At 34.0% G+C, this 72,089-nt stretch overlaps 2 protein-coding genes across 2 annotated transcripts; both read right to left on the bottom strand.

Annotated features, from left to right (window-relative positions):
* Positions 12,175-19,077, bottom strand: LOC105159794 (FAD synthetase 1, chloroplastic). The gene is made up of 6 exons (XM_011076984.2): positions 18,996-19,077; positions 18,115-18,608; positions 17,595-17,647; positions 15,986-16,121; positions 13,048-13,223; positions 12,175-12,960 (listed from the first exon to the last, which is right to left on the bottom strand). Exons 2-6 carry the CDS (start codon positions 18,450-18,452, stop codon positions 12,446-12,448), a joined length of 1,218 nt encoding a protein of 405 aa, XP_011075286.1. The 5' UTR covers positions 18,453-18,608; positions 18,996-19,077; the 3' UTR covers positions 12,175-12,445.
* On the bottom strand, positions 43,127-53,644 carry LOC105159792 (serine carboxypeptidase-like 34). The gene is made up of 10 exons (XM_011076982.2): positions 53,301-53,644; positions 49,324-49,431; positions 49,138-49,233; positions 48,210-48,302; positions 47,307-47,395; positions 45,904-46,197; positions 44,786-44,925; positions 43,821-43,913; positions 43,621-43,729; positions 43,127-43,501 (listed from the first exon to the last, which is right to left on the bottom strand). The coding sequence occupies exons 1-10, from the start codon at positions 53,584-53,586 to the stop codon at positions 43,352-43,354; spliced, it is 1,458 nt and encodes a 485-aa protein (XP_011075284.1). The 5' UTR covers positions 53,587-53,644; the 3' UTR covers positions 43,127-43,351.

The raw sequence follows: 72,089 nt of genomic DNA, 5'->3' as shown, positions 1-72,089 counted from the left end.
TGTGAAATTTTTTTTGTATGGGGAATTGATTTCATGGGACCATTTCCCTCATCTTTTGGTAAATCTTACATCATTCTTGGGGTAGATTATGTTTCTAAGTGGATTGAAGCAAAAGCCACATGTACGGGTGATGCTAAAACTGACATAGATTTTGTGAAGACTAACATCTTTTCTCGGTATGGAATGCCTAGAGCCATCATTAGTGATCGAGGGACTCACTTTTGCAATAAAATGGTAAGTGCTTTGTTCAAAAAGTACAACGTAACTCATTGAGTCTCCACTGCCTACCACCCTCAAACAAATGGTCAAGTCAAAGTCTCCAATCGTGAGATCAAGTCTATACTTGAAAAGAAGGTTAATCCCAATCGCAAGGATTGGAGAATTTGCTTGGATGATGCATTATGGGCCTACCGCACTGCATACAAGACTCCAATAGGTATGTCTCCATACCGTCTAGTTTTTGGTAAACCTTGCCATCTTCCTGTTGAGCTTGAACATAGGGCTTTTTGGGCAATTAAACAACTCAACATGACGATGGATGAAACGGGGTGTCAAACAAATTGCAACTCCAAGAGCTTGAGGAAATTTGAAATGATGCTTATGAGAACTCAAGGATCTATAAAGACAAGACTAAAGTTTTCCACGATCAAGCCATCTCAAGAAAAGTCTTTGTTGTTTGACAAAAAGTGCTGTTTTTTCATTCCAAACTTAAACTTTTTCTGGGTAAGTCGCGTTTTCGTTGGATTGGACCTTTTGTTGTGACTCATATTTTTCCACATGGTGCAGTTGAAATCAAAAGTCCAACCACTCAAAAAGTGTTCAATGTGAACGGCAATAGGCTTAAACCGTTCTACAAAGGTTTTCAATCAACCTTAGAGGACAAAATACAACTTATAGAAACCACCATCACCTAAAAACACCATCCCGTCTAGCAGAAGACGTTAAATAAAGGCGCTTCTTGGGAGGCAACCCATGTCCTTTTTATTTTTCTCAATTGTTTATTTCCCTCTTCTTGTGAATGTTGTTATACCACTAAAATCGATTATTGCAGGTAAAAAGTTATGAGCATCCACAAGGAACTCTTCCTCTCATTCAAGGTCTCACAATTCTCGAGTTCCTGCAGTTCCACCGGAATCACTAAGGGACGTTCTCTTTATCCCTTTCTCTTATTTTATCGTCCTAGATATGCACATTGAGGACAATGTGGAATTAAGTGGGGGGATATTTGATAGGATCGCATTTTGTGCTTATTGCATGTAATATTTTGACCTATTTCGTGATCAAATACTCCTAATTAAATATTATTTTACAGCATTATGACAAATAAAATGGAAAATGAAGAAAAGCACCAAAATAAAAATTCGGACAAGACTTAAACTCAATTTTTGGCAAGAATTCGGAGCTGCTTGGACTTCCTTTTGATAAATGAGGAGTTTAACTAGGATTATAATTTTATTTCCATAAGTCTTTTAGTTCAATTAGGAATCTACTTTTAATTCTAGTAGAATTACATATCTAGCTATTATAAATAGGTGATGTAATTCACTTTAAAAGACAGCTTTTGAACTCTTATATTTCTCTACGTTTTTATGATATTTTTCTTACTTTGCTTTTCATGCGTTTTTCCATGAGCATGTTTAGCTAGTTCTCTCATTCCGGTTTAAGACTTGGTGAATGCTTAAATTCCATGAGTTGTGAGATCTAATTTATACTTTCTACTTTTATTCATATTGGTATTTGTGTTGTTCTTTGTACTTTTATTACAAATAATCTGATTCATTGTCAGGAATATTTGTTTAGCCAATTGAACTTGCAAATCCGTAATTGTTTGTTTAGTTCAATAACTAGTGGTAACATAGCATAATTTATTATGTAGAAATTTTCGATTATGTTGTAGGGAATGCATAATCTAAATTAAATAAATTCTCATAGGAATTTATTGGTTAGAATTGGGCCTTTCTAGTTCTTAATACTGTCGGTAAATTAAATCTTGAGAAAGTTCTCAATGTTGTTTATTGATTAGAGATTTAGTCAATGGACGTTCCTTGACTATCCACAAGGTAAGGAAAGGTGAGGTCGTTAGATCGTACCAATGGCCATAATTCAATCATGAATAATTGTCATCTTTGATCTATTAAGCATGATCATGTCCTTAACTGAAATACTTTTATCATATATTTATCTCTTCTTATTTTATTAGCTCTTTAGTTCAATTTAAGTTTCATTTTTATTCTTCTTCACAATCATAAACCCCCCCCCCCTAAATTATTTTTAATTTTATTTTTTGAAGGAATTAATTTAAAACCAATCCCTGTGGATTCGACCCTACTTATACTTCTACAAAAGAGTTCGTAAGAATTATTTTTGGTGGAATCGACACCCATCATAAATCTTGTCACCTTTCTGTCAAACTTGAGCATAGGGCATATTGGGCGATCAAGCAATTCAACTTGGCAATGTATGAAGCAGGAGGACAAAGAAAGTTGCAACTGCAAGAACTTGAGGAGATACAGAAGATGCCTACGAGAATTCAAAAATTTACAAGGAAAGGGCTAAAGCATCCCATGATCACACCATTTCTCAAAACGAATTCGTTGTTGGGCAAAAAGTTCTACTCTTGCACTCTAAACTCAAATTGTTTCCAGGTAAGTTGCGTTCTCGATGGGTTGGACCTTTTATTGTCACTAATGTTTTTCCTCATGGTGCAATTGAAATCAACAGTCCCACGACACACAAGGTGTTCATGGACAATGGCTCAAGCTTTTCTACGAAGATTTTCAAGCACCAACCATTGAGAAAATTCAACTCATGGAGCCCACCATCACCTAAGTGCATCACTCTCAGTCTGGCCAAAGACGTTAAAGAAAGGCGCTACATAGGGAGCAACCCATGAAATTTCTATCCTTTCTTTTTCTTTTTTGTTTGATTTTAGTAATAGTGTTCTTATTGAAGTTTTACGAAGCATGCCCACATTTAATGAAGCATCCAAATCTGTTTGGAATACCAATCCAAACAAATTTGCTGATTTCGTTATGCGTGCCCATATTTAAAGGATCATCCTAATCTGTTTAGCTCACTCTGCCAAAACATATTTCTCGTTCCCTTTAGGCGTGCCCACACTTAGTGAAGCTTCGTAGACTGTCGAAAGCACAACATCCACTCTTATTTATTTTTCTTTTTTGTGTTATTTTAATTAATTAAACAAAAAAAGGGGAAAATAAAAACAAATCGAAAAATCAAAATAAAAGAGAGAAAGTGGGTCAAAATTCCCTAACTTCTTGCTTTGACCAAGACTCTCTCTCTCTCTCTCTCTCTCTCTCTCAGCTATTTTATCCCAACTGCCGCCGCCCACTCACCGAAAACCGCTACCACCCGCCATCACAACTCAAGCCCATCGCACCGTCGCTGCTTCGCCTCTGTCCTGCTGCCACTGCCGCATCTCTGCTCTACCTCCACGTCGCCGCCTTACCGCAACTCCAGCCTCGTCGTCGCGGGCCACCATCGCTCGCGTCTCAAAGCCAGCCACTGTTTTGTCGTCGCCAAACACAACAGCCATCGACGCGACCCTAACAGAAACACTGCCACCGTTGCTGCCCCACAAAGCCTCTCTCTTAGTTTCTCTCCCCTTGCTCGTTGTCGCCTTCGCACCGAAAAACTTCACTGTCGTTGCGTCGCCATCTGTTTTCACCCAACGCAGCTGTTGACACTGCTCCAAAGCCGTCTCCTCCATTGGTGCATGGTTTTCCCTTTTTCTTCTCTATATCTTCGTCTATTTATTTTTTATTCTTCTTACTTCATTTTCTTTTGAGAATATTGAGATGAGTAGCCACAAATGGAGTCGAGAGGAGGGATCCTCTTTCAGATCGGGACCTTGTTCCCGAAGTACCATCTGCCCGAGGATTCTTCCACCATCCTCCGAGGCACTTCGCGGGAACCTTAAATTCATAACTCGTGCCGCCAAAGATCAGTACAACCTACTCTGTACTCGTAATATCTTACCTTGCAATAACACTACACATTGATACTTTACGAAGTTTGCATGCTGTCGAGAGTAGTAGTTTGCTGATCAAAAATATTGGTTGGCGCTGTTTCTTCGATTGTACTGAGCATGCATACATTAAACTCACATACCACTTACAAATTTACTACTCCACCATCACTCACGTTAGACACACCAGGGGTAGTTAAAACAAAACTTCTCCATGTCTCTGATTGAGCTTAATGTTGTATTAGGTTTCACGACTGTTGAACTTGCACGCACTCACGAGTACAAAAACTCTTTATGTGATTATCTTGAGGAATTTAACCCTGTCAAATAATGGCGAAAATTATCTACTGATCCACTTGCATACCATCCTAGTAGATCCAAAAGCCATTATTTGAAAAACCCCATGCTCAAGTATGTTCATCACTTTTTTGCTTTCAACTTTTCTGGTCGTAGAGACACGTCTGGAATTTGCTCAAAGGTCGAATTATACTTTCTGTGGTGTATGTTGCATGGAATAAAAGTTAATCTTGGATTTTGGTTAGCAACACAATTTCAATCATCCATGAACCGAAATCGTGCTTTAATTCTTGGTTCCCACATCATTTAATTGCAATTAATCATGGTGTTTTTCGTCCTACTAATCATAACCTCCACATCGCTTGTGAGTTGGAACCGTTGGACATGGCCAGTTTGGTACAAATGGGCTTTGTTAGTTGAAACAGTAATTCTTTTGAGTTTGTCAATGCAGGATAATCACTTACCGGATCGGATATGCCTCCTCTACTCCTAGACCATCTGACAACAATGACCCAAAAGAGGACGGAGACACCGAGGAAGAAAAAAATAAGGAAGAAGAAAGCGGAGAAGAGAGCGATGATGAAAAAGATGAGAGCAACGAAGAAGAAGAGCAACATGAGGAGGCCACCACGGAGAGACCACAACCACCACCAAACCAACAACAACAAATGACCTTGGACGAAATCGCTCGACGGATCGCTCGAAAACGAGGCTAATTTGATAGATTTATTCAAGCCCATCGAGCTAACGCCAAGGCATCCACCCACGCCATGACCCCTTAGTGGCATGCACTCAAGGACGTTTCCTTAACCCTCTCTCATTTTAATTTCCATCCTTGAAGTTGAATGCCATCGTCCACATTGAGGGCAATGTTGTAGCACCCCATATTCGCTACATCTAATCATCACTATTTCATCCTTTCTTTAATTTCAACTCATTCTATAAGTAATTCCCTTTCAATCCTTAAAAGACATTCTATTTTATCAATATAATATATATATCACAAAAGATAGTGGATACCACCAAAAGTTTATATTTACCCTCACTAGATGTCCTCATGTACATAACCTCAAAGAAAGTAGTACCACAATTTAAAACACGAACCTCGATAAAAGATCAAAATATTTAACAATCCAACAGCCAAAAACTCCGGCTTCAGATGTACCGGCTGACCCACCTAATAAAGATGACGGCACAGCTCAAAGTCCAATGTGGCTAGTCAGTTTAACCTATTCCCTGAAAGGTACGTGGCAAAGATTGAGCTGCTTACTCAATAAGTATAGCTAATCAGTTTATATATATACACAGGCAACGATTCACGTACATGCAGTCACATCGACTAATAGTAATTCGTCATATAGCAACATCAGATATAGGCAGTAATACATACCCACAACTGTAAATCAATCCACGACATAATATTTGATGTTATCGTTTATTAGCTAAGGGCCCTACTTACTCTAATTGGAGTACATCAGCCAATGGTTTCGCCGGCCATCATCATCTCATCGTCATATCATATACAGCACAGGATACCCGTTGTATGTGATATCTCCACACTCTTTTACTCCAGTTGTATAGCAATATGCACAGGACATCACAACAAACATGGTACCCCCACACCACCCCAGTGTGTAGTTAACAACACAGGATATTCCCCCCGCTGCCCAGAATACCCCGGTACCCTACGTGCCATGGTGCCTAGTTTAATTCATTTATTTTTCATATCACATCATCAATCACGTCATCATCAATCACATTATCATAACCCATTAACTGTGTTCCCAACTAGGTAAGCATTATCTTTTATTTCAATTCACGATCATCATTTTGTTCTTTATAACAATTACTTCCTCAATAATAATTCTCATTTTGATTTCATACAACAATCAATTATACGTCATCACATAATCATATCTCGCATGTCCATACATTACAATCACATAACACATAGTAACAATTTCATAGATATTATGGTAATGTAACAAATAATCCACAACTAATTATATAAATAATCGATATACGAAATCCACGTATATAAATATAGCCAAGTTCACGATCAAATCCAAGAAATCAATATATATAATATATAAGCAATACTACACATATAGCTATATATATAAATCCAATTAGCTATACTTACCTTAAATCTCAAAATGCTTCGATTTCACAAGGGACTGCTCAACCCTCTACTTTGTCGTCACGTCCTATAATAGAATATTATACGTATAATCAATATATTTAGAATATTATAAACTCTAAATAAAATATTATAACGTTTGTACATTTTCTACCAATCTTTATATTAAGGTCCAAACCCTTGTTCCATTTTATTTTAAATAACTACCTTTTCTAAGCTTCTCAAACGTATATTTAATTTATCAACTAATTCATAAGAATTCATTTAATCAAACCCCTTATATATTTATAACTATCATTTTTAATAACATCTGTAAATGAGATTATCATTAAAACCTCATCTTCCCTTTTTAATAACATAATATTCTTTAAATATAACTTTTCAAGACATTTCTATGAATTTTCTACCAATTTATCATTGTTATATAATTTAATTAAGCAACAATACATAAAATTACATATTTGGTTAACCATTCCGATGGAATTGTGTAAATTAACTATAATGATAATTAAATCTAACAAGTCTAATAATTTAATTAACCAACTATATCATTTTTATAGAAAATGTGATATTTAATTCGATACTAATTTAAATAGCCAAAAGCATAAAATACTCTGATTAAATAATTCACCGCTCAATATAATCCATATTTAATAAACGGAGTAATTAAGAAAAATAATTATAATAATTAATATGAATTAAAATAGAAATTTTCGTACCTCTGTTTTTAGTTTTTCCGCGAGAGGGAGGAGTGCAACTTTTTCTTAATTGTGTGGTGTCTATTATGTATTATGTGTATGTGTGTACTGTATGTGGGTATATTAAAATTAACAAGAGAGGCCCCACCGCCTCATTCTAAACTCTCTCTCTCTCCTCTCAATTGTATAGATATATTATTTATATATAATATTATTATTATTTTATATATTTAATTAAATTTTTCTCAAAATACCAATCACGTCCTTTTTAATTTTCTTATTCATATAATTTGCCCCCAAATATTATTACAACTCCAATTTAATCCGTTCATCCTTTATTATATCCCAAATTCAATTTATAATTTATTTACTAATTAAATTTAAATTTTTAATAATTACCAATTAGTCTCCCAATTATGTGAAAATTTCTACGGACGTCACAAATGTAGATTTTAAGTGTGGGGGTATGGTTAGTTGTTTTGATGGTTGTTGTTGGTTGTTGAATGTGCTTGGAATGATTTTTGCGCTTGATAAAAAATTTTGATATGCTTGGTGCAAATGCTTGATGAAAGTTCTTTAGGGAAGAACTTAGTGAAAATTTTTCCTTTTCTTTTTCAAGCTGACTTGAAATGAAGAACTTTTTGGCAAATATTTTTTACTTTTGTTGAAAATTTTTAGCATGATGAAACCCCTTTCAATTTTGCACCACTCTTGGCTTGATGAAATTAGGTGCAAAAGAATGCGTGTTTCATATTTAAGGATAATTCACAGTTGAAAACTTGTTTTTACCACAATGACTTGAGTTGAAATCTTTTGATATAGGATTAGTGGACTAAAACACGCCTCGTGAGATTTTGAGCCTAACATATTCATGAAATATTTCATTCTTTCTTGAGAGAAAAATACTTCTATGGCTTTGTCTTCCTAAAACTTGCCTTAAACCACATCGAGACCACACAAATGTGCATTTATTTGGATATGATAAAGGCATTAGAAACCACTTTCGGCTTTCATTGACCACACACTACATTTTAACTTTAGAGAACTTATTTGAGCCTTTTTGACATATTTTGTTGGTATAACCCATCATATATGAACATATTCCGTCATTTCTTTAATGATTTTGACCCTTCCAAGGATTATTACAGCATCAAGGGAAATGAGTTTATACTGAAAAGAATAAGTTCTCAAATGGGGGAATGACCATTGTGATTTTTGTGCTAAAAAATTATATCTCGAAATGAGTGTGGAGGTTCCAAAATTGTGGTTTTACACTATGTGGGAGGTAATATCGTTTTCTTGTTCTATGCCTATCACAAAAAAAAGGAGGAGAGAAAGAAAAGAAATAAAAAAGAAAAAAGAAAGAAAATCGAGTGGCAAAAAGGGGGAAAAAAAAGCAATTTTCTTGCCACCAAAAAATAAAAGAAAAAGGAAAAGGAAAGAAGAAAAGTGAATCATCTCTTCTCAAGAAATAGAAAGGCATAGTTCAAGGAATTGTAAAAAAATTTTGAGGGAAGAAATGGGTAAATGAGTAACTTTTGAGAGCTTCGATTTATTGTTCACTCAATTCTTTGGTGCTCTAATTGATTTCTTGAAATTTAACCTCGTTATCCTTAATATCCTACCCCTAAACCAAAACCCCATTACAATCAAAGTCAAAGACCTTTTGATCCATGTATGTACATATTTCAAAGTGGTGGAGATGTTGTGTATAAGCAAGCCTATGGTGAAGCATTGTGGTAGTAAGTATCGAGATAAACACTTGAACCATATACACTTGAGAGATTGAAAAATGGAGAGAAAAAGTCCACTAATTTTGTATGATTGGTTTCGATGATAGTCATTATGTGAAAACTTGTTTGGATACATGTTGAATTATCTTTTTCATGAAATAAGAAATTTACTTTGCACATGATCACGACTTGCCTCGAGTATGTTCAAATTTGGAGGGAGTTTTGAATGCATAAGTGATTTTGATTTTTGCTTGAGGACAAGCAAAAGGTTAAGTGTGGGGGTATTTGATAATTATACAATTTGTCATGATTTTATGATGATTTCACCTTCCTTTTTGAGCTAAATATTCCTAATCACGTGGATTTATCGCATTTTCAGCTAAAAAGATTTGATATGGGATAAAGATGGCAAAATCAAGCTAAAAATAGAAATTTAAGGGACCAAAAAGGGTGGAAAAGATTTCTGACAGTTTTGGTGAGCCGACTAAACATACGCACGCTCAGTGCTCCAGTCAACACTGAAAAAGAAAAGGAAAGATGCGATTTTCATAAGAGAAAAAAGAACGATTTGCTGCGAATTGTAAGAGAAAAGGGTAATCATTTTTTATTATCCTATAACCGAAAATAGCTCGTTATCATGGGTGGCTGTCTATTAACAGTCCATGGCACTAGAGACTAGACAAATAGTGGCGTGAACATTTAGGCTCCAAATCCATACGAGTATAGAACTACTGTCAACCGCCACCCATCCTAAAGCATGGAACTGGGCATTAGTTCCCATCCATGACTAGGCAACTATGCTTGAAACTCGAGATACGTTTACTCTACTGATCATCGTAGGAAATCTCTTCCCACTCAATAAATTGCTATGGCCATAAACTTGAAGAGTCTAAACCATCTCAGACCACATAGGAGTCTCGTTGTATACTAATAGGGGACATATTCTATCATGAAAACCATCCTCGCTATATATCTCGACTACACTGACAAAGCTTATGATGACCATGTCTTGCGTCATAGTTATCGCTTGCTAGACCCAAGATAAAGTCTTCGTACACATGCAAATGCCATGATTCCTCAAGTCCGAGGACTAACCTCGTACTATCAGAACCGAAAATCCCAGTCATATCAATCAAGCCTTAAGAAGCTCCCATATGATATTTCTCACGAGTCAGTTCAGTCAGTCGACTACCTTGCCAATTGACCCACTAAAACTACATAGACGACCTAGGTCTCCTGCCGACGAGACATGGCTGCAGTACTTGTGCAAGTCTCTATAAAACCCTCGATACGCTGCTTAAGTTCCTCGACTTGAAACGTTTTGAATCGATCCTCAAGAATTAATTTCATGGCTGCCAAGCTTATGCGCAGCGCAACTCTAAGGGTCTAACCTTTTGGTCTGTGGGCATTTCATTATGGCATTGAAAATCCATTCAATATCAGTGGTAAGCACAACGAAACACACAGCCAACTTGATGAATTCTCACCGTATGCATCAATTTAATATTATTTGATAAAGATTGATTAATGGTAAATAGTAAGATAATTTCTAAAAACCCGAAAATAAGTCGCCCCTCAAATATAATTTTTTAATTTTTTTTTCTTTTTGGTTTGGAAAAATGAATTTTTCGAGGGAAAAAAAAAACTAAATAGAGAGCTAGTCATGAGCCATAGATTTTGTTCGGCTTGGTGGCTCACAAGCTAGGCGAGAGGCCTAGTGCCCCTTTGCCCAATTGACATCAAGTCAACGCCTAATTGGCGCCAAATCAGCGCTTAGTCAGCCATCATGGGACCCGCGCCTAGTTGGCCCAGCGCCAGCAACTAGCCAGCTCATTTTCGGCATCAACGACGCTTTTTCCAAATAATGTGTGTTTTTTGACGAAAACTTCAAAAATTCATATCTCATTTATTTTAAATCCGTTTTTCATGATTCACAGCCTGTCGCGGACCTCTTTTGATGCTCTACAACATAGCATAAAAGTATTTAATAAAAACATTGAAATCAGATCTGATTTTCTAATCAAGAAAAATAGATTTAAAACTAGAGTTTGATTTTACTCACAAATCACTCATCCAATTTTCACCAAATTTTAACCACATAATCTACACATTAAAATCTGCATATGGTGAAAAATCAACAAAAAATCCTATGCTTTCATTATTAAAATGAATTTTGCAAAAAATTCTATCATAAAAATTTTCGTGATCAATGAGGCAATTCTAGCGAGACTAAGCCATAACTGCTCTGATACCACTATTGAAAAATAACAATGGGTAATCCATGAAATAAACGATTTCGCATATCATAAATAATATATATGCATGTTAATTAATCAATCAACGCATTGGCACATAATTGTGGATCGAATTGACCTTTAGCAGCGAAAGTATGCCAAACCACGTATCCAGATCTAGCTCATCTATAAACCCATACCTTGATTGGATCACGAACACATTAATTCTCTTGTTGTCTTAAAGATCATTCCACAAACATCCCCAAGATTACCCTACAATTGATCTTACTCCAAATCTTGTACAAACCACGAACATATCTTACTCGCCATGGTAAATTATTACTAGAGTAACCTACTCGTCTACATACCTCAAATCCAAGAACTCTATTGTGATACTCCAAGGAAGAACATAGAGAAATATATATAGAGGGTATTTGCAAAGAGTGTTATAATTAATTCATTTGTATCACACTTGTATTTCTGTGTATCTATGATCACAACTATGTATCTTATTTCTCACCCCTATTTCTAAGAGGAGCCCATATGCTAATATATAAATAGAAGACCACAAATTTTATTTCAAATAGGGTCTATCTCATAGGAGTCCTTATCCCAATATGTATTTGGGAGACTCAAACTCTATTTCAAATATGAATACATATTGGATCACGAACTCACAAATCCAACCTAATATTCAACAAAAATTATTCGGTATAACTTTTTCTTATTTGATGTAGAAGAATACTTAATTTATTGTTCAGTAAAATAAGTAAAATCTAAAATCCCTAACTATTTATGTTTACATGGAGAAATGACAGATAACTTACATAGTAAATAATTTATACATACAATACAAAATAAATTATAGTCAAATAAATATTTATACATACAATACAAAATAAATTATAGTCAAATAAATATTTATACATACAATACAAAATAAATTATAGTCAAATAAATATTTATACACGTCGAAACTGCATGACCATTGTCAACACTCGGCTTCATAACATGATCTAAACCGCTTAAGATGTACATTTCCCTTCTTTGTCCATCGCTGAGACTGACCTACGCCAAACGCAAGTAAGAACAACTTTTTTGGATTTAAAGTGAAAGATAGAGCAAAAGGAGGAGGAGGAGAAACAATATACAAGTTGGTAACTAAATGTGCTATGCTATTATTAACAAGTTAAGAAACAAAACTGATCGTCGCTTCGTTTCGGAAAAAGAAGAAAAGAAAAAAAACTGATCCTTGCTTCTGCATAGGATGACTTCTACTGGTAAAAGGACAAAAAGAACATAGTCATCCAAGAAATGATAATGCAAAAGAAACCAGATGAAAAAACTAAACAGCGTTAAACATCGGAGTCACCGAAGTCGATACCCAATAACTCTAAGTTTTGAGCAGTAAGATTTATATGAGGATCTAATTCATCCCATTCCAAATGAATATCCGTCGTATCGATAGTGACTCTGCACGGTACCACATTCTCGTCACCAATCACGAGAGAACAATTTCTATAGAGACCTTCTCTCGGTGGAAGATTCAACAAACAAGACCTCGAAGCTGATAGCCTTTTTCTATCTCTAAAAAACTTTTCTTTCTTGTCCTTAACCATTAGTATCAGGCGATGGTGGCGTCCCAACAGCTCTGACACATATTTCATGTCTCCATTGGCAAGTGCATAACGAACACGAGTTGATGATACTTGCCCTTGCTCCTTTGAATTGCTAGAAGCTGTGGTTACAAACTCTTGGTTCTTATCCATGACAGAATTTATTATACAAGCCTTCATGCCATACTCTTCGCACAGTCGCATCAGATCAGATACATCACCAGCAGCTTTATATCCAAACCTGTAGTTTTGACCTGCCATATTTTCAAACAAGCTTACTAGTTATTTCTTGGACATTAATAAAATTAATAAATACTAAAGATCAACAAGGCAAATCTTACCTGCCACAACACCACGAACTCCAAGCTCCTCTGACAACTTCTCAACAAATTGCTTAGGAGTGAGATGTCGAACTTTTGAAAACTCAACATGGAATTCCTTAGGTACAACATTACCACACAATGGAGCCCATAAGGAGAGGATCCGCTTCCGATCACATTTAGGAACTATAGGAGCCCTGTGTAAGAGTATGCATAGAAGACGTCAAAAAGTATACTCTCCTTCCCACTTCTTCACAGGCTAATGCTGGTTAAATAATAGTGATAATTATATCTACACCCCCTAATCAATGGTCTGTTTAGACAAACCGCCCCTGCCTTTTGTATAATTACAGAAACCACCCATGACACCGTGACAAATAAAAATTGAGCAAATTTCACATGTTTTGCATAAAAACTCAAATAGTCCATTCTGGTGTTTTCATCACCCTTTTCTTATCTAAGAAGAGTTTCACCATTGTATATGACGAACATATGATGCAGCTGAACTTACACCAATCCACTAGCAAAACCCATAAACATGCAGCTGTCTTTCAGAGTTTGTGCAAAAAAGGTCCAAATTAAACAATCATCATGCCAGTCATCCACTCTTTTCAGCCTTTAGTCAGAATCAGATCCTATTCCTTGTTATGCTCTTTCCTTTGCTATGATATTAAGTCCGGCAACCTCCCCTATATCCCTTTTCTTTTTGTCTCAAATTCCCTCATCTCAAATTCAGCTAATGCTGCTCTAACAGATGCTAAACTATCAAACTGAACTTTGAGCGATAAAATGAAAAACATTCCTAGGCATCATTGCAAGTGATTCTTCCGGAAGACCTCCGCGTAGGTCTTTCAGATCTATCCAACTCGAATATGCCATAAGTGCAGTCTGTAACTTGCTTGTGCTAATGGAGATCCTGGAATGGGATGGGCAGCAGTCCTCCTTGAGGAAAGAAGCTCTTAATTCCAAGTCAAGGAAGGGGAATCTAGGTTCTGGAGCCAAGGCTTTAACTTTGTTCAATTTCTCTTCAAATGTGTCATTTTCATGTTGAGAACACTATACTGAGTAGAGTTACAGAACATACTAGGTGAAGACGCTTTAGGAGTTGGAACACTAAAGGCCCCATCTTCAACAGTCGGTGAAATTACCCCACTAGCCATATGATTTTCAATAAACAACACAAATTAGTTCTGAACATCATAAACTGTTTTTTAAGAGAACAGATTTAAATCAGGATATCTAAGTCTAGCAGCCAATGCAAGGGCAAAATTCAAGAGTCCCTAACTTCACTGCATAGTTGTGAATTATCAATAGCTATCTTATTTAAGTTAGCCTACGAGCAAGTTTCAAATTTACACCAGTAAAGAACCTGTACAACGAGATCACTAATTTCAAATATAAAATTCATGGCTATCTGTATTCACTGTAAAATAAATCCCGCAAACACCTCAATAAGTTATTTCTTTTGGAAACCTTTAATCTATAATCTGTTAACCATCATTTTTGAGGCTTCGGTTTCAAGCAAGTTACAAAAGCACTTCAAGCTTCTAACGAGAATTATTACTTGGAATATGCCTCAAATTTTCAATAACCACAGTGGAAAATATTAATGAAAATAGCTTGTTCTATACCATAAGATTTTATGTACTGTGGGAGGACCCATATATTCTGTACTTCAGGCTCTAACTTTCATAAGAGATGTTTAATGAAGCAGAATAGTATTGATTTAATCATATCAAAATTGGGTCAATAAAGAAAGAAACAATGGATGAAAAGGATTGACAGACCAATCAGGGACAAGAACCAATCCAATTCCAGGATGACTGATGCAGAAATTTCTATTGACCAAAAATTAGCTTGTATGCAGATTACAGTAGTGCAAAATGGTTTTTTATGCAGTAGCATGGATTTTTAATGGATAATTTAGATACTTTTTCACTAAATTTCTGAAATCTTTTTGAAATTATATTCATTCATGAATGCTTGGTCTACCTATTTCTGTTCCCTTTCTGCTTGATATTTCAGTTAAACCTTTATAGTAGTAGTATGCATAGAAAAAGCTTTATTAAACATTCTTACGGGACAATGTCTATTCTATTCTAGCAAAATTCCATAAAGGTTATCTCCATAAGTGAGCAACAAAGACTTTACTCCCTCTAATTATGACAAAAAGAAATCATAAAACATCAATCACTTTGTTCTAAACTTTGATATTCATGTATTTCATATATTCAACTTTTCAGTGTAATTCTTTTTTCTACAATTTCTACTGCAACTGATAGGGTTAATCATGATCAGTTGTTCTTCCCTTGGCAACCTAGCTTTGGTATTCATTGAAGTAAATATGACCTTGCATTTTCATCTGTGTCATCATATCATTTTCCAAGTTCCCTTACAAAGTGAAGCAAGTAACTCCACTTGTAAGCCATCTTTTACCAGTCCTCCTCTTCTATATATACAGTCAAGTATAGCTTGCTTCTGTAAGTCTAGGCTGGTGCACTTCTTGTTTGCATACCAGGTAGTCAGTGTGTTACTAAGGACATTAATGTCCCAAACAATCAGCAGGCACTGTTCAATGCTCCTAAGCCCGGAAAGTTGCCCGCTAGACAACCTTGAGTTGTTTTTTATTTCAGCACTGCATGATCCTCTTTAACTTTCATGAACGTATTTGTAAAAATTGATCTGCTGACAACTAGTACAGTTGAAAAACTTTACTGCCAATAGAAAAGAATTTGACCCCTGTCTCAAGATTGTATCATGTATATCGTTACAACTGATCATGAGTAGGACAGGTTCACAGACCATTCTGTTTGCCCAGTTGTGTGAAAATACACACTTTGTCAATGGAGAAACTGAAGATAATAGGAACATATAGGCCAAATGTTGCTTTATTTGCTACTAAATATTCTATTTTGCATTAGATGAAAGACAGAGCTGTGAAGACGAGGGTACTCCATACCTAGGTTCCCACCCAAGTATCTCTGCCATACCGACAAAAGATAACAGAAATGGAACTCCTATCTTTGCTGCTTGGATTACAAGTTCCCGATGACCAATGTGAAGGGCATCAAACTTTCCCAGTGCTACTACCCCTCCTGTGATATAGGATAACCAAGAAAGGTCAGAAATCAATGATAAATTGAGACATAGAACTATCTATATAACATGAATTAGTCTAATATGATTTCCAAGAGAACTAAAATACAGGGAAAAGATGTATATTTGTTTGATATACAAAGACAAAGCATCAGTTACTCTGCAATATCAGTCGCAGTATTCGTAAAATTTATACTCAAATCCAGAAAACGGGCTTGCAGTCAGATCTTACAATGGGTTTTTGAGGGAAATCTCGTCCATCACGACTCACGTCATGGATGAGAAAAAATACAGACATACATGTATATAAACACACACATAATAAATGTTCAATCTTTGAAAAGCAAGGACAAAGAAAACAAGATAGGATATATTTATAAGTCATAAACACAATCAATACAAGAGAGCCTCCAATTGTTAAGCTACCTTGAAACTCATATTCAAACAAGTAGATTTGAATAGAACTCATCACTCAAATGGTTAAGTCCTTATCCAGGTCAAATGAGAAAGAGCCTATGTGATGATACATTAGCACAAGAAAATAAGAAAGTCTCTACACAGCCACAAATTACGAAAACTGTTTACACATAATTTCATGCATATAACTCAATAAATCATATTTCCAAATGCTGAAAATGGTGTTCACCACATACCTAGAAAACAACTTTACTCAATTGATCTCATGCAAACAATGTAAAAAAGGTCATGCTGGCAACACTAGATTGGAGCTATGAACACATTGCTATGTTTGGTGTTTGAATCTTGAAATTTACTGAAGAAAACAATTAAGAGAAATGTTCAATTCTTTGCCCGCTTTGTTAATAAAAAACACCTGCTAAACATTTCGCAGATACAGTCAGTAGATTTCATTTATTTTTCCAATGTTCAATGTTCAAATGTTTTTGCTAGTGAAAAAATGTATCAGATTTGATTCTCACTGACTTTGCTTTTCCTATTCATTCTCTTTCACAAAACGCCAGATCCAAGAAGAGTTATCTAGGCAATTTGTAGAGCATGTGGTAGGAAAATACCAGGTCTTGGCAAACATAACAAACTCCGGAGGGCAATATAACATTAAACAACTAGTATCTTAAACAGCTTGACGCTGAAGTTGATGGGGGAGAACAAAGTCATTGAAATGCCGAATTTTGTAATCATCAGAGCTGTTACCAAAAATGAAGTGACAAAACAACCATCTCAGTAAATAGGGATATTCTACCACAAATGCACCAAAAAAGATATAATCCTTCTTGGATTAGATAATCACCTAAAGCCAGAAAATGAAAAATAGTTCTAACGGTTAACCGTTATCAGTGGTCTTACATTATAATTTTACGCCTGAGAAAGCAAACAAATTAAATCAAAATGTGGTAAGAGTTAAATTGTATAGTACATAACAATCATAAACACAAGTGTGTATAACAGCTGAGAAGTGTAAAAGTAAAACTACAAAATAGGTATGACGAACCAACCTGCCACCGAGGACAGTCCTTCAGATGGAGGATGCCAACCATTTTCAACTGGGCTATTCACAGTGAAAAACAGACAACATACTAATAAGACCGAGAAACACTTGAGAACCAGAAAAACAACGTGAAACAAACAAAAGTAGTGCAAAACAAATCCGATTGTGATTTCTCACCAAGCTAGTTAAGAGAAACATAATGACATGCAGAACCATTTTCCCACTTTATACTGAAAATTAAGTCTAACTTGCCCGGTAGTTTGGTCATGATAGGGCCCATTAGATGCCACCTACCCAAGTGTGTTTGTGAGCTCCTAGATTATAGATGATGATAACATAATGTAAACAGTCACTTCGGCACTACTCCAAGCGGATGGCATGAAATTTCCCCAAATTGCCGGAAGCATTTTATGTTGCGCATCTGAAGTAAATTTATGGAGCCAGATTCTTAATTGAAGGAGTCTATTCCCAATAATCTCAACACCTCAGCACCAAATACAAACAACAAAGAAGAATTAATTAATTACCTCAAAGACCCCGAGAGAACAGGAGCCGCAGAGGTGTCTTGCCGGCAATTTTCGTTATTAACGAATGAGACTCCAGTTATGTCGTCGTTATCATTGGCAACAGGCGAAGAAGAAGATGAACACGAAGAACTGGTGCCCAATAACTGGAATCTCGAGAACCTTTTCGAGGAAGGTGTGCACCTAAAACAGAAAGGGAATCTACGAGGCGGCGGCGGCCCGGCTGGAGCTTTATCGTAATATAACCAACAATGCTTGTTGCCGTTGAAACTGCAAATCCCTAATTGGCAAGGGTTGTACTCTCGCAACTGCTGTGAAATGCGATGGCCACTGATCATCATTCTCGAATGGGTCAATCAATTGACACAATAAAGGAGCAGTTTGTTATACAAGGAGTCCTATATGTTTAGAGACCTTCCCCGAAAAGCCCATTGTTGTTTCGTAGCCTACTGCAGGAGGTTTTACAGATGGGCGAAACGAAGATCATTCACCCATTGCTGTTTGTTATATACATGTGAACACAAATTATACCCGTTCACAACATAAAGAAAATTATCTCAAATAAAAATATGTAAGTCAATGCTAAAAAATAGTTATAATAATCTCATTCTTCTCTTCACAAATAAAAAAGCCTATAATTTAAAGTTAAAATCTCCATTCAGATTTGCTTCAAATTCAAATTTGATTATTTATAGTATTAATTCAGAGACCTACCGTGAAATTTCGCATTATATGCTATAATCTTAATTTTAACTTCCAACTTCCAAGATTTGGAGGTTGATTTGTCTTTTGAATCGCTTTAAAAATTAAATATGGATATCTATAATATTAATGTAGGAGCCCGCGTATGTAATCTCAAATCAAAAGTATAATTTGTAGCTCACCTTTGGGAATGTTTCGATCTCCACCTCGTTCAATTTTGTAGAAAAGAAATCTCTTGACCTTCTTCTCCAGCTTTACTTTTTGTTCTTTTTGTTTGTGTTGGAGGAATTTCAAAAATTCTTTTATGTAGCACCCTCTAACGACATTACAATCATATCCCCTAAATATCATAGTTAAAGATTATCAATGGGTATTCACATAATAATTATATTCAATTTTTCGTTGCTCCCTCTTTTGCACATATCACCATTTTTATAAGGACAAAATGCATAAAATTCCCATGTATTTTAAAAAGTTTGCAAAAAAAACTCTCATGTTATGAAATAGGCTAAAAGCTCCCCTGTCTTTTGTAAAACTCGGCTCAACCTCTCCACTAAATCCAACTAATGGTGTTAATTTTTTAGAAAATAACCGTTATACTCTTATTTAATATATATTATTTCTTATTTTAGTGACCGTTGGATCTTTTTTTAATCAAATATTGATCGTTAAATCTAATCAATTATCTCAACCGTTAGATTTTGAAAAAAAAAAGGTATAGATTCAACAAATTATTGAACTTATATTATACATAAATAATTTAAAACTTTAAAAATATATTATTATTATATATTAAAAAAAATAACTACCCCACCCAACCCCCTTATCCCCCGCTGCCTCCCACCACCATCTCATTGCGACGACATAATTTATTAAAATTGCCGTATCTCTGTAATTTTTTTACGAAATTGAGTGATGTCGGTCTCGTTAGAATTGTCTTAAAAAGACTTGTCTGATGGTGGTGGTCTGAGATCGAGATTCGATCGGACGGAGACGAATTGATGACAAATATATTCGACGGTCGTGGCTTGAACCCAATCTCTTCGATTGACGAAAACTCAAAATGAAGGTATGAAAATATTTTTCTTAAAGAGAGGATTTGAAAAGTACCATTGGCCATCTAAAACTCGTCCGGACGGCACCGAAAACTTAGAAACAAGTTTCCGGCGAAAAAGGGGCGAAATCGTTCAGTTTTTTTTAATATTTTAATTAATTTTAATTATATTAATTAAAATATGTTTTAATTAATTAATACTATTTTAAATAATAATAATAATTAAATATTTTAGCTAATTAAGAATAATTATAATAATAATTCTTATAATTAAATATATATTATCATCAATTTAAAATAATTTAGATTTAACAATTAAAAATTATAAAGTTATTTGAATTTAAATATAATTTTTAATATTTAATATTAAATAAATTAAATTTAATTAAATATTTCAATTTAAATTATAAAAAAAATACAAAAACAAAACAAAAATAAAAAAGGCATAAAAAAAATACCTAAAAAAAAGGTAAGAAAAAGTTAAAAAATACCCCCACATGCAGAAAAAACGCGTGTAATGCACCTTCCGTTAATTGCTAACAGAAGGGGCGTTTGTTGCTGAGTTTTACAAAACACTGGGGCACTTTTAGTCTATCTCATAACAGGAGGGTTTTTTTGCAAATTTTTTGAAACACATGGGGGTTTTATGCATTTTGTCTTTCTTATAAGCTACTAATCATATAAAATCATATATCAACACATTTTTATTTGCAAGCACTAACAACATATCGTTTAACAAATGGGATATTGTGTTAGAATATGTGACTAGAAAGCCAATACACTTGGCTGTTTTGGAATTATTTAACAATCTTATTAATGTAATATTAACTTGATGAATGTAGTAAGCATTCATCTATGGCACCATGTCTCTGTTGCGCTTCTATTTACATTGAATGGTGTTTCAACGTCACAACAAATGCCAACAGACCATTTAAATAACCCATATAGTTGTCAAACTTCTAAGGGTTGGTCTGAAATGTTCCAAATCAAGACCTTGAGATAAGGCATCAAGAGTTATATAGAGAGTTACACTAAGTATTGCATTCATCAAATAAGTGTCGTGTTTCATCAACGACATACATGGACGTCTATGCAATTTTAGTGGATTAGTTGACAAGGTTGTCAACTGACTAAATTAACTCACGGGAATCGTCATATGAAAGCCTTGGAGACTTGATCGGTACGGAATTAGTCCTTGGACTTGAAGAACAATGACAGTCACATGCATATGATGGTTGTATCTTAGATCTAACAAAAGATAATCGTATCTTGGATGTGGTCATTATAAGTCTTATCTAGTCTAATCAGAATATGTAGTAAGGATGGTGGGTTCCAAAATAGAATCTGTCACCTGTTAATATATGATAATTGAATTTTCTTTGCGTTTTGAGATTGTTTGAACTCTTAGATTGTGTGGCTACAATGCTTAGTTGAGTAGGAAATAATTTTCTATTTCAACTAATAGAGCACACACATCTTGAGTTATTGAGCATAGTGTCTAATCTAGGACGGAAATCGACACTCAATTACATGCTCTAGACTTACACCGAGAAATGAATGATGGAAAGACCCGTAAGGTACTCGAGAGCCTAAAAGTTCATACCAACATTCACATAGTCTCTAATACTATGAACCGCGGCCACCCATGGTGGAATTTTTTTATTAATAATTAATTAAATTAGGTTTAATTAATTATGGGTTGAACATAAGCCCAAGTCTAACCAAGGGTGAACCTAAAGAGACACACCAAATCATTATGGAATTGATGGGATTAATTCTAAAAAGAATGAATTAATTTAACTGGGTTAAATTAATTCAAGGAGAATATAAATTAATTAATTAGATTAATTAATTTTGGACTTAGCATCTTTAAATTAATTGGATTAATTAATTGAGCTTGCTTAATTAATTGATTGGATCAATTAATTAGTTTTTGGGCTTTGATTTATTTGATTGAATTAAATGAATCTTTGAATTTAGTTGGGGTTAAAATTAATTATATTAATTATTATCAAATGGACTTTAACTGAGCTTAATTTAATCTAATCAAGCCCAATTTATAACTTGAAGTCCAAGCTCATTTGGAGGAGGTTGGAGCAAGTTAAGTACTCCTCCCCTTGTTTTTATTTGTGGCTGACCATGATGAACATTATGGAATGGTTTTTTAATCATGGTTGGAGGTTATCTACATGTGTGTGTATAGGTTGCCTTGAAGGCAAACTTGATGTTTTGATTTTGAATTTAATTGTATTTATCATGCAAAACTACACACATATCTCATTAGCACACAATACCCACGAATTTTGCTCTCCTTTTTTCTCAAAATATTCTCCTTTTTATTCTATTTTGAATTTGATTCAAGTTTAGAATATTAAACAATAGTATTTATTTGGAATTATTTTTCTTGTTTTTCTTTGTTCTATCTAGAAGTAGATAAAGAACTAATGTTTCATTTTGTGGTGTGGACAACTTAAAGAAATTTCACGTTGAATAATTACATATGGCCCAATGTACCTCGAACCTAACTTTCCTTGCTTACCAAATTTTAAAATTTTCATCCATGTTGATACCTTTAGAGAAACCTTTTCTTCCCACCTCTTATTCCATTTTCCTATGATGATTATCGACATATGTCAATATTGTGCTGTCTTTAATCACTTTTTAATTATTTTTATCTTGTCCACTATTTCTTAAACTAGTCCAAGCCTTTAAGTTGTCTTAATCCCTCAATATCCCAATAAATTGGACTCCAACCTTTTCTTCTATACAAAACTTAGTACGAGGCCAGACCAATACTGGAAGAAAAATTATTGTTACATGTAAATTTCATTACTAGTAGATGATCATCACAATTTTCTCTAAATTCAATTATGGAACCTCTCATCATATCATTTAACGTCTTAATCGTCCTTTCTTACTATGCATCTATTTTAGCCCTTTGCAAGCTTTTCAAGATATGTAAATTATAAACCGAGGATGTCTATGAGAGACTACAAAAGCATGAACACCATATAACCTTACAATTTCAGAAACATATAACTCAACCAACTTATCCAAGGAATCATTTTAATGGATTGATAAGAAATGAGCAGATTTAGTCAATTGATGCAAGATCACCCAAATAACATCATGTTTTCTAAATATACGTGGTAACCCATGACAAAGTTCTAGTAATCTTTTCTCACTTCCACTTGGAATTAAATAAAGGATGAAGCTTACTTGTGTGCTTGGTGCTTTGCTTTTACTTGCTCACAAGTTAAGCATCGAGTCACAAACTATGTTGCATCTTTCTTTATTGTTAACCATGTAATAGGGTCTTAAATCTCGATACATCTTGGTACTATCAGGATGTATTGTATATGATGCATAGTATTCCTCGTGCATAATCTCATTTCTTAGTTCTTCTACATTCGCCATGCACATACTCTTTCCATTTAATAGCACAACTTCTTCATGCATTATGAATTGATGGTTTTTTCCTTCTTGCACCTTGGGTTTCATATTTTGTAAATATAGATCCTTATTCTGTACATCCTTAATTTTGTCCTTAAGGGAGGAGGGCTTCACTTGCATTGTAGCCAATAAAATATCACCACCAATGCTAAATTGCACATCCATTGCTCTAAGGGCAGTTAATACTCCATGTTATTACAAATCATACCTGCAAGTTGGTCCACCGTCTTTCTACTCAAAGCATCTGTTATGATATTTGCCTTTCCAGAATGATAGTCAATAATGCAGTTGTAGTCCTTCAATAGCTCAATCAACCTTCTTTCCTTAAATTCAACTCCTTCTATGCCGGGTTATACTTTAAGCTTTTGTGATCTACAAATATTTTAAACATATCTCCAAATAGATAAGCTCCAGATTTTCGATGCATGTAGAAAAGCTGCCAATTCCAGATCATGGGTTGAGTAATTTGGTTCATGCAGCCTTAACCACCTTGAAGCATAAGCTATAAATCCTTTATTCTACATCAAGACACACCCAAGTCCTTGTCTTGAAGAATCAATATACACTACATATCCTCCGTTCTCAGAGGACATAGAAAAAATAAGTGAGGAGGTACGTCTTTTTTTTAACTCCTTAAAGCTCAATTTGCACCTGTCACTCCAATGGAATGGTGCATGCTTCTATAACAAAATTTTCAAAGAATTCACGACCGCAGATAAATTCTTTATAAATCTTCTGTAATAACTAAATAATCCCAAAAGTATTTGAAGATACATTTTTAGGTGACTCCCATTCTAAAATGGCCTTAACTTTTATCGAATTAGGTTGTAGCCCTTATTTTGAAACGACATGCCCTAAGAAGACAATTTCTCCATGCGAACTCCTATCAGAAAGAAGAGACTGACTTTCTTGCTTGCTTGGTTTCGTAGCAGTTGTTCTCAATCTTCTTTCCATCTCTAACAGACTTTGAGAAAGAAAGAAGGATGTGTCTCATCACACCATGAAGAAACACAAACTATTATTCAAAATTAGCAATTCATCCATTAATTCCACTTTGCCTTTACTTACAATTCTACATTTATTTGTAAGAACTTCTTATTTTTTTTTTTTTTTTTTTTGCTTGGTTGGTTTCTTAGCAGTTGTTTCCAATCCTTCTTTCCATCTCTAACATACTTTGAGAAAGAAGAAAGGCTCTTGATCAAAACCCTTTCCCTAAACTGTGTTGACAGCTCCTCTTCTCCTTTTCATTCCTCATCCTTGAACCCAAACGGCATCTTTTTCAAGCTAATCACCTCATATCCTTTGGTTGGTGTAAGGTGGCATATGTAAGAAGTAGATCGGACTGGAAAGCGCAAAAAATTCAAATTAACAAAAAATAGAAGAATTAAACTTGATGAAGGGGTGTTCCCTTGATCTATCTCGGGCATTCGGTGAACAAATAACAAAAACATAGGCCAAAAATATAAAGAAAATGAGAGGAACATTTATTTAAACAAGAACATCACTCTCATAGTTTTCTTTGATTGGCTTCTTGCATTGTTCCAATTCTCCACTCTGGATCCGTTAATGGTTAGATTCTCAAGAAAAAGACACTCTAAACCTTCCGAACCACCTATGGAGATCGTCTCCTCCTCGTGCTAGCAAAAAAGAAAACGGGGAAGAATAAAAGATCAATACCATTTTATTAAATTGACAACTTGATCTTTCTTGTTCTTTCTTTGATTCAAGATCAAGAAGAGAACTAGGGTTCTTGGAGAGGGTTTCTGGTTGAGAGAGGGAGAGAAAGATGATTGAAAATCTCTTCTAAAGAGATGAAAAAATGTGTGCAAGATGGTTGCTAAGATAGATGCATGTATATCAAATACCTGATCTATTGTATACACTTGATCTCATCCTATCCTCAACCTACAATAAAAAAACTGAATTTTTGGACTTATTCTGAGTCAAAATTCGGCCAAGGCACTTCCCACGAGGAGTCATCTTCTCTTTTGACCTAAACTAAGTCAAATCGGGTTGTGGGCTTTGGTTTAAATGGACTAGGCTTTGATTTAAATAAATCAAGCCAAGGTCCAATGGACTTAAATTAAATTTTAATTTAATTATAAGCCCATTATATAAATTCATGTCTTTTAATCCAATTAAAAGACCCAAGCCCACTCTCTCTTAATTTATAAATCAAATATATAAATTAAATTCAGCCCGATAAATTTAATTCGATTAATTTAAAATACCAAACCCAAAATTAATTAATTCAATTAATCATTTTTTGAGAAAATCAAATCCATGTATTTTTACATAAATGATCCAATCATTATAGTCTCCAATAAAATTAATTTAATCTAATTCAATTAATTAATTCCTTCCAAAATTCATTCAAATTACTTCCATTACAGTCTAGTGAAAGGTGTCTGACTCTTTAGGTTCACCCTCAAAAACTTGGGCGTATGTGGCGAATACAATTAGTTAATCTAATTAACTAATTTATTTTTTTATTAATCAATGACCAAAAATAGCTCGTTACCATAGGTAGCCGTCTAACAACAGTCCATGGAACTAGAGTCTAGGTGAATTGTGGTGTAAACATTTAGACTCTGAGTTTCATACGAGTACAGTCATTCCATCAATTATTTCCTCACCTTAGTTTAGAGCATGGAATTGAGCGTCGGTTCCCATCCAAGACTATGCATCTACCTTATTACTCAATGCTTCGTTTACCCTATAATTGAACTGGAAAAACTTATCACATTGATCCAGTCATTGTGGTCATAGATATTAAGGGCATAATAGGGTCTTAAAGTGCATAAGATGAAGGATCTGGTATGATCCCGGAACGCAACAGAAGCGTAAAATAAAAGAATTTAAAATCAATTTGAAAGGGGTGATCCCTTTGAATTCTCGAGCGTTAGATGTTTTCAAATGCATGATAACAACAAATAAAAGATGCTTGATGTGGTTAAAGAAGAAAATAAAAAAGATGCAAGAAATGTAAATTGAAACTTTACCTTTTCATTTTCTTATGTAAAACTGCAACAAGTGTTGTTCATTTTCGTTCCTTTTCCAGTTCACTTTTAGGATCCAAATTAGAACCCCTCCAGTTTGTCTACACCACACTTATAGAAAGAAATCTATGAAGGATCACGTGGTACATCCCGGGAACACGCTAGCGAAAGTGATAAATAAAATCATTCCATAACAAAAAATAAACACAAGAATTAAAAGAATCCAAGGGGTGAACTCTTGAAGTTTTTGGGTGTTCAATATACTAAAATAAAAATATACATGGGGCTGATGTGAAAAGAATAAATACTGAAAAAATATAAGGGTGAGAAATAATACCTTCATTTGTCACGGTAGTTTTAAATGTTCTTCACTTGAGACTCCAGCATAGCAGCCCTCTAATTCATCCACATCACACTAGAGTTAGAATCTCTACGTCCTCTTTGCTAGAAGAGAAGAAGAGGAAAAAAATGCACCAAGTTCTAGAGAGAGGGGGCAACCGAATTCACCTTGGAAGAGGGGGATTTTGTTTTGTTAAATTATAATTATTTTCAAATAATTATATTTCATATATATACCTTGCTTGATAATTAAGAATATTTTTAAATATATTCTATTTTCTACAAAGTATATTTCTCTTTATTCTGAATAAAGAGATCCCCAAAATAGACAAAATTGCACTTTCCCAAAATACAATTTGCTAGCCATTTATTTCCTTACATGGAACTTTCCATGGGCTAAAAATAATGGGCTTGGTCGATTTTTATGCCTTAAAAATATAAGCCTAATGAATTTTCATTCAAATCTAATTTATAAAAAAATCTAATTTTATTGAGCCCAACTTATATTTAATCCAATTAAATGCCAAACACGAATACTTACCATATTTCGGGTGCTTAAATAAAGATTGCTTGAATGGTTCTCAAAACCGCCAATCTAATTGGCTTTTGGTCACCTATTCTAACAATCTCCTACTTGACCTTAAAGCCAAATACTCATATTTTCAAATTAATTTGATTATGAGCATTCTGAGATACCAGCTAGGTCTTATGGGTCTATTGTAGTTTTTGTCGATGTCCTACGGTCCAACCGCATGTTACATCTTCCTATCATCACTCCAAGCAAATGATAGTGTCTAAGATTTTTTTTTGGACCCGTGATAAGATCTTGGGCCTTTTACCTTATGTCATAGCCTAGTTGTCATCCTCCAAGGTGACTATTAGTGTGGCTATGCTAGGTAGCATACCGAAAAATCAGGCGTTGTTTTTCAGTCCTAACCGTTTTCAATATAACCTTTAAAATTGCCATACATTTAATTTTTCATGATAAGGTGTTTGTGGTATTCTACTTGGAGCCTCTCCAATATTACCACATTATCTTAAACTTCGAATATACGTCCGTCTTGAGATTAAATATTATTCATATGATGCTAGAAGCTACTCTCGCTATAGCCATCCAGAATTAACTCTCCATTAATATGCGTCAAGAGCTCTTCTTTAATCCTTATTCAGGTATTAAAGATAGCCCAACAACAGTTGTCTGTTGCCTCATTGGTGCGCACTAGATATCCATTGTTTTGCTTAAAAAGCATGAGTAACATTGGACTCAGTCCACCAAACAACATTCCATGCTGCTTACAGCAAAGACGTAGGGAATGTCAAACATCTAAACTCCTCATCAGTCTACCATAACTGAATCTTGGATAGCTTATCCCTATATAGGAATCCACTTTCTATTATGGAGAATTTTATGAACCATGCTCGTATTTTAGACTTTCAAGACGTCTTTCTATCATTCCAAAGGATTCAGACATTTTTAACATCTAAAATACTTGGAACACAATTGAGCTCCCACTGACCTTCTACCTTATTCTTGACCAAGTCATGTACCTCATGATCTTGTCAAAACAATTATTTAGGATGTTCAAACTTAGTTTGAACTCCATAGCGAATTTTATGGCTCCAAGCCATTTTTTCGGATCGATGTCCTACATCGCTTCTCCTTGTCTTCATTTCAGAAACTCGTACCTTTCAGGTAATCAGAGTTTTTCTAATCGTCCTTTGGAGAACTTAGATATGGTCAGTTAACATTTTGATTACAAATGATATTTGCATTATTCTATAACGAACCTGTATAATTCAGACTGCGAGTCCAATTTTCCCATCGAAGGGTTTGTCTCCGTAACCAGTTTGGTTCTCCACCTCAAGTCTAATTTCTCCGAACTTTTCAGAAATCCTTAGACTTGTGACGAGGTATTTGTGTATTTAGTAACTTACAGATGTCTTATTTTGGATCCAATTCAATAGATCATTTTTTATAAGTATTCTTTATCCCACAAAGTGCTTTCACGACTCTCTTCCTTCTCAAAAAGGATTCATAAGTTTATAAACTCAAATCATCTACTGCTAGACTCTTTGAATCTACCAACCTACTCATCTTAACTAGAGGGATATGGCCTAGCTCATGCATGTCATTCTCTGTAAATTATGTTCTTGACCATCCGTTTTAGTCATTTATTTTGAGCATGCATAATCCAATTATGTAGTGCTACAATTTAATAACTCAGCAGACTCAAAAGAATCTTTTATTTGTACTCTAATTTGTCTAACAATTGACTAATGACTTGATCACGCTGGGTTACATAATCGTATACTATTTCAACATGAATTCTATTAGCTAAGTTTATTTAGTCATATATCTTTTGCAGTAATGGCCTAGCCATTCCTTAACTTTAAGACTACTTGTCTAGGCATTCTATTCCTTACATTTCAACAAATCATATGCATAAATGGGTTTCGAGATCAAGTGTCCAACACTTGAAAATATGAATAGTAATCATGTTTGCTCAACAAATTCCATCGTTTGGGTGAAGGGGAGTTCACAATACCCCCTCTTCAATGCCCTTCGGCAATTGTATCTAAACATCATAAGTAAATTTTAACTGCCGAACCGTTATTCCATTTTTCCTTTTACCTTTGCCAATCAAGGCGATAGGCGGCTCAAGGCGCTTGCAGTAGCTGGCTTTGCTTCATCCTTCTTTCTCATTCGACGTCTGGTTCCCTTATCTTTCACTTTTGAGGTCGAAGCCTCCAAATCCAATACCGACGATGCAAATTCTTCAATCATTGCCTGGTATTGGTCCAACTATTTTATCAACTCATGAAATAATACTCTCAAGTCCATTTATAGTTTATGATAAATAGGTCGAAGGAGGGATGAAGGGACCTGAAGGATTACATCAATGTACATCTCCTTTTAAGATTAACATTGGGGTTTTAGAGCTTCTCCACAAGGGAGTGCATCTTAGCCCAATATTTGTGTACAGACAACCTTCAGTCATCTAGGATTTAAAAATGCTTCAGCCGCAGCCTATCCAATATGCCAGTTCAGTGCCGATAAATTTGATTTATGTGGAGCACTATTGAGCCAACGCTGTCCAACATGTCATATTGCTCACGGATGATAGAAGCAGGTATGATGCTGCGGACCTTGTGATTGTCCTTATGTCATAATCCCGAACGTCAAATGTTCCTTAAGCAAGGACTCTTTTAGCAAGCCCTATGGAGGTGGCTTTTCCATGACATAAGCCTAGGTTTGAAAATCGAGGCAATCCCCTAATTTTCGTAGTCAATTTTAATCGATTGTGCTCCATTAAATGAATCTCAAAAATAAAAATAAAAATAGAAATGGTATCTTAGACATGCATTCCAAACGCAAAGCAGAAACAATAAGTAAATTATAGCAATATTGAGTTTGAGTTAAAACTCGGTCTTTTAGTCATTAACTTCTCCCATTATTTCTACAAAAGCCCACCACTCTTAAGTGGGGTTCGAAAAATCCTTTCCTAGTGGGCTTGGGATCCACAAGAATAATTTACTATGCTTCGTTTTTGAAATTCACATGAAAAAAGCCTTGTGGGAGGCAACCGATGCCATTCTCATTCCATGACATTCCCAAGATATTTTGCCTCACCTCTTCACATGATTTCGAAGACTCCAAGCGAATCATGTTACTCGGTATTAAGATCGACCCATCAACCAAATCATACCTCAACAGTCGCCAGTTTGCCATCTATTTCAGATGTGCCATGACTTGTGAGATCGTATTTGGATAGCGGTAGCTTCCTCATGATATTGTTATGGATGGAAGGCCTTGATAGATCAAAATGCTATTTTGATCCAAGTCCATTTATAGGCTTAATATTTAATTAGTATTGGGCTCAACCCATCAATCAAATCACACCTCAACCGTCGCATCCAACGACTAGTTAGACAGAAAAACAGTGATCGTGTTCCTTTGTTCACAATAATGGTACAACTTGCCTCTAGTCCAAATTTGTCATGACTCGTGAGACCACACTTGGGTAGTGGCAGCTTCCTCACCACATTATTGTGGATGGAAACTATGAAAAACTCAAATCATTTTTATCCATAGTGGGAGCGTTAAAAACTCAAGCCCAAGTCTTTCATAATATTACAATAATTCCTTGATTTCTGTGTGTTTTCTATATTTTCTAGAAAATATCTAAGAACCCTTTAACAATGGTAATGCACCGCATATAGGAAGCTCATCAGGTTCTTGATACGCATATTACATATGCCGCCACAAAAGCATTCTTCGGGACCAAGAGGACCGAAGGATTCTCTGTATAAAGTCACAGGGTTAAGATGCTATCCCTAGTGGAGAAACTTGAAGACCTCAAAGTTGGGCTTGACAATGACACGTAGATTGGCGTGATCCTTCAGTCACTTCCTCCATCCTACGACCCGTTTATTATTAATACAATATTAACGGATTTGAGAAGTCTATTCATAAATTAATTAATATCCTAGTCCAATACGAGGCAACAATCCATAAGTCTATGTCGTGTTATTGGTAAGAGAGGCTTCAACCTCCAAAGCAAAAGGCAAGAACGCCGGATGAAGAAGGGCAAGAAAAAAGCTATCGCAGTCACTGGTAGCGCTCCAAGCGCCCCACTGCTCCCATAGGAATGGGCAAAAGGAAAGGGAAGGTTGGCGATTCTGGTCGAAGACAAATGATGTCTGCATGAATTGCCAAGGAAAGGGGCATTGGAAGAGAGAGTGCCCACAATTCCTCTCCAACCTAGGTATGTTTGTGATTGAAGTGAATATGATAACTAACTCTGCTTCTTGGGTATTAAATACCGGTTGTGGAGCTCACATCTGCAATAACTTACAAGTGCTGGAAAGAAGCAAAAGACTAAATGAAGGACGAGATGATTCTAAGACTAGGCGATAGGAAGGTCGTCGATGAGGAAGCCGTGGGATCTCTCAACTTAGTTATTAGTGATCACATTCGAATAGGATTAAGAGACTGTTACTATGTACAGAGTATGATCAAGAATATTATTTCTATTCTTGTTTTATACAATAATGGTTATAAATTTGGGACCAATAAAAATAATTTTTATTTGATGATTGATAATAACCCTCATCTGCTTGGTACATTAGTCAATAATCTTTATATTCTCCAACGGTCTAATTAGATTATGACAGCCCAACATAAGCGAAAATTAAATAATCGTGATAACGCAGAATTATGGCACGCAAGGCTAGGTCATATCTCAAATGATAGAATGAGAAAGTTGGTAGACTAAAAAATTTTATGGTAGACGATTTGGACAACCTACCAACTTGTGAATCATGTCTAAAAGGGAAAATGACCAAGAAGCCTTTTGTAAGACAAAGTGTGCTTGCTAGCAGTCTTTTGGATTTGATCCAGACGGACGTCTGTGGATCATTAAATACTCTAGCTAGAGGATGATATTCGTACTTCATAACCTTCACCAATGATCACTCATGGTATGGCTATGTTTACCTAAGGTACAAATCTAAGGCCTTTGGAAGGTTCAAGGAGTACAGACTAGGACGGTGCCCCAGATGCCATATGAGATATGGCATTGTAAGCCTGTGTCCTACAAGTACTTGTAATTGTGGGGTAGTCCCGTATATGTCCAGAGGCTAGTGGGAGACAAACTAGATTCAAGGTTTAGTCTATGTAGGTTTGTTAGATATCAGAAAAAACTACGGGATATTACTTCTATCTGTTTGAGCAAAAGATTTGTCTCAAGAAACACAGTGTTCTTGAAAAAGGGTTTTCCTGTGGACAGCCGACACGATGAAATGCTACTTGAGGAAACAAGTGAGGCACCTCAGCAGAATGAAGTAACATCCTTTGAACCTATAGTTCCCACTGATAGTGTTCCAGTCCTTCGTATGTCGACCAAAGAATCACGACCGCCTGATAGGTACAAATTCTTGGGACGGACTAGTCAATTGAAAAATGATCCAAAGACAAATGGAGAAGCAATGTTATACACCGATTCAAGCAAGTGGCATGAGGTCATGAGATCCGAAATGGACTCAAGGGGTTCAAATGAAGTTTGGACCCTCGTAGATCCACCTAAAGGTCCTGTTAGGTGCAAATGGGTCTACAAACGTAAGCTTGGAGTTGATGGGGAGGTTACGACGTTCAAGGTTAGGCTCGTGGCAAAAGGATACAATCAACAACCTAGGGTTGATTTTGAGGAAATCTATTCGCCTGTAGCCATGGCCAAGTCTATTTGAATTTTGCTTGCCATAACATCATGGTATGACTATGAGATATAACAAATAGACGAGAAAATGGACTTTCTCAACGGTTTCATTGAGGAAGAGATTTACATGGATTAGCTGGAGGATTCCACTTCCGTTGGAGAAGAACAGAAGGTCTGTTGTCTCCAAAGGTCCATCTATGGCATCAAACAAGCTTCTCGAAGTTGGAACACATTTTTTGATAAAGTTATCCGGGGTTATGATTTCATCAAAAATGAATTCGATCCTTGTGTATACAAGAAGATCAGTGGGATCACGGTTGAGTACCTTGTGCTTTATGTATTGTGACGCCCGAAAGATTATAATACATAATTAGGGGATTAATTGATAAATTTTTATAAAATTAGTTAATTGGTAAATAAATTATATGTCATAATTGGAATATAATAAAACTTGAATGAATTAAATTGGAGTTCGTTATAATATTTGGGACCAACTTATACTAATTAAGAAAATTAGGAATGATGTAATGAGTATTTTGAAAAAAAAAATTAATTAAATAAATAATAATAATGATAATATTATATGTATATTAGTAATAAGATATATATATATATATATATATATATGAAAGAGAGAGAGAGAGAATTGAGAGTAGGCTTGGTGGGCCATCACCCCCACCGCTTCACTCTCTTCTCCTTTTCTTTGTTACACTCACACATTCACAATACACATAACACACACACACAAAGCAATTGTGAGAATTGGAATTCTCGGCCGAAAATGAAAAAGAAACAGAGGTATGAATATTGTTATTTTAATTTTTATTAATTTATATAATTGTATTATTTAATTAGTCCATTTATTAAATATTATTTATATTGAGCGATGTATTGTTTAATCGAAATATTTTACGAGTTTGACTATTTAAAGTAGTGTCGAATTAAATATCAAATCGGATATAAAAATGATATCGTTGGTCAATTAGATTATTAAATTTATTAGATTTGAATATTACTATAGCTAATTTATATAATTCCATCGGAATTATTAACCAAATATGCAATTCTACGCATTGTTGTTTAATTAAATTATATAATAGCGAGAAATTAAGAGAAAATTCGTAGAAATATTCTGAAAGTTATATTTAATAAATGGTATGTTAATAAAGAGGAAAAGCTAAGATTTGTATTTCAACAGAAATAGAATATTAAAGAATTATTAGAAATTGTACGGATAATATTTAATATTATATTTAAAAGAAATTATGATATTCTCGATATATTAACTGCATGTGGTATAACTCATTATAGGATACGGGAGTAAAGTGAAAAGATCGAACCACTACCTATTGGATAGATAAAAGCGTTGTAAGGTCGAGGTAAGTAAATAATTAGTATTATCTAATATGTCCCCTTTATTTGTGGTTTTACTGTCATATGAATTTGTGGTTCATGTTGACATTGATTTATCTGAAAGTATATGACTGATGGATGATTTGATTTGATTGACGGTATTGTGTACGTAGAATGAGAAAATACGTTGAAATATTAAGTTTGTTGTTTGGTGTGTTGTGGATGTTTGAAAATGAGAATATATTGATATATTGTTTTACGTTACTAGTTGCTTACAAGAATGGTGATATGTGGAAATGAGGGTGTGGTGGAAATTGAAGATAATTGTGGTGTGAATACCCCTTGATGTGTTGAAAAGCCTATAAGGTGAAAATATGATATGAAAAAAGCGATGTTGCGATATGAAAAAAATGTGATATGAAAAGAGCTATGTGTGAAATGAAAGATCTATGTGCGATATGAAAGAGCTATGTGCGAAATGATATTGATGAGCCGGCTGTCAAGGGGATTCACTATAAGCGTACGGATTACTTGTGATAAATCACCTTGTGGTGTTTGATATGTATATATATATATATAATGTTGTGGGTTGATAATACCTGTTATGACGTGTTGGGGTTACGTATGCAAATTGATTAGATGATTATTTGCAAATTATGACGTGTTGGGGTTACGTATGTGCGTACGATGACTGCATCTTGAATTTGTGTGAGAGGTTAGCGTGTCTTAGACATGATCATCATAACCTTGTCCAGTACAGTCAAAGCACGTAGCGAAGACGGTGAGTTTCAAGAAGAGGATCCATCCCCTGTTAATATGTGACAAAGATATCTCCTATGAACTTGGAGATGCATTCACGCTCTATAAACCTGTGGCAACAGGCATTGGTCAAATAGGAAAAGAGATTCCTTTGTCGGGCAATTTGGCGTAACGCAATCTCAAATATTAAGCATAGAAGCCTAGCCGAGGATGGGAACCAACACCCAATTCCATGCCTTAGATTAAGGCTTGGAGACTGTAGACGGAAGGACCATACCTGTATGGACTCGAAAATCTAAAAGTTCACATGGATATTCGCCTAGTCTCTAGTTCCATGGACCGTTACTAGACGACAACCCATGGTGATGAGCTGTATTGATCAAGGGTTGATCAAGAATTATTAATTAAATTGATTTAATTAATAATAGTGTTTGACACTAGCCCAAGTTTGGGTGAAAAGTGAACCTAAAGAGTCAGACACAAACCACCGAGAAGGAATGAAGAATTAATTCTTAGACAGCCACCCGTGGTTTGTGTGTGACTCTTTAGATTCACCCTCAGCTAGACTTGGACATTGTGCCCAATATAAATAATTAATTAAATCTAATTTAATTAATTATTTCTAATTGACCATTAATTAAAAACGCCCGTCACCGTAGGTGGTCATCAAGAAACGGTCCATAGCACTAGAGACTAGGTGAATGTTGGCGTGAGCATTGAGGCTCTCGAGCTCCATACAAGTATGATCCTTCCGTCGTCTATCTCCTGGCCTTAGTATAGGGTATGCAATTGGGCGTCGATTCCCATCCTGGACTAGGCAACTATGCTGAGTACTTGAGATGCGTTTACTATATTGATCGACGGAGGAAATCATGTTCTTTTCAATCAATCGCTATGACCATAGACTTAGAGAGTCTAAACCGTATCAGATTGCATAGGAGATATATCCATCATATACTGATAGGGGACAAATTCTATCTTGAAATCTACCGTCCTTAATACATAATCCGATTACATTGGAAAAGGCTTATAATGACCACATCAAAGAGACAATTATCTCTCTCCAGATCCAAGATATAGCCATCGTATGTATGCGACTGTCATGATTCCTCAAGTCCAAGGACTAATCCTGTATTAGAGTCGGGAATTCAAGTCATACCGACCAAGCCTCCAAGGATTCCATATGAAGCTTCCCGTAAGTCAGTTCAATCAGCTACAACCTTGTCAACTAATCCACTAAAACTGCATAGACATCCCATGTATATCGCCAATGAAACACGGGACTCATCCAATAAATGCAATACTTTGTGCAAGTCTCTATATGACTTTTGATGCCTAGTTTCAAGGTCCTCGACTTGGAACTTTCAGACCAACCCTCAGAAGTTAGTTTCGTAGTTGTCATCCAATGTGCAGCCCAACTACATGGGTTATTCAATTGGTCTATGAGCATTTGTTGTAACGTTAAAACACCATTTAACGTAAATAGTAAGCACAACAAACACATGGTGCCACAGATGAATGCTTACTACATTCATCAAGATAATATCACATTCATAAAGATTGCTAAATGGTTCCCAAAATCGCCAATCCAATTGGCTTTCTGTTCACCATTTCTAACAGTCAGTTGACCACCTTGTCAACTAACCCACTAAAATAGCATAGACGTCCAACATCAGTAGTCGATAAAATGCAGCACTCATCCAATAAATGCAATACTCAGTGCAAGTCTAAATAGGACTCTCGATGCCCAATCTCGAGGTCCTCGACTTGGAACATATCAAACCAACCCTCATAAATTGATTTTATAGCTGTCATCCAATGCGCAGCCCAACTACATGGGTTACAAGGTAGTCTATGGGCATGTGTTGTAACGTCAAAGCACTATTTTACGTAAGTGGTAAGCACAACAAATATATGTGTCTAAGATGAATACTTACAATATTTGTCAGGACAACATTTCTAAATAAAGATTGCTTGAGTGATTCTCAAAACCGCCAATATAATTGGCTTTTGGTCACCTATTCCAGCAATCTCCCACTTGACCTTAAAGTCAATTACTCATGTTTTCAAATTAATCGGATTATGAGTAATCTGTGATGTCGGCTAGGTCCTATGGATCTACTTTCATTTCTGTCGATGTCCGCGGTCCAACCCCACATTACATCTTCCTATCATAGCTCCAAAAAGATGATGGTGTCTAAAATTTTTTCTTGGACCTATGATGAGATCTCAGGCCTTTTACCTTGCGCCATAGCCTAGTTGCCATCCTCCAAGGTGACTACTGGAGCGGCTATGCTAGGTGGCACACCCAAAAACGGGCGTTGTTTTTCGATCCTTTTTTCAATATAATTTTTAAAGTTTGCCATACATTCAATTTTTATGATAAGGTTCCTTGTGGTATTCCACTTGGAACATTTCCAATATTACCATATTATCATAAATCTTGAATATACGTTTGTTTTGAGATTAAATATTATTCATATGATCCTGGAAGCTACTATCGCTATAGACTTCCGGAATCAACTCTCCATTAATGTGCGTCAAGGGCCCTTCTTCAATCCTTATTAAGGTATTAAAGATATCCCTTTAACAGTTGTCTATTGCCTTGTTAGTGCACACTCGACATCAATTGTTATGCTCAAAAAGCATAAGAAACATCGGGTCCAACTAAGTGAGAGTTAATTATGAGTGGTTTCACCGAGACCTCATCGCATATTAATATTCCATGCATAAATATCAAATATCTAAAGCATTAAATAAATACATCGCATTCAATGAAATCTAGCATACCCCTGTTAGATGGTCACGAGCCCGCAATGAGTCTAAAGACTGTCTAAGGTGGCCCTATGATGTTAAAAAATATTTTACCCATTAACATATAGATGGGCCTTGTAATATCTTCATAGGCCGCCTTCTCTGTGGGCCTCCTCCTCCGTGGACCTTCTTCTCCATAAACTTGCTTAAAATAAGAAAACCTCACCAAAAAATTCTATCCTACTCTCATTACAAATTTAAAAAAGAAACCCCAATCAGAAGTTGGGCGGAGGACATTAGGAGGGAGATAGCAAGTGTTATTATTCCAAGACTAAATGGTGAAAAACGACCCAACCGACAGCTATCAATAGCAGCAACAATGCAGCGACCGCATAGTCAGCCACGCACGCACGGTGGCTCCCCTGCCAGCACACGCACGCACTCCCCTCACTGCCGGTCGGCGTGCATTGCTACAGTGGCAGTTTTTTTCTTTTTTTTTTTTTGTTTCCTCATATTAAACTGAAATTAAAAATAAGTATTTTACCAGAAAATTCAATTTTCTTAAAAAATACTTAAATCATCCAAAATTGTAAAAATTAAATAAGTCAATTTTCTCACATAATTATACAAGAACAAGCAAAAATATATCATGCTTACAAAAGTAATAAAAACATATTGTTAAGCTTATTCACATAAAACCATTGTCCCTACATCGAACCAGACTCTGATACCACTTGAAAGCATCGTTGAATGCATGTGGATCGGCCCGGGAACGTGCATGTTGAAGCAGTAAAAGTACGTAAATTAAATTAAAATGTAATAAAACCATAATTCTAAGGGGTGTACTCTTGGAGTGCCCAGGTATTTGATGTAGTTAATAAAAAATAAATGGGGCTAATGGTTGAATTAACAACGAGAGGTACATACATCGTAAATCAAAAATTGCCTCTTTCTTTGATTTACTTCGGACCTCCTTTGTTTAGTCCGTTCATTTGAGACTTCAACATAGAAGCCCTCTAAAGTCACATCCAAACCACACCGAAATTTGGGATCCCTCAATTCAATTTTCTATAAAAGGATTAGGGATTAAAACACACCAAGTGTTTGAAAAGGGAGGGGTGGCCAAATTTTGGAGGCTCTAGTGTAGGAAATTATTTTGTTTTTGTGTTATGTATTCATTAGTCATTCCAAATAACTAATATACATATATACACCTTGTATTAATGTATTAGAATGTGTCTAGGTTCATTATATCATCCATAAGGTAATAAAATCCTTTATGCCAAATAAAGAATGACTGACATGGCACTTTCCAAAAGTGAAATTGTTAGTCAATAATTTTCTTTTCTGGCATTTTCGAACAACTTAACTAAAGGTGCATTTGCCGATTTCAATAAACAAAGTACAAGGACCAATTTTAATTAAATTCAATTTAATTAAAGCCTACCTAATTAAACCCATCATATATTTAATCCAATTCAATATATGAGCCCAATTAGCCTTTATCAATTAATAAGTCCAATTTATTAAATAATAAGGGCAAGCCCAGTATAAATTAATCCTATTAATTTCTTCTTGGGCTCCTCCGTCCAATGGATCCCTCTCACTTAATAAGTTATTCAATTACTTATGGGATTAATTCCCAATTAATTCTTCGTCCCTTCTCGGTGATTTGTGTGTGACTCTTTAGCTTCATCTTTCAGCTAGACTTGGACTAGTGTCAAATACTATTATTAATTAAATCTAATTTAATTAATAAGTCTCAATCAACTTTGATCAAGAAAGCCCGTCACCATGGGTGGTTGTCTTGCAACGATCCATGGCACTAGAGACTACGTGAATATTCGTGAGAACTTTTAGGCTCTCAAGTCCATACGGGTACGGTCCTTCCGTCTACCGTCTTCGCCTTACTCTAGGGCATGGAATTAGGTGTTGGTTCTCATCCTAGACTAGGCATCTATGCTTAATACTTGAGATCGCATTACGCTAAATTGCTCAATATAGGAACCTCTTTATCCTATTCGACCAATGACTTTGGCCACAAGTTTATAGAGCGTAAACGTATCTTCAAGTGCATAGGAGATACATCTATCACGTTTTGACAGGAGATGGATCCTTTTCTTGGAACTCACCGTCCTCGCTATATGCTTTGCCTGCATTAGACAAGGCTTATGATGACCATGTCTATGACACGATCACCTCTCTTACAAATCCAAGATATAGTCATCGCATGCATATGACTGTTGTAATTCCTCAAGTTTGAGGACTACTCCCATACTATCAGAGCCGAGGATTCGAGTTATACCGACCAAGCCTACATGGCTTCCATATGGCGATCCCCATGAGTTAGTTCAGTCAGTTGACCACCTTGTCAACTAACCTACTGAAATTGCATAGACGTTCAATGTTTGTCGCCAGTGAAACGCAGCACTCATCCAATGAATGCAATACTCAGTGCAAGTCTCAGTAAGACTCTCAATGCCCAGTCTGGAGGTCTTCAACTTGGAACATTTTAGACCAACCTTCAGAAGTTGGTTTAATACCCGCTATCCAATGCACAACCCAACTACATAGGTTACAAGGTGGTCTGTGGGCATCTGATATGGCGTCAAAGCACTGCTTACTTGGTAAGCACAACAGATACGTGTGCTAAAGATGAATAATTACCATATTTTTCACGACAACATTGCTAAATAAAGATTGCTTGAGTGGTTCTCAAAACTGTCAATTTAATTGGCTTTTGGTCACCTATTCCAACAGATTTTATTATATTCAATTTTTAATTTACAAATTTTTATTTACCACTTCCACTTATGCGTTCCGGGGTCGATCCACTCGCATCTTTAATTACTTTCACATCAATGTGGTGCATCGTGAATGTTTTGTTCTTTGCATTATCTGCATTAGTACAACACATGCCACAAATTCTGCAGCTCCTCAATCAGTGGCTTTAGGTAAACACTAATGCGACGTTTTGTATTGGAAGGGCTAAGGATAACCATCGTCAAGAACATATATTCACAATTCACGTGGGAGATTGTACGGTGTAAGTATAACGGGCCAACATAAATATGTACAATCGTACTGCCCATGCGGTGCCAACCCATCCGTGCACAAATTCTGTCTAACATTACGGGGTTCTACTGCAAAAAATCAAGATATGTCCGGTCAGAAATCCTCCATTCCTCTACATTAGACGGATGGCACATGGATCCATCCTCTGCTTGATGGTTGGCATGCCACGTCATTTGCTCTGCAGTCGCTTCTAAAGCATACAACCTCTACAAGCAACGGGTAAGCGGCAAGTGCCTAAGAATGGCATATGGGGTCTTCTTGCGATTAGAATTTTGCTTCCTGGGAGGCTTGTACCTAGCTTCTCCACAAAACTTGTAGTAGTCCAGATCAATGTCCTCCTTCCATTACAACTTGCAACTATTCTTACATGCATCAGTCTTCTCAACAGGTAAACCCAAGTCCCTTATCAACTTCTTTGTATTATAGTAATCGAGGGGCAGGAAGTCGTCGTGAGGCGGTATATTATTAGCTCACTGGGATAACAATCATATTTTCACTCAGAAAAAATGGGTCTCGACCTTGGGGCAATACATTATTAGCTCACTAGGATATTTGATCATATGTTCGCTCAGACAAAATGGGTCTCGGGCTTGATATCCACCAACTCAACAACAGATATCAATTGAGATTGGATGCAACCATTCCACAAAGGTTGCTCGACAGCATGCACTACATCGTAAAATCGATCTGCCAGCCAGACACATAATATTGGAGGGGTCGCCGTAATATTAACAGACCCGACATCAGTAGGACATGATCTCGTACCATCATCAGGCACACCATCCTGGTTATAATTAGATTAGAAACCCGGCCTAGCGGCATCAAAAACCATGCACTGCTCCCAATCCATCTGCGTCACATCACCCCAGTGCGTACTGGTACCCTCCTCTTCAAGAGCAGTGGGGGTTTGCTTCTCTTGCAAAGGGAGCATGGTGACGGCCTCAAATTACTCTTGCACCCTCTCGCTATGTGAAGTCCAATTATAATACTCCATCATAAAATCTTTTATATAGAAGTCAAAATTTACCCCATCTGGGGTTTTGAAAACTTCGTTTCTGCACTTCCAACAAGGACACTTAATTTTCTCAGCATCCATATATGCATGTTGAGACTTGGTCGATTCTATAAATGCAGTAACACCATCCTCAAACTCCGGAGTAAGACGGCCCTCCTCAGCAAGTTTTTCTCGTACATACATCTCCTCAACTGTCTTAACATGATGAGTCCTACACACATACAGACGCACATATATATTATTATAACATTAAATTTAATTAATAAAAGTAAAACAAATTTAATCAATTGACGAGCGAGAGTATAAAAATATTAGTGGGATAATGAGAGATCAAGAAAATTCAAGAAAGATTGAGGAAATAGAGAGAATATAAGAAGAATGGAAGAGGATAGTGTGAGTAAATGGAAAGATATGAACATATATATATATAAGAAAATTTGGAGTGGTCTTTAAAACGGTTCCTGGCACATAAAATTAGCCATTAAAAATTAGTCGTTAATGTGCAGTTTGTAACGGTCTTAGCACCACATGTAGGAACAGTTTTGTATTCGTTAAAATATAGTTGTTGTACTATTGTTGGAATGGTTGTAATAATACAATATTAATACTACATGCAAACTGTTCCTAATTGTAACAACTGTAGTCACGGTCCTTGTAACACATTCTGTTTGAAAAAAAATCGATTCTTAGAAATGAGCTTTGCAATATTCGTCCTGCTACGTACTAAAAGTGTCCCAAATTGTACCTCATTTTGAAATTAATTTACCAACTGTCATTTTTTAGACACGATATTGTCTTATATATAGGAACGGCCTCCTCTAGACCGTCTCTATCTTTAATAATGTATTCTAAAAAGAGTTCGAATTATTTACCATTATAAGTTTGGATCAATTTTAAGAACACAAATTTTAACACTTATTTTGACACACTTTTGGTAACGATTTTTCCGTCCCAAAACCACAAAACATGAAAAATTATGATCATGATGTTATCGACCAATTTTCATTCCTTAAGAGTGTCAATAACCATTACAACGTGGAATGGGATTCAGAATGATCGTCCCATCAGCACCAAATCCCCCTTTTTTTTAATAGTACTTTGAAAATAAATAATAATACAAATTATATCATATTACATTACAATTTTGTATTAAAAATATTATCATCTAAATTATTAAACATTAAATATAAGAAAATGGTAATCACCAACCCAACTCAATTCATTTACAATCCAACCCACTTTGAATTTTAATTTAAACTTATTTTTAACTCCAATTCAATTGGATCTGACCAAACTCGAGCCAACCTGCCCATCTGTCACCCTTACTCTTGGGATATAAATTCAGCTCTCAAGTATATGCTTGTTTAAGCCCAAAAAATCAATATAAAGAACCATGCAGAGATGTGCAGATCTGCAATTACCCTAATTATGGATCAATTTCATTACGGTGATTTTTATTCGTCCCATAAGATGTGATATATCGAGTGCCCAAAAATGTAAACTTGAAAAAAAGCAGTAAAATTCAAAATGGGTGAGGAGGAAGTCTTTGGTCTTGGAGAAAATGGTTAACCAGCTGAAGCGCTTGCCTTGGCTTAAATGTGGGAACCTCGTGCCCTGCTCCTCTCACCGTCACGAATGTCAAACCGTCGTACTCCACTGTCCAGCCCCCAACCTATGACATGCATACATATGCTTTCATTAGAATTAACATGTATGAATATATAGTATAATTGAACACCATGATCATTAAGTATATATAATGTGAGTGAAAATACTATATAGAAATGGTACCTGCTGCTTGTCAGTGTACCAAGGAGTCCAATCATGTTTGATGTTCAACCCCAGCTTTCTTAAAGAGTATCTGGTTGCTGTCACCGGAACTCTACCATCGGTATCTCCACTGTTCATATACAAATTGTTTTCCATTAATATTTATTATATAGACTTATAATAATTATCAATCAATTACAACCCATTCACTAGTTGGTCACCTGAAAACCCAAACTCGCTGACCCGCGGCGATAAGTTTTTTGATAATAGGGAGTATGGAGGTGGGTGCATCCTTCCAAAACGTGATACTGTCACTGCATGCATCAACTCAATCTTCCATCAATTATATATACACTTGTCATTCTTTAATGGCATATAGCAGTTGAGCACACTCCATGAATTTGTGAAATCTAAAAAGAAATATATCCGTATCTATCTATTTGTGAAAAGAAATATTAAGGGCAATATTTTCTTTATCATAATAAAATTAAGAAAAAAATTATATCAGCGCATAAAACACACTTGTGTGTAATATAGAATATCCTTATACTTTACTTTTATTTTAATTAGTAAAACCATTGAAGATAAAATAAATATTGATCAAAATTGAAAAAAATAAAATAATATTAAATATGCATGAATACAAAATTATTCAAAAAGTTAATTGACTAAAGAAATGGGTGAATAGCAGTTTACCCATGCGATATTAAAAATAAGCATATTAATCCTTTATAAAAAAATATATAGCAATTTACCCCATGTGATATTGAAAATAAGCATATTACCCCCTACAAAAATAATATAGCAATTTAACCCCCCTATATTTTTTAAGAAAAAGCAATTTACCTCCTTATATAGGGAGGTTAATTGGTTCATTTTAAAAAATATATGCAAATAAATTGTTGTATTTTAAAAAATACAGGGATATGAATCGCTATTTATTTTTTTACAAGAGAGTAATTTGTTCATTTACGATATACAAAGGGTTGCTTGCATTTTTTCCCTAAAGAAATGGATATCGTGTTGCCAATTTGTCAAATAATAATAATAATAATAATAATTACCTTTCACGTCAAGACGAAGTTCAGAGGGTTTTATTGTCTTTTTGTTTTATTAGAGGGATTTTCTAAATCTGTTTTCACAGAAAAATCAATTACAGAAACCCAAATTAATTATAAAGCAATACCTGCAGTGTGTCCAGGGATAAGGAATCTTGGTGACATTAGCGTGAAGAGCATGTTGTACATCAGGCCTATTGAAATACACCTCAGTATAATCCGATGCACAAGGATCGTACCCGGCCAACGCCCTCCTACGCCTTCCGTCCTGTAAATTAATCGATAAAAATGATATTTTAATAATTATTTTAAAAACAAACCAACAACAATAAACAATTGAACAATTATTTTTAAAAAATTATAGATTACGTTCAAATCGTTTGAGGTTAACTGCACACAGCAATTAATTAACTTATTGTTTTGAAAACAAATCAACAACAATAAATAATGAAACAAAAGTGAAAAATGCAAGCAATCCCTGCGATATTAAAAATGATTAAAAATAATAATAATAATAATAATTTATTTTTCTATATTTTTAAAAATACAGCAAGTTACCTCTGTATTTTTCAAAATAAAGCAATTTATCTTTTTAGACAGAAAGGTAAATTGCTTCATTTTACAAATATAGGACGGTGATTTGCTCATTTGCAATATCAAGAGATAAATTGCATTAAATTCTTGACCAAAGTTATTTAAAGAATAACAAAATTACATCAACATCCCTTGAAGTTAGAGCCAATTACACAAATACTGTAGATGCCATTGACAAAATTATGGATACATCCTATGAGAAGGTGTTGATGTAGTGTACCTTTGGACGTGTTTATGTAAACATTTACTCCGAATAGGAAGTTTACTTTTAATTTTGTAAATGATAAAATGTGTTCGTGTATTTGAATATATTTTGATAGTATAATTTATCTAAAACTAAAAAATAATATAAAATAAAAGGGTGAATAGCAATTTATCCCTCTGTGATATTGAAAATGAGCACATTACCTCCCTATGAAAAAGTTATAGCAATTTATCCACTATACTTTTTAAAATGAAGCAATTTACCTCTCTATACAGGAAGGTAAATTGCTTCATTTTAAAAATTATAGGGGGTAAATTGTTGTATTTTAAAAAACATAGAAAAGTAAATCGCTATTTGTTTTATCATATTCACGATATTACAAGGGAGTTGCTTACATTTTTTCCTAAAAGAAGAAAGAAGAAAAGAGAAGAAAAGAAAGATACTCACAATGTTGGATATAAGCCTCGGAACAGCACCCTTAACATGTGAAAGGGGTTTGGAAACGGTGGTGAAATTGCTGTTCACACATGTAGGAGCATACAAACTGTACATATCTATGATCCTGTATACATCGAAGTATTTGTCGAGAGCGTGGTTGCAATCGTCGGTTAAATTCGCGTTGCTAAAATTGCATTTACTCTTTATTTCGTGATACAGTGCATCCGATATCACTGCATGATCCCATGCGTAGTCTATCAGTCCTTTTTGATCCGTTTCGTCGTCCAATACTGCATTTCCTACCTGCGGAGATCATTAATTCTTTCTTCTTTTCCCTTTTTTAAGTTTTTTTCTACCATCCAATAGGGAAAAAGAATGATAGAAAGCATGCGTGTGGACATTATTAAAATAAACTCGTCGTGTATGTATAATTTAATTTATTTATATTTATTTAATGAAATAAAATATTAAAAATGGTAATTAATTTAAAACTAACAAAATAAATCAACTTTGAATGTACATAAATATAAACTGGAAGAGAATAAGAATATATAAAGGTATTTTAATCAACCTACATTTTATCTACTAAAAGTAGTTATTCTAATACTTTGAGCCTTAGTGAATAGTACTAGCATGATCAGAGTATATTTGATGTGTGCCCATATTTTATTATATTTTTATTTAATTAATTGAAAAGATTGAACAATTAATTAACATTGATATAATAAATTAACTTTAAATATGTACAAATAGAAAATCGATAGAACTAATTGCATAAAAAAGATGGTTATTTATGAAAAATAAATAAATAAAATAAGGTTATTTTAAAAAATTTATATTTTGTCTACCAAAGTAGTTATGGATGAATGAATAGTAAGAAAACAATAGTGATCGATGATCAAGGGTAATTAACTGCAGTAATAATTAGACAAAAAAAATTGTCTGAAAAATGGTAGTGCAATTCTTTGAACTTTTAAGGAAAAAATGCAAGTAACCCTCTTGTGATATCATAAATCAACAGATTACCCCCTTATGAAAAAATAAATAGCGATTTACCTTTCTTTATTTTTTAAAATACAATAATTTATCTCCCTATATTTTTTAAAATGAAGCAATTTACCTCCTTATTTAAAAAGTAAAGGAGGGTAAATTGCTATATTTTTTTCATAGTGGGGTAATGTATTTATTTTCAATATCACAGGGGGATAAATTGCTATTCACCTGAACTTTTAATAAAATTGCAATAAGACCCCCTAACGCAAAAGTAATGGGCTTTTCGTCAAAAGTTTAGGGGTCACTTTGCTATTTTTTGTATTCGAAAGAATTTTGTACATTTGAGCACTTTCAGAAGAGATAAAATGCAATTAATTTGATTATCAATGCATGATGATGATTGAGAAATTAAAGCGCACCATAATTCCCTTGAGATTAATGTAGTCGTCATCGCTAGCATGTTTGTTTTTGTCTGTGACAACCTCCGCAAGCTGAGGGACGTAGTGCCCTAAAACAATTAAGCCAACAAACAAAGAATCAAATTGACTATTTATGAAATGGCGAGATTGCATTTTTCATCCTCTAATTTATGTTAGGGTGGTCTTTTGGCTCACTTTACTTTTCTTTTCCTGAAGACCAAAAGTATCACCTTCTAAATTATAGGATGAAAAATACATTTTTTTTAAGAAAAAATGCAAGCAACCTCTTTGTAATATCGCGAATAAACAAATTACCCTTTATGAAAAAAGAAATAGCGATTTACATCTCTGTATTTTTTACAATACAACAATCTACCCCTTTATGATTTCTAAAATGAAGCAATTTACCTCCCTGTATAAGGAGGTAAATTGCTTTATTTTAAAAACTACAGAAGGGTAAATTGCTATATTTTTTTCATAGGGGGTTATGTGCTTATTTTCAATATCACAAGAGAGTAAATTGCTATTCACCCCACCCATTTTTTTTATATAAAACTATAAAAATTAATTCAATTAACAAATACTTGTTTAAAGGGTTTAATACAATTTACTTCCTTGTAACATAAATGAAGAAATTACCTCTCTATGAAAATAAAACAATAATTTACCTTCCTGTACTTTTTAAAATGAAGCAATTTATCTCTTTGTCTAAGGACGTAAATTGCTCTGTTTTACAAAACACCAGACAAAATTGTTGTATTTTAAAAAATACAAAAAGATAAATTGCTATTCTTTTAGAGATATAATTTGCTTATTTATAATACCAAGGAAGAGTTACTTGCAATTTTTCACTTGTGTAAAAATATTTTTATTTGTGAAATATGTAGCTAGCTTTTTTGGTACCTGCATAACTTTCCCCAGCAATGTAAAAGTCATGGGATTTAAATTGTGGAAACCTTCGGAACCAGCCAATCAAGAAATTGTATGAATCTTGAGCTGTACAACATAATTGTAACGAATGTATCAAGATTAGCACATTAATTGAGTTATAAGAAATCAGAAAATTCAATCTCCAAAATTACAACAAAAAATGATTAGGGTCACTTACATCTACACTTTTGCTCTTTAACAAATTATAAGTATACTCCCAAAATATAGTCGGAGTGTACTATAATTACAACTATAATTTTAAAGTGTGTATTTATAATTTATTTAACAAACAAGGATTATACTATAAGTAAAACTGTAATTTTAAGAAGGGGCTTAATGTAATTTACTGCTCAAATATTGCAATTGAGTAAATTACCCCATTATGATAAAGAAAAAAAGTAGTAATTTACTTCATTATACTTTTTAAAATGAAGTAATTTACCTTACTATCTAAGGATGTAAATTGCTTCATTTTGAAAAATAGGGGGGGGGGAATTGTTACATTTAAAAAAAACAGGAAGATAAATTACTAATTTAATTTTCATAAGAGGATAATTTGCTCATCTACAATATCAAAAGAGGGGTAAATTGTATTTTTCCCTTTTAAAAAGTGTATACATAATTTTACAAATGACAGGAAGTATCTGAATAGTTAGACATTGATGAGGTGTTAAATATAATTTAACCAAATAATTATTAGATCCAATACCATCATAGGCCAGAATTTTCACTTTCTAACATAGAACTTAGCATTAATTTTGTTTTTCGTTGATTGATTAAATATATTTATGGTTTCAAACTAAGGATTAAAATCAACAAGGATTTGTGAGTAATGTGTATTACTGTTCCATAATTACTATTCTTTTATAAAAAAAACCCTGTTGCATGATTAATTAATTACCTGTAATAGTGTCCCCGAGCTGCTTAATGTCGCTGGATGTATTGGTGTATGAGAATCCAACGCCAACCGGCGATTCCAGAAACAGTAAGTTGGCCGCTACACGCAAAACGTACTTAGATCAATAATGAAAAATTAAATCACTCAATTAATTAAATAAATAAAAAACATAAGTAAATGCATAACTACCTTTGTTCCATGTGTTCTTGTTGAACTTTAGCTCTGGTTTACCCTTCTGAGGAAAGAAAGGCCCCAACTCTTCGGATTGCCCGTAACCTATTGATGAGCAGCCTGGGCCTGAAATATTCTTTGAGATTATTTACAGACACTAAAAGTGAATATTAATTAATTATGATTGTTTATATTATTTTTATAAATGAGGTCAAAATATTAAATATAATTAAAAAAAATATGATATGTTTATTAAAAGAGAAAAATGCAATCAACCCCGTTGTGATATCTCAAATAAGCAAATTACTCCCTTATGAAAAAATAAATAGTGATTTACCTCCTTAATTTTTTAAAATACAATAATTTACCTCCCTATGTTTTTTAAAATGAAGCAATTTACAAGGAGGTAAATTGCTATGTTTTTTTCATAGGAATGTAATGTGATCATTTTCAATATTACATGGGGGTAAATTGCTATTCACCCTTTACTAAAGTGACTCGTTACATAATTACGGTAGTTATAAGCCTCAGATTTTGAAATAGAGGTAAAGCAAACGGTGATTGTATATTTTCTTTTAGGAAAAATGCAAGTAACTCCTCTATGATATTTTAAATGAGTAAATTTTTTTCTTTTCAAAAATAAAATAATATTTTATTTCTCTATATTTTTTAAAATGTAATTTACCTCCTTAAATAGGAATTTAAATTACTTCATTTTTTAAAAATATAAAGAATAAATTACTATCTTTTTATTATAAATGGTTAATTTGATCACTTAAAATATTACAAATGGTAAATTATATCAAATCCTTTTATTTTATAAACGTATGTTGTCGTTTATGTAAAGTTAGGGTGAAGTACAATTTAACCCCTATGATATGTGAAATGAACAAATATTACCTGTGAAAAAAGACTATCCCTGTATTTCAAAAAATAAAATAAATTATACTCTATAAATAAGAGATAATTTGTTTTATTTTCTGAATTACAAGAAATAATTACTGTTTTTATTATTATATAAATTTTTTTACTCATTTCTCGTATCATAGGAGAATAAATTACACCTATATAACTACGTCCCAACATATGCCAGATATTATTAGGTGATATATGGACACAATGATTAGGATTTGTGGGATATAGCAAATTTATGACTTTAAAATACGATAAAGAGGATTAAATGCAATAAATCCTACGTGAAAACACTAGTAATCAAGAAAAAAAAATCATCTGAAAAGAAAAGACAATGTAGCTCCTGAACTTTTATAATTGTTCATACTTTAAATTTCTGTATATACAGTAATAAAACTTAATGAAATATTTATATAGTATCAAATTTTTTATAATTCGGACTTATTTAACCTTGCTTTTTATAACATATATAAAAGAAAGATTAAAATAAAAAATAAAAATTACATAAAGCATTTTAAATTTTAACATAATAAATTTAAGCACAAATATCAATTATGCTACACTCCTGCTGGTAGATTAGCAATTCTGCTTTACGTGTTCTGCCCATTTCCCCTTATAATAATAAAAGAAATAAAATATATATAATAATGAAAGATTAGAGAACCAAAAAGGAAAAAAAAAGTCGAAAAAGATTTAAAATAGCTTCAGATTTTTACTTCTTTTAAACTTATTTCCAAAGAGATCATAACATTACTATTATTTTTGGGAAAGTATTAGTTAACTATATATAGTCCATGCATATTTTACGTCATAAATATTTTATGGTTAAATTGCGTTGACTGTACTGTATGTTAAGGTTAGATAAATATTTTAAAACTTCCACAAAATTACTGAGGTTGACAAAATAATGACATTAATTTGAAATGTTTACTAAGTTGACATTAGTTTTATTTTTTTTCTATCACATAAATGCTTACGTGAAAAAAAAGAAAAAATGCAAGCAACCCCTTGTGATATCGTGAATGAATAAATTGCTCCCTTATGATAAAATAGATAGTAATTTATCTTCCTGTATTTTTTAAAATACAATAATTTACACCCCTATAATTTTTAAAATAAAACAATTTACCTCCCTGTATAAGGAGATAAATTGCTTCATTTTACAAAGTAGGAGGGATAAATTGTGATATTTTTTTTTAAGGGGATAATATGCTCATTTTCGATATAACAGGAGATAAATTGCTATTCAACCCATGAAAATGGGGAGGGGGTTGTGGTTCTGGAGAATATATATATACAAATAAATATGTTATTGAGTAACAATTTATACATACAGAAAATATATATAAATATATGTATATTATAAATAATAAATATACACACAATATGGATGGATGTGGGTGATTGGATTGGGAGGAAGGGGGATCTGGTGGATAGGGGTGAGAGCACTATCGGTGGCGAGGGGAGGAGATGAACGCTGCGGGCAAATGGGTTTGCAACTGGGGTTTTCGGGCGGCGGCGGGTTTGTGCCGATGGGTTTGCAGATCTGGGTTTGGGCGGCGGTGTTGCACTGGCAATGGTCATTGCCGGGGTTTCGAGGCGGTGGTCGGAATGGGGAAGACGGAAGGGAAATTGACGAAGAAGAAAGGTTAGCAATTTAAAATGTCATAACTTTGTTTGACTAAGCAATTTTAGACAAATTTTAACTGAAATCTTCTAATTGTAAAAAATTAATTAATTATAAATTATAATTTATCAACTCTATATTTGGAGTTCTTAAATTGACATCCCCAATCATAAGTGACAGTAAATACTATTTAGTCAACATTTGCTATATGACAAGAAATTATTCCCCAATTTTGGAATAATATTTCTATGAAAAGAAATTAAATGACAAAGCTACCATAAATAATACATATTTTGACTCAACAATTGGTGGTCAAATAAGACTTATATACACATGTTCGAAGAAAGCAATGATTAATTTGGCTTCAAATAAATATTCCACAATCATTACATTCCAAAAAATGATAATATTTATTTAAACTTATGATTATAAAGTTTGACCTAATACTTCTAAAAAATAATAGCAAATATAGATTCCAAAATCGTTTAATAAAGGTAAATTGTATTGATGTCTCTCACGATTAGATTTAATTCACTCGTTATATATGTTTTATAAACTTAGAAATATATCTTAAGGTTGTATTTGCATTAATTTCAGATTCTTAATAACAAATCCTTTAAATATGTTTGGATAATTTTGAAGTATAATTCGATAAATATGGATAAATATTAAATTCTTTTCAAATGAATTCATTTGAAATACTTTCCCAAATTCTTCTTTTAAATCCAACTACACCCTAATAGGTGGTATTGTATTAAATCCTATGGTGGTATATGTACGAAATTTGAATAAAATGTGTACTCGCAATTACAAGTACAATATCAAAAGGTGTATTTGTAAATTTATAATTATAAAAATAATCATAATTTCAAGTAGTATGAATATAATTTACCCTTTAATAACACGTAAAATTGTACCATAAACTCTCTAAATTTGGTAATATATCCTATACATTATTGACTTATACTTAATGTTCAACATATATAGACATTAGTTGGTGAAATAATGTGACTTGGAATCTTCAAATCATTGCATTTCGTCTTAGTCTATGTTATTTTATGACCAATAATTGAATTTCTGGTGGCAATTATATTAGATAATTTCTGTATGATAGTAACTATATGGTGTCGGCGTAGAGTTCAACGTTTTTGGTTGAAATTCAGTGAGCAGTTCTGACTCAAACCTAAACTTCATTTCCGACAAAAGCCAAATTTTCCACCGAAAAAGATAGGTTGGTCAAATTCACTCATTTAGTTCTTGTAGAAAAAAGCTTTCGTAAGCTCAAATTCACTATGATTATTTCTTTCTCTTTTGTGAAAAGTTTGGTTCAAGGACTTGTATGAGAATACACAACAAAACTTATGTCAAAATATAATGAACAAAGAAAAGGGATAAATCACATTAACCCAATTAATAAGATAGTATATGCATGAAAAAAGATTGAAGGGCACAGTACCTCCATTGAGCCACAAGAGGAGAGGTTTCTTGTCCGGATTCCTGATGGCCTCAAAGAACCAATAAAACAGTGCTCTCCCATGAGTTTGGTTCACAGTAACATACCCTGCATACTGCTTGAACCTCACTGGAGGCTGCCCCGGCAGTCGCCCCACTCTGTCCGCTATTTGCGCCGCCGGGACAGTGGTGGAGCTCGGCCGCTCTCCGTCCATCGCCGCCGCCACCGTCACCGATACCGCCATTATTAACACAAGAGCATAGCTCCGCACCACATGAATATTCGGCATCTCTATCTGCCTTCAATTATCGTAGCTAGAATTCCTATAAGTTTATGTTTGTATGTTAGACGTGAATATATGTAAACATATATATATATATATATAGTGAGAAGGACAGATTGGTAATGCGTTGTGATGATAATGATACCTTTTCCTAAAAATATGTATATGGGATCCCAAGGATTTTGCGCTTTGCAATCCCAGCCTTTTTGGAAATATCTTTTTTCGACGTTACGTATATGGATTGTATTAAATGTGGGATTAAATATTAATGATGTTAATCAGTCAATTTTAATTATATTTTGTAATATAATATTGAGTAATTTTATGTATATGTATTTTTGTATAGTATTATGCAAATAAAAAGGTATGTGTGGGGGTATGGATATTTTAACAAATTTCTGGTTTATGTGTTGACTAATCAATTTGATTATGAATTGCTTGAACTCCATGATATATCAGTCAACGTAACTATATTTCGAAAATAGTATTGAATAATCTAATTAATTAATTTGAATTGTATTATTGTATCTCATGAATAAAAGGGTTGATTTGTACTGTACCCCATGTAAAAATATATATTAGTACCTACAAAATCTCCTTTTCTGGAAAAAAGATGATGACACTCTCCTTTTCAGAGGTTTGGTATATTATATATTGAATCTCTATGGTTTAAAAAATTATATCTAATATTTTTGAAGTTTGCTTCTATTTAATAAATAAGTCCCCCGTTAGTTAAAATTCACCAAAGTTGAAGATTTAACAAAAAATTTGAGTAAAAATCAGTTTCATTTTCGGTTGACTTCTTACTGATCTATTGCAAATTAAGAAATCATTTTATGATCCAATTGCCCTTATATATCTTTACATGCTAATTCATATGAGGAGGTATATCTTCATTGTTATAAATGTAGTTTAGCCAAAAAATTTGTTTGACCTACAGTAAGTAAGTAATAAGTTAATCGAGGGTAAATATTAATTCTCATCAAATTCTTTTTTGTTGATATGAACAAATTAAATAAATTTTGACTTATAAAAAGACTTATTTATTATTAAATGAAAGCAAATCTCAGAATACTAGATAATATAATTAACTGTAGTAAATTTTAATAGATGAAAGTATATTATTAAAAAAAAATATCACTGTCTTGGCACATGAGCCGTTGGCCTGTTTTTTTTTTTTTTTAACAAATTTGAGGGGTCACACTGCCTTTTTTTTCTTTTTTTTTTTATTTTTTAGGGAATTTTTGTCTATTATATTACTTTTACTAGGGCTTCTGTTTTATTTAATTAGGTTATATTTAGATTCATGAATTTGAGTTGGAGTAAGAAATTTAAAAAAAATATTTTAAATAATTAACTTCATATTAAAAGAATTTAAAATTATCTTGTGGCAGTATTGTAACAGACTTTATACCGGCTCAAAAAGCCGTTACGATACTTGATCAAATACAGAAAATGAGCTTGGAATTGTTTTTTGAACGGTCAATTTAAATTTGATAAATGTATTATTGGAACGACCATTGTAATACATATAGTTATATCCATGTTGGACCGGTCTTTTGAATTCTATTTGCAACGGCCATAACTTATTTTGTAACAATTTTTGTCAATCTTTTTATAATAATCTTTTTCAACACATGTGTAACGGTCTTTGGAACGACTTTTGTGGTTGTGTGCTTGTGATCTCTATCCCAAAAACCGTTACAACAACCGCTACAAACTAAATATATATTTTTATATTATTTATTTGCATTTAGCTTATTATAATATTTATTTTTATAATGGTAATTTGTTGAATTTTTTGTTATAAATATATAGTTGAATTTGTTAAATGTGAAATATTATATAAAAAGACATATTAACATAGCAAGAAAATTATAACAACATAATCAAAAAAATTAAATTAGTATTTAAATATTGTATTTATAATATAAATACAATTTCTTTTTTTTTTTAAAAAAAAAACTAATCTAAATCGGACTCCAAATCGGTAGTGTCTGTACCATTCTTGATCTCGTCGTCGGGTGTTGGGGTATTAGCTGGAGGTTGTTGGGTCTGTTGTTCCTCTATCATCTTTTCGAACAGCCCCTGCGAACAAATTAGTTGATTAATAAAATAAAAAAAAATTTAAATTCAAAATAAAATTTTAATATACTTACCGCGACCTGCAATGGCCTCGAGCCATTCGACTGCTTATCCTCCTTCTTTCTGTAGCACTTTTCAAACACCGATAATTACAGATCTACAACCTAAAAAATAATAATATTAAAAACTATTAATTGTATCATAGTATATGTAAATTATAATTTTCCTAATATATTCAAATTTCTTAAAATTTGAATAAAAATCAATAATTCTCCTAAAATTCGCATTAATGTCCGTAATTTTATAAAATTTATATTAAATTCGACATTTTTCGTAAAATTTGCAGTAGAGTCTAAAATGTTTCGGTAATTTGCATTAAAGTCCACAATTTTTCATAAATTTGCATTAAAGTCCATAATTTTTTTTAAGATTTTCATTAAACTCGATAATTTTTCTAAAATTTGCATTAGAGTCCATAATTTTTCTAAAATTTGCATTAGAATCCCTATTTTTTTTAAAATTTTTTTTGTATTAAATTCGATAATGTTTTTAAAATTTGCCTAAAATGTTTAATATTAGAAAATTGCATAAAAATACTCAAAAAATTGCATAAATTTTTCCTAACAGTTAACAAAATAAACCCAACAAATTCATATTTAATCATTATACAACATACGTACAAATACATACTTTCAGAAAAAAAAAATACAACATACATACAAATAATTTCATAAATATATTTCTAACAATCAACAATGATCTTGATCCAACATACCTACATAATTTCAGAAAAAATACATCATACCTACAAACAATTTTAGAATTACAACAAAATTACCTAACAATTAATAATTGAAGAAATATACCCAACAAAAATATATTTCAGAAATATATTTCAAAAATGTTTTTTGAAATATTTCAGAAAACTACCGATATAATTTCAGAAAAACATGAAAAATTTTAGAAAAAACCCCAATAATTTAGAAAAATATAAAATATTTTAGAAAATATTTTCATATTTCAAAAAGAACCTTCAGAATATCAAGAAAAATTATTTCAGAAAATATTTTAATATTTATGTAAAGTTCAGAAAGGTTTTTTAAAAAACATAAAATCACAAAAGAATTCTGCATTTTGAAAATGGCCAAGGCGGAGGGGTGCCTACTAGATTTAATAGCTGAGGAGGAGGAGGGATGGGGAAGGTTGAAGAGCTCCAGTGGCAACCATGTGGCGGATGGTGAGCTAGAATTGGGGGGAGTTTGTGGGTCTTTTGAAGGAGAAAGAGTGAGAAAAATATGCTAAGTGTGACGTTTATATTAAAATTTTGGAACGGTAAAAAATTGGTATGAAAAGAGTTTCAACATTTGCTTGGCCGTTACAAAATGTAATATAATATACATACTATATATATTTTTTTATTGACAAAACCGTATATAAAACAGTTTCAAAAAGAGTTCCAACAAGTTTTTTATTGAGAAGTCGTGTATAAAGCCATTTCAAAAGGAGTTTCAACATTAAATATATTTTTTCATAAACCAAAATGACGTATCAACTAAGTTGTTACGAAAGGAATTCCAAATATATAATTTTTTTCAGAAAATCTTTAAAAATTAATAAAAATCCACATTGGACAATTTGATGTTGAAGAAAAGTATTCAATATGTGGAACCATACAAATTTATTCAAAAAAAAAAAAAAAATTGAGATTGATATATGTTCAAAAGATGAAATAAATTTGTATATTCATAATTCTTAGTATTACATGATATAACTATCATCTTACGTTGTCGTACTGTATAGCTTAATCAAACAGTCAAAATTTAGATCAAATCGATATGATCAAACAGACATAAAAATATATTCGATGAAGTTTTGGACACAATTTGATACACGAATCTCGAGACACCATATCTGAAATATAAGAGTAGTCTTTCAATCTGGTACATCATTAAATCAGGCCATGTGATTTTAATTCAGACTGACAGACATGGTCAAATGAACACAATTTTATTTGTATTTAATTTTGGTAGGAATCCAATGCACGAATTTTAAGATATCGTACCTTACAACATAAGTTTGGAATTTGAACACCATTGTCACGGCTTTTTAAATGGACATGATATTAGTGTATTTGGAACGATCTTTATTACTAATCTTGGAATGACCAATTAAAATTTGAAATCTTTTTTTTTTTAGTTTTTTTGTCAAACGAATTCATTTGACCGATTTTTGGAACGACCTTGTAAACTGGCCGTTCCAAAGTTCCAATTTTCCACATTTTGAGCTGACCCCAAAATTAAATTGCCCAAAATTTAAACAATTTTTGGAACGGCTTTTGTACCTCTCTTTACATAATGGTTTTGTTTACGGCATTTGGAACTGTAAGATTCTGTGGCCCAAAAGACCTTATTTATTCTGGCCCACTTGGAAGCCCACAAAGTCCGACCCACTTGGCAGCCCACAACCCGACCTAGTACCCTACCCACTCCTACCCTCTTATATTCTAACCCTAACCTAATTCTATCTCTCATTCTCACCTTCTCCTCTTCTCTGCGCCGACAGTCTCTTCTCTCTCTCTCTACTATCTCTGTGAAATCTTCTCCCCGAATTTTCACCGAATATTATGGAGGCTTTCCTTTGCCAAGATGATGGCGTAAGAAAAACCACCATGGCATTCCTTCTCCGTCATTTCTCTCGACCCTATTTATAGGGGTTCTGTTCCCCTTTCAACACACGAGTAACAGTGAGAAAATCTCTTTATGTATTCTTTGTGAATACCTGTGAATCTAAAGGGTTTCAGTGACTGAAGTGATATATTGATATGAGTGATCGGAGTGTGGTCAGAATTCTGACTTTGTGGTGTTACCGTGGGTCGGTGACTTTGGGAATGGTACTCATCTATGACTGTGTTCCTCTTGCTTAGATCTGGCAGATTTTGTGCCAATTTATTTAACAACATTTGATTTTTACTTTTATATTGTTATTTGTTCAATATTTTTGTAATATTGGTTTGTATATATATATTAAGGAGTTTCGTACTCCAAATCGTTGTAATAGTTTGAATAGGATTTGTCTGATATCCACTCTACAGTGGTATCAGAGCCACGTTTCTGATCCGAGAAGCTCCTAGAGATGGTAAACTCTCTTAAATCCCTCCTTACATTCTGTGTTTTATTTTTTTGTCTTATATTATTTCTTGATCTATTGCTGAGGTCCCCATGATTTTCCTCCTGGTCGGATCCTTGAGGTCGTCAGTTATCTGGATTGGGTGTTAGGCTGGAGAGGCCTTAGCCTTGTGGTTACTTGATCTAATTATTTAACTGATATTATCATTGACCTGTGTGATCTGAGCTTCCTTTTTCTGTCGTTAACTATTGATATTGCTGTTACAATCTTTTTGCTATTTTATGGTATACTGATTTCGATTATCCTTGATTTACTGTCTCTGGTATAATTTTATGCTACTTAGTGCTACTTAAATATTTGTGGATCAGTACTGTGACTTGTGAACTTCATCTCTGTCGAATATCGTGATCTGATCTGCTGTGATTTTTCCATAATTTACCAACTCTGTTTTTGTGTGAATTCTTCTGGAAATTCTTTGATAATATTATCATAAAATTACTCTCTATGATATGTGATTGTTCTGCCTAAAATCTGCTACTAAACCATTTTCTAAAGTTTGTTAAAAGGTTTTCTAAAACTCTGAATTTTTTTTTAATGATCGGTTACAACTTACAACCTTTTGATGGAAATAGTGATTTCTCGATTTGGCAACAAAAAATGAAAGGTATTTTGATTCAGCAAAAAGTTTTCAAAGCTATAGATGGTAGATATACTGAAAACATTTCTGAAGAAAAACAACTTGAAAATGATGAATACACCTACTCTTCTATTATTCTAATTTGTCAGATAATGTTTTAAGAAAGGCTGGAAAATAAAATTCTTCGAAAGAATTATGGAAAAAATTAGAAGAGCTTTATACTGAAACTTCTCTGCCTAGTAAACTTTTTTGCTGGAAAATTTTTTTAGATACAAACTTGATTTGTCTAAAAACATTGATGGGAATTTGGATGATTTCACTAAACTGGTTCAAGACATAAAGTTGACTGGTGATAAAAATATTGATGAGTATTCTCTTATTGTACTATTGAATGCTATACCTGATACTTATTCTGATGTGAAAGCTGCTATAAAATAGTGGTAGAAATAGTGTGAATCTTGATACTGTTGTATATGGGTTAAAAAGCAAAGAAATAGACATAAAAACGAATAGACCTAGTAAAAACCAACATGAGGTTAATTTTGCGAGAGGTAGAAGTAGAAGCAAAAATAGAAATAACAATAGGAATAAGTCTAGAACCAGGGATAATTCACATAGAGATGATAAAACTAGAGAAATAAGGTGTTATAATTGTGATTTAAAAGGTCATTATATTAAAGATTGCAGAAAAACAAGAAGGGATAATAGAGATAATCATACTGATGAAAAAGAAAGAATGAACAATGTTGCTGATGATTCTGGTGAAGTATTTGTTGTCTCTGATGTGAATTCTGTGCATTCTTGATTGATTCTGGTTGTACTTTCCACATAAGTCCTTTTGAAGATATTTTTTTTAAATCTTAAAATTGGAAATTTTGGTTTTGTCTCCATGGCTAATGAAAAATGGTGTGAGATTAAAGGCATTGGTGATATCTTTTTAAACTTCAAGGATGGGTGTAGATTAACCCTTAAAAATATTAGATATGTTCCTGAACTTAGCCATAATCTTATTTCATGTGCTGCCTTAGAAGAGGAAGCATTAAAGGGTAGATGGGGAAAGGGTGTTATGAAAATCATGAAAGGCTCTCTTATTATTTTCAAGGTTGAAAAGAAACACAATGGAAGGGGAAAGACCAGCAGAATCGTTGCTGGACAAAATCAAGCTGCCGCGACTCAAGGATGCCGGCCTTGAAGACTGTGTCCTGCCGCCGGAGTCCATCAAAGAGGCGATTTGGCTCGTAGGTCTCATTAAAGAAATCGGTTTTCTTAAAAATAGACTTACTGTTTTCTCTTACAGTCAATCTTCGATTCAACTTTGCAAAAACCCTGTTTTTCATGATAGGACTAAACACATTGATGTAAGGTTTTATTTTATTCGTGACATTGTCAGCAAAGAGGTAATTAAATTGGAAAAAGTCAAAATTTAGGAAAACCCAATAGATATGGGTACAAAGTGTCTTCCTGTTGAAAAGTTTGTTAATTGTTTAAAGATTTTAAATATGGCCCCTGACTGATAGTGCTGTAGGTGAGACACAAGTTCTTTTTGCAAGTACACTGGAGCGGGCCCGTAGGCAGTGATGATAATGCCAAATCCAACGAACTCTGAACCATGTTTTCTTTTAAAGGATTTTGGTCCAAGGTGGAGTGTGTAAGATTCTGTGGCCCAACAGACCTCATTTATTTTGGCCCACTTGGAAACCCATAAAGTCCGACCCACTTGGCAGCCCAATACCCAACCTGATACCCAATCCACTCCTACCCACTTATATTCTAACCCTAACCCAATTCTATCTGTCATTCTCACCTTCTCCTCTTCTCTGCGCCGACAGTCTCTTCTCTCTCTCTCTTGCTATCTCTATGATATCTTCTCCCCGAATCTTCACCGGATATTATGGAGGCTTTCCTTTGCCAAGATGATGGCGTAAGGAAAGCCACCATGGCATTCCTTCTCCATCATTTCTCTCGGCCCTATTTATAGGGGTTCTGTTCCCCTTTCAACACACGAGTAACAATGAGAAAATCTCTTTGTGCATTCTTTGTGAATACCTATGAATCTAAAGGGTTTCAGTGACTGAAGTGATATATTGATATGAGTGATCGGAGTGTGGTTAGAATTCTGACTTTGTGGTGTTACCGTGAGTCGGTGACTTTGGGAACGGTACTCATCCGTGACCGTGTTCCTCTTGCTTGGATCTGACAGATTCTGAGCCAATTTATTTAATAGCGTTTGATTTCTATTTTTTCATTGTTGTTTGTTCAATATTTTTGTAATATTGGTTTGTATATATATTAAGGAGTTTCGTACTCCGAATCGTTATAATAGTTTGAATAGGATTTATCTGATATCCACTCTATAGGAACGACTTCTTATTTTTTTTGGTGGCCGTTACAAGTCTAACAAGGCAGTTCCTAAAATCATTGTAATTTTGCAATGGTTAAAAACTTATACCTATATTTATAACGGTCAATACATAATAAATATTTGGAACAACTTCTTCTATTGATTTTGGGATGGCTATCTTTCAATTAAAAAAATATTATTACAAAATTTTCAATTATTCCAAAAACTATTCCAACTTGTAGTGGTTTTACACGTATGATAATTTTGTAATGGTATTTGTAACTCCTGTGGCGGTTCTAAATATATGAAATCAATCGGACAAAACCATGACATCTACAAACACTATCCGTCCCAAATTTGTCACAAAAGTTGTTTATATGGTGGCCGTTCAATAAAAATAGTTAAATTTTTTTTAGAGAGATCATATATATATATATATATATAATATACTAAAGAAAATTTTGCATAAATTTCAATCATTAAATTTTGTCTTTATTTGAATGGTTTGGCTTTCATCTTCTGCATTTGAGTATTATGCTTCATAATAATATATTATTATTTTGTTATTTCTATTCACTTTATTTATTAATATTTATAAGATAATTCATACTTAGCAATTAATTGTATTACAAGTAAAATTCAATATGCATTGCGATCTCACATAAGTTCAATTACATTTTAAGTTTAAAAAATTTGTAATATAAAATTTGAATTTTTGAATATAAATAAGTTTTTTGTATTTTTTTAAACTTAAGTTTATTTGACCGCAAATAAAAAAAATATATAGATATAAATTCATAGAAGATTTTCTTTGATCTATTTAATTATTTTTATGTTAATATCTAAAGTAAAATGACGACTATATAAACAGATAATAAAAAAAAATAATTAACTCCTTCAATAAGATTTGGTATAATTTTTTCGGTAAAGGTAATTTTTATTGAGTAAAGAAAAGTACAATAGTACAATACAACTTGCTTAATCTACGCGATTTTCACAACAGGCCAAGGAATCCGCCATAAGCGGTAAAGCGCACAAGTGCTAATAGCAGTAGGTAATTCTATGCTAAGAATCCTCTGTTGCACATCTCGAACCATCAACACACCTACAGTGCATGTATCTCTATGTACTCCATCAAATCGCCTAATGTTGCGCTCACGCTAGATATAGTACACACACGAGGCCAAAAGAGCGCGGTAGGCCGTAGAAACATAGTGTTTGTTTATCCATCTGCGAGCAGTCCATAAGACGTCAGTAGCCCAAGCTCAGTTTGGCCAATCGAACGGAAGTGTGCGTCGAATCACCCTCAAGCAGCCACGCTAATGAGTGAAGCGTAAAAAAGGACAAAATGCATAAAACCCCCCTGTGTTTTAAAAAATCTGCAAAATAAACCTTCTTGTTATGAGAATAGGCTAAAAGCCCCCCTGTGTTTTGTAAAAGTCAGCTCAATCGCCCCCTCTCCGTTAAATCCAACTAATAGTATTAATTTTTTAAAAAATAACCATTATACCCTTACTTATTATATATTAGTTCTTATATTAATGACCGTTGGATCTTCTTTAATCAAATACTGATCGTTAGATCTAATCAATTAATCTCAACCGTTAGATTTTAAAAAAATAAAATGTCTAGATTCAATAAATTATTTAACTTATATTATATATAAATAATTTAAAATTATAAAAATATATTATTATTATTATTATTATATATTTTTAAAGAAAAAACTAACTACCCACCCTACCCCATAGCCCCACCCCCGGCTTCCCCCATCATTCTCGTCGCCGGCGGCTAATATTTATTAAAATCATCGTATCTTCGTAAATTTTTTACCAAATTGAGTGAGGGCAGTCTCATTAGAATCGCCTTGAAAAGACGAGTCTGATGGTAGTGGTTTGAGATCGAGATTCCACCGGACGGAGATGAATCGACGGCAAACATGTTCGGAGGTCGTGACTTGAGCCCACTCCCTATGATTGACGAAAACTCAAATTGAATGTATGAAAATGTTCGTCTTGAAGAGAGAATTTAAATGGTACCATTGGCTATCGAAAATTCGTCCGGATGGTGCCGAGTGAAAAATGGATGAAAATCCCCATTTTTCTTTTTTTTTTAATTTTTTAATTAATTTTAATTATATTAATTAAAATATGTTTTAGTTAATTAAGAATATTTTAAATAATTATAATAATGAAATATTTTGGCTAATTAATAATAATTGTAATAATAATAATAATAATAATAATTAAATATATATTTTAATTAATTAAAAATAATAGTTAGATTTAATTATTAACAATTATAAAATTATTTGAATTTAAATATAATTTAATTTAATATTTCAATTTAAATTTAATATGACAAAATTTAATTTATTTTTTAAGATGAGAAATAACAAAAGGAACACACAAAACAAGCCAAAAAACTCTTTGTATGTTATATAGACCCATAGAGTGGTATTTAAGTCTAAAACATCATTAAATATGAAACTAAGCCACAGAAAATGACTACCAAACGCAGTAGACGCGCGTCTTCTCCACTTCCCATTAGTTGCTAACAGAATGAGGATTTTTTGCTGACTAAAACAAAGCAGGAGGGGGGTTTTAGCCTATTCTGAAAATAGGAGGGTGTTTTTTGCATACTTTCTAAAACACAGGGGGGTTTTATGCAGTTGGTCCTGAAAAAAAAGATGATCATGGGTCTCATTAGCACCATCAGAACAAAGATAAGCTAACCAAGGCTTATTATCTATAGTAGAGAGTCTACCAAGGATTGCCAATCATAACACAAAAGCATGTCTAGGGATTTTGAAACGGCCCAATAGTAGTGAAGACCAACCTACCTTGGACCCTTCACCCCGTAGTGAATGAATCATGATAACAACTGTTAGTTGTGGATCTCTTGACCGCCAAAAGATATGACCAGGCCCTCCATGGATGGATGGAAGGGAATACAAGAGCTGTAGGGAGTGAGTGTCAGTGATAGAGGGCCAACACCATTGCCCATCTAGAAGAAAAACCACAACCTTGTTCATCTCCCTAGTGTTTGTAAGTCAAGGGACCTACGGGAACTATTGGATGAGTGGACCAAGATCATGCCAAGGATCGTGCCATAACGAAAAAGTAGTTCCATCCCCTATGAAATAATGAACAAAAGGCCGGAGAAGTGGCCGTAAGCGAAGGAGTTTTCTTCAACCCCAAGAGCCCCCTCGCTTAGGGGCCGTCCAGATAGTAACCTTTCTCAAGCGTGTATGATAGATCCAATATACCAAATAGAAGCTCGGTTGCCGCGAATAATCTGCCACAATTTGAGTCCCATAAGTGCGCGGTTAAGAGTAGAAATATCTTGAATCCCTTGACCACCTTCATCAATAGGACGACATACACAATCCCATGCCACCTTTGCATAACCTCGAGCAGATGATCCCTTCCATAAGAAGGTTCTCAACCATTTTTCTATCTCTCGAATGGTGTCTTTGGGTAGAATAAAAGTGGATGCCCAATAGATACTAAGGGCAGTAAGAACAAATTTAATAATCTGTCTCGTCTCGCATAAGATAAAGCTATGCCCTCCCATCCTTTGATGTACTGATCCAGTTTTAACAGTAAGGGTCGGTAATTCGAAATAGTAAGCTGTGATGAGATAAGAGAAAGTTCCAAATACTTCATTGGCAGAAGTCCCTCTTGGAAGTGGAGTTGGTAAATAAGCAAATTCCGGATCCCCATAGCTGACCGTGAGATAATAAAGTTACTCTTTTGGACATTGACCCGAAGGCCGGCCAAATCCCCAAATAAATCAAGTCCCTTCTTGAGCACTCGTACTGTTCTGGCTTAGCCCGACCGAACAACAATAGGTTATCAGCAAATTCAAGCTGAACTAATCTCAACGGCTCGCATCTCCAGTGAAAAACAAACCTCCTATCTTGATTAATTAGTTGCTGCAAAATAAGATTAAAAAACCACCATAATCAAGACAAATAGATATGGGGACATGGGGTCTCCTTGGAGAAGAACCCGAGCACCAGCAAGAAATCATGTGGTTTTCCATTAATCCCAATAGAAAACGAGGTAGTAGTAATATATTCTTCCACCCAATGAATAGGCCTGTCAGGAAATCCAAAGAGCTGGAAGGTAGCAATGAGGAAATCCCATTAAACTGTATCATATGCCATACGTATATCTACCTTAAGGGCACAATGAGGTAGCAAACGCTGTTGATTATACCCTGTAAAAAGCTCCTATGCCAGTAGTATATTATTGCTAATAGAGCGACCCGGAACGAAGGCTGTCTGTGCTGGACTAATAAGTTTATCCATCACTGAACTCATACTTTGCACAATGATTTTAGTAATGACTTTATACAAAACATTACAATAAGCAATCAGTCTAAAGTATGAGTGTTAGAACCATAACATTCACCTGTCTCAAGAGTCGTCCACTGGTGAAGAAATCCTGTACTGCCTGCGTCACTTCAACACCCACAATAGGCTACACGGCTTGATAAAATCCCGAGGTATACTCATCCGGCCTAGGGGCTTTATCAGCTGCAATATCAAATATAGCGAATTTAACCTCATCATCTGACACCGGGTGCATCATCACCCGAGCCTCTTCATTGGTCACAATGCGGCGTACCCACGGACGTAGGTATCGAAGGTTTAGAACCTTCTGCTCCGCTCGTTTCCTAGCAAGTTGCCATAGAACCTAATAAACTCTTGGATCACCTCCTGGTAATCCGTACGGGTATAGTCAAGCTCATCATCAATTTGAAAATTTTGGCGTTTTACACGGCGCTGCGCAATTTTCTGGAAAGATTTGGTATAAATACACATAGATTCTTTGTGGTTTGGAAAATTACATCTATCATCGCTGAGGTTTGCTTCCGTCTAATAAATAAATCCCTATTGGTCAAAATTTACTGAATTTGATGATATTAAGAAAAAAATGAATGAAAATTAATTTCTACCCTCGATTAACTTGTTACTGACTTATTACAGGTCAAATATTCTTTTTTGAACTAAAGCACCCTCATAACTGTGAGGATATACCTCCGTACATACAATAATATGTGAAGACATGCGATAAGTCAGTTATTTAACCAGCAACAAGAGGGTAATTTGATTATAAAAAGATTTAGTTAACCTGCAATAAGTCAGTTAGGATGAAACATATATAATTTTTTATTTTCTTTTATTAAATCAAGAAATTTAGTGAATTTTGACTAACGAACGAACTTATTTGTTAGACCGAAGCAAACCTTAGGGGTGCTAGATGTAAATTTCCCAACTATATGGAATTTACATATAATTATACAAAATTTCAAAGGAGGGGAGTGTAACTATCCAAAAACATATTGATTGTGCATCAAAATAATATTAATGGTAAAATTTAGATATCAATTGTATTATTCGTAATTATTAAATATCAAAGTGATATTAATAATAAAACTTGAGTATGAAAATATATCCCACCTTTAAAAATAAGTCATATTTTTCTTAAAAGAATAATTGAATCATATAGTCAAGTGGAGACCTGGATTTATAGTATTGTACAAGAGATGATGAGTAGATATGATGAGGACTTGCTTGGAATGATGGGAAAGGGCAGTTTTGGACTTTCAAAATCTTAAGCTTGACTCCAAATCCTGAAAACATGCATGCAGCTGGATTGCTATTAATCTATACAAGGAAAAGGGTTGGCTCCAATTGATCTCAGTCAATTGCTTTGCCTTCAATACTCTAACCTTTTTATTGCACATCCCTCAATTTGATTATTTCTATCTTTTCCCTTAATCTTCCCTTTAATTTTGTTCTATACGGATGAATTACAGCTGGATTATTCATTTATTTTTTTAAATAAATTAATTACCATTATATCATGAATTTCTATCCATAATTAATATATTCCAATTATCAATATTCAATATATATGATAATATTAACTAATAACTATTATTAAAATAAAATAATATCTACACATGTAAGAGTAAGATTTGAACCCATAACTTTCGAATCACAACTTCGCTAATTTAGCTAGCTTCCTTGATAGCTGAATTACGTATTTTTTCCTTTATTTGGGAAGTCTAATCTAAATATTTCTATTCTTTTTTAATTTTTTTCTGTTTATGGTTGTTCTTAAACTTGACTTTATTACAAATTAATGATAAATTCTTCTGGTCCGTTACATATTTGGTGCATACTAAAATTTTAATAATCAATGATTAAATTTTTAATAGGCACAATTTACTGTATAATATAAATTTAGGTTTTGGTTGTCTTTTCTTTGTCTTTTGTTTTTCGGGGGAAAAAAAAAGAAGAGAATTGAATTCTCACCACATAGACTTTTGTAATGACAGTCAAAGATATCCTTTTCTGTTACTCGCACATAAGCAAACACGCAACCTTGAAAAGTCTTTAGCCCCATAAATCAAATAGGTCCCTACTAAAATTAATTCAAAATAAAAGACTCATGTGCGCTAACCTTATTTACCAGAAAAAAAAAGAAAAAGAAAAATGAAAGATGTGGACAGAACATAAGTGTACCATGTCTTTTGTCTTGGGCTTGACAAAATCTAATGGGATTGGCTGAAAAATCACATTTTTTTGTTCTATGCAATAAAGAGTGTTTTGTTTTTGGTCTTAATTTATGAATTTAATATATTTGGTTCTATAAAATAAAAATTATAGTATTTGGAACAAAAAATGGTATAGTTGTTTATTTTATTGGATCAAATATGCCACAATATTTTATTTTATGGGATAGAAAATACAACAACTTTGTATCCTAAATTCGTAAATGGTGTGATCAAAAGTACAACTCCTCTATTGTATGGGACTGAAAGTACAATTTTTTCTAAATTGATGAAAGTAATTTTGAATTATATTTGGAACAATAAATTTAAAATATTGAATTTCAAAATTTCAATAGTAAATCATTGGGATCTATTTGAATAATTTTGAATTTTATTTTACTGAACATTAACATATTTCAGATTCTTTCTGTTTTAAGTTATTTAAAATCTTTTTTTATAAAAGTATTTTCTTCAAATTCAAACTCATTGGCTCAAATTGAGCCTTGATTTTTTATTGTACTCCGTGCATTTGATTTAATTGGTTTCTCAAATACTGATAAAGAAAATTCAATTTTAAATAGGGAGTCACGAGAACCCTCTAAAACAAATATCAATGTCTAAATAGTTCATCTAAATGCTTTTATTCCTAAAAACCATCAAGTCAAAACTCTAAATCAAGAGATTCAATTATTAACTTGTACTCTATATTTTAATAAATTTATCCTTAATCTTCTCATATTATGAGGTTTTTTTTTTTTTTACATAATAATATGTGATGAGGGTACTATTTCTCTCATAGAAAAAGACAAAAAAAACCCCTCCATTTTAAGGTAAAAATACCTAAAAAGTAGTAGGACCCGCATGATATAAGGCTGGATAGGGTCTTCGAAACCTACTCGCCCTGAAGACTCGCAAGTCGAGTCCGAATGAACCCATCAACCTCCGTTACACGATTGCGAATAAGAGGCTCTATAATGATAACACATGGCCCAAACAATTTTGTATAAGTAAGCACTATAAATAACTCACAACTAGGGCATTTAAACCAGGATATTTTTACGCTTTCTATCTCAATTATTCTTCCTGATTACATACGTTTACCTAAACCCGAACTAACTTGAGCGTCAGAAGGTTTTAGTTGGGGACAAACCCAACTAGCCTAACGTATGTGTTTACTCCTTAGGACCAATCTACAATCTGGGGCGGATATATTGCGAGCTTGGGCTTTTTAAGGGAGGTCGCATATTTCGATCTAAATCATTTGGCGCCGTATGTGGAAAAACTGAGGTTGCCAATTGAGAGACAATGGAAGAAACGTCGAGGGGAGATGTGCATGTAGTAGAGGATACCTAGGCAAGGAGAGCAAATAGTGCAATTGACTAGGGACAGTTGCAAAGGCTGATGGAAGAAGCTGGAAGGAATGCATTGGTAGCTTATGAAAGAAGATTTGCCACCCCTATCGTTAAGGAAACGACCAAACATCAATTGTTCAAAGAAAAAAAATTAAGAGAGCGTCCAAAAGAGCAAGCAGAAGGGCGCCTGTGAAAGGCCGTGAGCCAGAGTTCACGGAAGTAGGATCCAGTAGCAGAGAGAAGACTAAGAGAAGGGAACCAGGGATCTCCCTGGTAGAAGTGGATAGTATGGAAAAACAGATAGAACAATTGGACAAGAAGATTGATGAATTGAAAAAGCGAGAGGAATTGGTAGCACAAAATAGAAACTCACTTTTTTGTAAGTAGATATTGATGGAGGTGGTGAACCTAAGTTTTAGGATGACAGATGTACCCAAATATGATGGACCCAAGAACTCCCAAGAACATGTAGCAACTTTGAAGTTATATGGACAGTCAAGTCCAATTACAACTAAACTGTTTATCACTACTCTTGTAGGATAGGCACAAGAATGGTTCACCAACTTACCTAGCGATAGTATAAAATCATATGAACAATTATTGTAGCAATTTACTTTCCATTTTTGTGAGCAAAAGGAAGAAAAAGCATTCAGCTGCATACCTGTTTACGATAAGGCAAAGAGAGGATGAATCGCTCAAAAACTTTGTAGGAAGATTTAACAATGAAACTTTGGAAGTTCAACATCTCAGGATAGATATGATGGTGATAATTTTGATACATGGAAGGACCCTTCGCCTCATCTCTGGCAGGAGACCCACCAGCAGATGTGGAACAATTGATGAGGTTGGCACAAAAATGCATCGACGAAGAGGAAATGAATGCCATGAAAGATGGGGAATAACAAAGTAATCAAGGTCGAGATCGGGATCGTGTCAGGACATCAGGGACAAACGAGGTCGGATCGATAAAGAGAGGGAGCCACCCAGTCAATCAAAGTATCATAAATATACCCCCTCACCGCGACAAGGGCTAGAGCATTGATGATTGTCAAAAGTCCAATTTACTCCAGTGGCCCAGAAATACTAGATTTATGCTGACTAAGAAATATTCCAACAAATATTATAGGTTCCATGGGGAACGATACAGAGGACTACTATCAATTGAAAGATGAAATCGAAAGGCTAGTAAGACAAGGATATTCAAGGAACAAGTGCTTGGAGACAGAAAAGGAGGTAGAGAAGAAATAGGTAGGAGAATGAAAAGCAGATCGAGGAGTAGAGAAAGAGGCATGCATAGGGAGAAGGAAGAGAAAGGAGATCCAAGAGCCAAGGAGAATGCGAATGTGAAATGTGCAATACATACTATAGCAGGAGAATCGATAGGGGGAGACTCGACAAGGATGAGGAAAAGATACGAAAGGCAGATGAGATCGAGTGGAAGGAGGGAGTTAGTGCTAAGTTTGGAACTTGAAGAGGATATCATTTTCAGAAGTAGGGACAAGAATATTGAGATGTGATCATAGAATGATCCCATGGTAATAAGGATGGATATAGCTAATTTTACTATTCATAAAGTGTCGGTGGACAGTGGTAGTTTAGCCAATATCATATTCAAAGAGGTGCTATATAAGATGAGATTAGATAAGGTGAACTTAGACCCAGTACAAACCCCTCTTGTGGGATTCGAAGGTAGTGAAGTGACGTCGTTGGGAACCATTGAACTGCTAGTATCAATTGGAGAGGAACTGAGGAGGAAGACGAGGATGGTAAAATGCTTGGTCGTGGACACCCTTTTCTCATATAACATGATACTACGGCGACCAAGGTTAAACTTGTTTAGGGAAATAGTATCTACCTACCACCTAAAGATGAAATTTCTGACAAGGAATAGGGTGGGCAAAATATCCTGTGATAACTTGTCCCTTAAAAACGGGCAACCAAGACGAAAAAAAGAGGAAGCTGAGGCAAGAAGAAGAAATGGGAGATTAGAGGATGGGTAAGGCGGATGGAATAGAACTAATAGAGGAGCACAAGATTGTGGAATTTGATAGCAGGGAAACCCAGTAAGACAAGGAGAATTGATCCCGCATGAATGCATAATTAGAAATCATGATGATTGAGTTTTCAAGAGAAAATGTAGACATGTTTGCTTGGAGCTCATCAGATTTTAAGGTAATAGACCCCGAGGTGATTGTGCACAGATTAAACATAGACCTAATGACACGACCTATGAAACAAAATAAGAGATCATTTGGGGCTGAATGATATCGCATTATTGAAGAAGAGGTGAACAAATTGCTAGAAGTCGGATATGTGTCAGAGGTGTAATATACAGAATGGTTGTCAAATGTTTGATTTTCTCAAAAGCGTCTGAAAAATGGCGCATGTGCACAGACTT

Source organism: Sesamum indicum, linkage group LG4 (genome assembly GCF_000512975.1).
Source record: "Sesamum indicum cultivar Zhongzhi No. 13 linkage group LG4, S_indicum_v1.0, whole genome shotgun sequence".
Taxonomy (NCBI): Eukaryota; Viridiplantae; Streptophyta; class Magnoliopsida; order Lamiales; family Pedaliaceae; genus Sesamum; species Sesamum indicum.
The sequence above is the reverse complement of the archived record's forward strand: the minus strand, read 5'-3'. Positions and strand labels throughout refer to the sequence as shown.

Bases quoted from the DNA above. Each gene is read 5' to 3' on its own strand.
- LOC105159794 (XM_011076984.2), bottom strand. From the start codon at position 18,452: ATGATGATCAGTGGCCATCGCATTTCACAGCAGTTGCGAGAGTACAAC. The intron at 17,648-18,114 runs GTAATTAATTAA...CACTGTGAATAG, and splicing joins GTTCTCTCGGGGTCTTTGAG to CCCAGTTGAAAATGGTTGGC. The intron at 12,961-13,047 runs GTAAGATTTGCC...AAAATATGGCAG, and splicing joins AGTTCGTGGTGTTGTGGCAG to GTCAAAACTACAGGTTTGGA.
- LOC105159792 (XM_011076982.2), bottom strand. From the start codon at position 53,586: ATGCCGAATATTCATGTGGTGCGGAGCTATGCTCTTGTGTTAATAATG. The intron at 49,432-53,300 runs GTACTGTGCCCT...AGAATATTTCAG, and splicing joins CCTCTTGTGGCTCAATGGAG to GCCCAGGCTGCTCATCAATA. The intron at 48,303-49,137 runs GTAATTAATTAA...TATGTTGTACAG, and splicing joins GCTCGGGGACACTATTACAG to CTCAAGATTCATACAATTTC.